The 72089-nt window shown below is 39.7% G+C and overlaps 1 protein-coding gene across 7 annotated transcripts; it reads left to right on the plus strand.

The window, feature by feature from the left end:
- The first annotated feature begins 8042 nt into the window (after window positions 1-8042).
- On the plus strand, window positions 8043-39040 carry CD200 (CD200 molecule). 7 transcript variants are annotated; one of them, XM_030940956.1, is made up of 6 exons: window positions 8043-8132; window positions 16531-16612; window positions 20593-20919; window positions 23201-23473; window positions 25339-25446; window positions 37762-39040. In XM_030940956.1, exons 2-6 carry the CDS (start codon window positions 16540-16542, stop codon window positions 37767-37769), a joined length of 789 nt encoding a protein of 262 aa, XP_030796816.1. In that variant the 5' UTR covers window positions 8043-8132; window positions 16531-16539; the 3' UTR covers window positions 37770-39040. The 7 variants fall into 7 exon arrangements, with proteins under 7 accessions (XP_030796816.1, XP_030796830.1, XP_030796841.1 ...); XM_030940970.1 differs by lacking the exon at window positions 8043-8132 and adding an exon at window positions 8368-8621 and having other exon boundaries at window positions 23206-23473; XM_010361050.2 differs by lacking the exon at window positions 8043-8132 and adding an exon at window positions 8552-8621.
- Window positions 39041-72089: the final 33049 nt, after the last annotated feature.

Consider the following 72089-nt stretch of genomic DNA (forward strand, 5'->3'; position numbering starts at 1 on the left):
GTAAGACCCTATCTCAAAACAAAACAAAACAAAACAAAACAAAACAGCCAACATGAGAGTGCAGAAGATATCCCTTCAACAAACAGATTTCCTTTCCTTTGGATAAATATGAGCATAAAACACAAGGATCCACTGACAAGCCAAACAACCTTCACCATTCTCTGGGGTTAAAGAATAATGCATCCTCCCCTTCCTACTTCAACAGGTGATCTAAGACAAGCTTTGGAGCAAATACTCTTAATTCCTTTATCCTGTAGCCTAGAGGTGTGGTGACTATCTTGCCATGAACTATACAACTTGAATATATTAATGAATTACTAGGAGCCCAAAGAAGGTATCCCAAATATCTGTATTAAAAAAAAGTTTTTCTGGCTTGTCATAGAGCTTTAAATCAATAGTAGTCTCATCTCTGCTCTTTCTACATATCATACACTTTTAATTTGAGCCTTATAGTCCAACACATTTTAAGTTCTATACTATGATCTTCTGCATTTTCAAATTAATAGGCTACATTTCAGGCTTCAGTAAGTTAAGGAAAACAGGTACCTGTTCCACTGAAATGTTTCCTCTTTTGTTATGGCCCTATCCTTTTTAAAACACATGTTGTAAGAAGACAAAACGAGTTACACAGTATCATACTCCTCTCCCTTTTCCTAATTACTCTGGTGATTTCCTCTGAAAAGTGTAGGCATAATGAGTCTAGGGTCTTTGTATCTGTCCCACTTTAGATGACAAGCTTCATAAACAAAGTTGTAACAAATTTCAGTATTAACTATGGACTAACAGACTGGTGAATACCAGTATCCCACTTGGGCAAATCAAACAAGATTTATTTATCTGCAGGACATGTAAGGAAGTTCATAATCAGAATATACAGGAAAATGATCAGAAATATTCTTCTTTTTTTTTTTTTTTTGAGATGGAGTTTCGCTCTTGTTGCCCAGGCTGGAGTACAGTAGGGCAATCTCAGCTCAATGTAACCTCTGCCTGCCAGGTTCAAGTGATTCTCCTGCCTCAGCCTCCCGAGTAGCTGGGATTACAGGTACGTGCCACCACACTTGGCTAATTTTTTGTATTTTTTGTAGAGACAGGTTTTCACCATGTTGGCCAAGCTGGTCTTGAACTTCTGACCTCAGGTGATCCATTCGCCTAGACCTTCCCCAACTCATGAGATTGGAATATGCCAATTGAATAGCCTATGTATCTTCCATCAATCTACTAGCTAGATATCGGTTAATTTTACTTCTTATTGAAATACAAATGTCAATAAAGAAGTTATCAAGTAAGAAAATGATTATTCCTTGCTTAGTTTTGTAACAAATATTAGGAATATAAATCCCTAATTCTGCTGAAATTCTCATATAAGCCTTCTTTTTTATGTTTTGTTGTTGTTGACTTTAAGGGTGTGTTCATATTTTACCGGCAAACTCTTCACAGTCATTCCCCTCCACCTATTTAGAATGACTATGTAGTGTCTTCTTGAGAAAGAGCATTGGTAAAATCTAGAAACCAAGACAAAATGATGTCTGAGCAGTCAAAGATAAATGGCACAACCAGATTACATGTACTCTCTAAATAACACTGTAGAGAAGAACTACTGAAAAAGATTTCTCTTTTCCTTCAATGGTAATGGCAAATTCAAAGCAGCAAATGTAAAAAGAGTAAGCAGGAAAATTACAGCAGTCTGGCAATTAGGAAGAAAAAGCCTACCGTGAGAAGACCTAAATATGCAAAATGCAAAATATCTCACGTTAATGTTAGCAAAAACTTAACGGCCAACATCAAGTGTATATGTTCATTTTTATATTGTATGTAAGAAGAATCATTGACAATTAAAATGATGGCTTTTTGTTAATTTTAAACTGCAATAAAAAATGTACATTTTATTCAGAGGGCTACATGAAGACATGTCAGTAACACAATTTAGTTACACTTTGGTCAAAGTAGCTATTTTTTAAAGTGTTGATGCCTAGGCACTCCAGTGAAAATGAAACTTGTTTCTCACTTTTTCCACTTAATCATGGTATATCTTTGAGTGATTCTCTTAACATCACTGAGACTCCGTTTTCTCATCTGTACCTAATAACTGCACTTACCCAGATAATGTGAATAAATGATCCCTATTAAGTGCTTATCATGTTACTTAATACATTCATCTTGAATATTTATTATTATTATTATACATTTATTTTCTGAGGTTATTCCAAACTCTTGAAATTCCATTTTAGTAATATAGTCAGCAAGTGACTACATTATATTTTATTATTAAACTTATTTATAGATATATGTAATTATAAATCATATATAATTCTTAATAAAATTATTTTATTATTTATTACATTATATTATATTTTGCTTAACCATTTTTCTGTGATAAATATTTAGGTGATTACCTATTTTTTCTTATTCTTGAGAATGTTAAGAGTATATTAGATGTTATATATCTTTGAAAAACATGTAGGAGTTTGAATATTCATTAGTTTTTTTAATAAAGTGGAATATGGCAAATCTCATGTAGTATTAATTTTAATGTCAAAGAGGCAGTGGCAAATCAAAAGAGCATTACAGATTAAGGGTATCAAGAGGGCAATACAGTGTGTAGAAAAGAAGTATAGTCACAAAGAACGTTTCTGATTTGTGTTTTTCAGGTAAATCTAGTTCTTCTATTTATCTACCTATAGGTGCACTCATAACATTTTAATTTATTTCATGTGTTGTCATCGTTATCCTCTGTATTGCTCTGAGAAAGAAGATGTTACCTGTTTGTGAAAAAAAGGATGAGTGAAACAGGGCTAGTTTCAATCATTAAAAAAAAGAAATTCCAAGGGCTCTGGCAAGATCCGTCATGAAAACAGTTGTTATGAAAAATCTTTTTTCCACATGCTTGGTAATTCCCTCACTGAAGGATGTATCTTTGTTAAAGTGATAGTTTACTCTGGAATATTACAAAGGTAGGCTGTTAGTTATCATTAATACTTATGGTAAATTGAGTTTAAGAGTCTTTACTGAGGACAGATTTTTGCACGAGAGAATATGGATCACAGACAACTGGTGGGGAGGAAGCTCATTGAGAGGTAAAAAAGGTAGAGATTGGAAGGAGATTTTTCAAAGAGACTATTGCAGTAGTCAAGATGAGAGTTGATGGTGGTCTGGACTAGAGTAGCAGCAAAGGGGACTGAGGGATTAAGGACAAGTTTGGGATGGCAAGATTTGCTGAAGGAACAGCTGTGGTAAAAGAGCAAAATGTAAGAATTGTCCTGATGATTGTTTGTTTTTTGGTGTTAGATGAGTAAAACTTTTACAAATATGGGAAAGATTAGAGGAAGAGCAAACTTTGGAAAGAGAATCCAGAGTTCAATTTTGAACAAGTTAATTTTGAAATGCCTATTTTACATCCAAGGGAATAGATTAATTATCTCTATATGTGAATCTGAAATATATGGAACACATAAGGACCAGTGGTTTAAGTTTTAGAGTATAATGAATAGACTCTCCAAGGGGACAAATCATAGGTTATGACTCTCACTATTATAGAGTGGAAACAATATGCAAGTTCTGTAATTCGAGTATTTTTATGCCCAACGAAGCATTTGAAAATATACTTTGGTCAATCTCAAGAGAATTTGAATCTGAATCTCCACATTTTTTACTCATAGCATACTCTTACAATGTACTGCCATGAGGGGGAGTGTTTGGGCTGTATTCCTCTTATGGATACATTAATGTCGCTATATCTCTAGGTCACAGAATATGTGTGAACCAATACCTCATTTGAGACAGTCTCACATGGAGAATGTAATGAGCCATTCTCTTCTCACATACAGGTAATTGGCAGGTTTGTGAATTTGTTACTGTTATTTTGTACACTTCAAATTTAAGATTTAACCTTCCCAATTAAAACATGCATTTGGTAGCAACAATTATTTTAGAAATAAATGAAAACAATGATTTGGTTAAATATATAATCCAATTTAATGAATTACTGGTTTCCAATGAGGTTATATTAATATTAATGTCTTTGAATATTTCTATCCATTCCCTGATTCAGATCCCCTCCCAACATCACCAATTGAATGACTGCTTTGATTTGCATTTTTTCAGATTATTGAGAAGTATGAGCATGTATTCATATATTTGTTAGCATTCAAGTTTCCCCTTCTGTGAGGTTCTTGTCTACATTTTCAAGTAATGTCTGGTTGGCTGTTTATATTTGCAAATTTTATTTATTTATTTATTTATTTATTTTTGAGACAGAGTGTCGCTCTGTCACCGAGAGCTGAAGTGCAATGGCACGATCTCTGCTCACTGCAACCTCCGCCGCTGGGGCTCAAGCGATTCTCCTGCCTCAGCCTCCTAAGTAGCTGGGATTACAGGTGCCCACCACCACGCCTGGCTGATTTTTTGCATTTTCTTTGTTTTTGAGATGGAGTTTCACTCGTTGCCCAGGCTGGAGTGCAAAGGTGTGATCTCGGCTCACTGCAACCTCTGCCTCCTGGGTTCAAGTGATTCTCCTGCCTCAGCTTCCCAAGTCACTAGTATTGCAGGCACCCACGACCACGCCTAGCTAATTTTTGTTATTTTTTAGTAGAGAAGGGATTATGTCATGTTTCCAGGCTGGTCTCAAACTCCTGACCTCAGGTGATCCACCTGCTTCGGCCTCCCAAAGTGCTGGGATTACAGGCGTGAGCCATTGCGCCCTGACAATTTTTTGTGTTTTTAGTAGAGATGGGGTTTCACCATGTTGGCTGAGCTGCTTTCAAACTCCTAACCTCAAATGATCCTTCTGCTTCGGCCTCCCAAAGTGCTGGAATTGCAGGGGTGAGCCTCTGCATCAGGCCAGAAATTTTTTATATCTTAAATTCTTTACATACTAGATATTGATTACTTGTCCCTGTTTGGCATCAGTCTGTTACATTTTTCAGTTATACCATTAGGGGAACAGAAGTCTTTAAGGGAAAACCAAAAGTCCACTTTTTATGGATAAAAAGTGGATGGATTTAACAATGGTAAGTCAAACTATAAATTGTTAATAAGTTTGAGTTTGGGGCACTGATGTCTTTATAGTGAAATTTCCTTCAGCCATAAATATATTATCCATTTATTCAAGTCTTTCTAAACGTCTTTTAGGAAGGTTTTACAATTTTCTCAATGTAAGTGCAATTTTTGCTAGGTTAATTCTTAGGTGCTTTTAATTTGTTCACTATAATTAATGATATTTAAAAACATTTCTAGCCGGTTATTAGTTGTTTAGGAACATTTTCAGATTTTTTAAGTTAACCAATATTTGGAAACTGTGCTAAACTCTGTATTTAAGTTTTTCTGTTGATTTTGATTGTTTTTCATGAAGTTGATTATCTTTCTTACAACTAATGACAGTTTTGCTTCTTTCTTTCCAATCGACACCTCTTTTTATATTTAATACCTGCAGTAACAGTTATCTTTTTCTTGTTTCCGATTTAAAAGACCATGTCTAAAATTTCCTTACAGTTAAATATGATATTTGCTGCAGTTTGATCGCTAAGCATATTGTCAAGGTTAGGAAATATTTTCTTATTCCTATCTTCTCTGATTTTATGATAAATATGTTGTTGAACTTAAGAAATAATTTATTGGTACTTGTTGAGATAATCATGAATTTTTCATAGCAATTTACTAATATGATAAATTATATTGACAGTTTTCTAATGTTAAGCCATTTTGGAAATTGTTCTGCTCTATATTTATAAGTAAAAGAAGCTGTAATTTTATTTGCTTCTATTATCCTTTCCTGGCTTTAAAATTAAAATAACACTAGCCTCAAAGAAAGATCTCAGTAATGCTATAGTTCTCCCTTTTGGACATGAATAAGATAGATCTATTCCTCAACAATCCTGTAGGTCTGTTATTTATTTATTTATTTATTTATTTAGCAAAGCAAGTCTTTGATTTGGATTTATTTGCTTACTAAGTTATTGGCCTATTTAATTTTTAAAGTTTTGTGGCCAATTTGCCACTTTCAGAACTTTATTCATTTTGTATAAGTTTTCATATGACTGTTCACAGTATTGTTTTGTTATTTTTGCTATTTGTTGCATCAGTATTAGTTTTCCCTTTTCATTCTATATTGTTACTCTGTATTACAGAAATAATTTTCTGAGTATTACAGAAATAATTTTCTGAGTGTTACATGTTTGATCAATTAATCTCTAGAAAAAAATTTATATGAATTCTATTTGTGTTCCTTTTTATTGATTTCTGCCTTTAGTTTTATTATATTCTCCTTCTCATTTTGTTGAGTTCCTTGTTTACTTCTTTTGCTCAATATTGACATCTGATATAGTTAAGGTGATATATTAATTCTAAGTGCTCCTTTAAATCTGTCCAATAATTTTAAATTATGTAAGCAAATTTCTTTAATACAATGTTTATGTTTCATTATGGCTGGGAGTTTTTCCCCTTTTGTTCACCTTTCTGTGTCCCAAGTCTCTTTTAACCTAAAAATGTTGTTTTTAAGCTTTTGGATTTTTTTTTTCTAGAGTGCAGTGTCTCGATCATGGCTCACTTCAGCCTCAACCTCCTGAGCTTAAGCAGTCCTCCCATCTCAGCCTCCTGATTAGCTGAGACTACAGGCATGTGCCACCATGTCCAGGTAATTTATTTTTATTTTTTGGTAGAGACGGGGTCTCACTATGTTGCCCAGTATGATCTTGAACTCCTGGCCTCAACCAGGAGTTCAAGAAATTGAACTCCTGAAATTGAGTGCTTAACTACATAATTTGAATCTGGATTTTAAAATAATAAATGTAAGATTTTATTTAAAAAAATTAGAAAATAAGATAACGAGAGGTGAGGAGAATTATGCTAAGGTATATGTGTTGGGAAATTTAAGAAATTGATTTAAAAAATACATATGTATTGTCCTTAGTAAGTTAGGAGAAAACAGCAGAATAATAAAATATAACTCTTAATGTAGCAAAAGAATATTTAGCCTAATAAAAGATAAGACAGAAGAAAATATACTAAAATGAAATATAAACAATTTAAAAGTCCTATTATATCAATAATTACAACACACAAATAGGTTAAGTCTGGGTGCAGTGACTCACATCTGTAATCCCAGTACTTTGGGAGACCAAGGTGGGAGAAGTTTTTTTCCAAGTGTGCAGTTAATATTTCTCTAATAGAGGAAGGTTAAAAATAAAGTGATAGGAAAATATATGGGAAAAATACATGTAATAGAATGATGTACATATGCTTATGAAAAGACATGTATAAGAATGTTTATAGCACCACTGTGAAAAATGCCTCCAATTTGAAAAACAAAGAAATGTTCATTAATAGAAGAATAGATAAATAAATTGTAATATACAGTATTTATAGAATAGGATACTATACATCAATGAGAATGAATAAGCCACACTACAGGCAATAACATAGATGGATTTTTAAAATCTACTGTTGAGTAAAAAACCCAGACACAAGTGAAGACATATGCTATGATGCCATTCATATAAAATTCAAAATCAGGTGAGCCTAGTCTATGGTGTTAGAAGTAGGAGAATAGGTCAGGTGCGGTGGTTCATGCCTGTAATCCCACTGCTTTGGGAGGTGGAGGCAGAAGGATCATCTGAGACTAGGAATTTCAGGCCAGCCTGGGCAACACAAGACCCCATGTCTGGGGAAAAAAAAAACAAAAACTGGGCATAGTGGCTGCACATCTATCATTCTAGCTCCTTAGAGGCTGAAGTGAGAGGATCCCTTGAGCCCAGGAGTGAGTTATGATCTCACACCACTGCATTCCAGCTTGGACAACAGAGCGAGACTTTGTCTGTAAAAAGAAGCAAAAACAAAATCCCAAAGCTTTGTCCCAGCTCCTTATGAGAGGGTGGCAGTAGTAAAACAAAAGGCTTCAGGAGGTGAACATTTGATGCTTTCTTTGTCCTTTTTTTTTTTTAAGAGCCAAGAACTCTGGAAGAAGAAGAAGGAGAAGAAGAAGAAGGAGAAGGAGGAGACGGAGACGGAGACGGAGACGGAGAAGGAGAAGGAGAAGGAGAAGGAGAAGGAGAAGGAGAAGGAGAAGATAAAAAAGAATCCTCATCATTAATGCAAGTAGAAGGAAACTCTTCACCAAGGAATTGATCACATCACGAAAGGTGAAATCATTACGGAATTGATTGCTTAAATATATAATTTGAATCTGGATTTAAAAATAATAAATGTAAGTTTTTTCTTTAAAAAAAAGAAAAGAAAGTCCATTGGTTAAATTCAGCTTGAATCCTTTGCCACTACATCAAGAGCTAACAGTTCAACAATTGATCTCACAACCTCCCACCTCATTTCCTTTCTCAGTCCAGGTAACAGTTATTTTTTTTTTTTCCAAACACTTTCTCGGTTTCCCCAGGGGTCACCTTTGAAAAGCGAAAAATGTGTGAAAATAGGCAAAGCTGAATATAAACCACTTAGTTCAGCCTCCGCTCCTGTGGGAGCCTGGGGGGAAGGGAGAGGAAGAGTGGAGGAGGAAGAGGCGGGAGGTGCGGCGGGGGCACAGGTGACGCTCCTCCCGCCTCTCAAGCAGAGCTCCAGGCGCACATCCGCAGTCAGCCACCTCGCGTGCGCCTCCAGGAGCCAGGATGGAGAGGCTGGTGAGCGGGACCGGGGCTTGGGAAGGAGGGCGCAGGGTGGGCGATGTCGAACCGGTGGCCCTGGGGCGGGCGGCGAGTGGTAGACGCGGAGCTTCGGCTCTCGCCACAATCCGGTCCGGGGACTTTATCAGTGGTGTTGATGGCAGCGCTTTTCTCTAAGCGCTTTACCTTGCTGAGTAGCGGATTTTGCCTCAAAGGGTGGTTTACAGCCCGCTGCTGGCGTCCGGATTCTCCACTCCAATTCCCTGAAAAAAAGATGCACCAGGCCGGGGCTCCGGGGGCGCTTGATCCGCGCTGGCGAGGCTGGCGCATCCTCTGGGCAGGCTCGGCTCGGCTCACTGGCTCCAGCTCCCAAAGCTGGGGAGGCACAGCCTATTTTAAAATGCCCCCAAAAGGGAATGAGAAATGCTGTATTGATTCCATGTTGGCACCAAAAGCCGTGGCGGAGATACAGATTTTCAGGCTCGCGGGAGAGCTCCAGCGTCTCTTTGTTAGCCCCTTTCTCCCTCCTAGCCCTTGCCTGGGGGAAGCCATGAAGGATCCGTTAAAGCTGAAGCTACACTTGAGAGAGCTGAAATGCTGCTCTGTGATCATGATGCTTTGAAGGGTTAACCCCGGGTATCTAGAGAAACAGACATTTTGTTTATTCGGAACCAACTTACAAGACAAAAAACGGAGAAGGTTTTCATATACCCTATTGGTATATGAAATCCAAATACAATGGTATTGGTATAAAAATCCAAATACAATGAATGCCTCAAGACAATTTTTTCATGTATGGTTTGTTGGCAAGACCACATAGCCAATGATTTCACTGTCTTTCTTAACAAAGGAGAATGGTGGTCTGTGAGCTACGCTCTACTGCAAGCTAGGTGCTGTTAATCTTCTTTATAACTATCCTTCTAGAAATGAATTATTACCTGGTTTTACACATAAACAGGCAGAAAGGCTAATATTTCCAAGTCCTTGTGACTACATGTGGGGTCATGTGGATTTGGACATAGAAACTTGCTGAGGAAGAGGCATGAATAGGGGTAATGTAGCTGCCAGATGGGCAGCTGTCTGCTAAGACCCAGGTTTTTGTGAACCCTGGACTGCATGGCAAGGGTTATAAGTGGGCTTCTTTGTTTTCAGGACTGTAGTTCCGCCTATATTATTTGATCGATTAATATTTTTTGGCTATCTAACACGTATTGGCATTTACTATAACCTAGGCTCTATACTAAGTGCTTTAATTGCCTAATTCTCATAATAACTCTGAGATAAGAACAACATTTATTTAGTGCTTATTTGTACTGGCAGTATTCTAGGAGCTTTATATACTGCTTCATTTAGTCTTTTTAACCATTAGATTGGTACTGTTACTCTTCCGGAGTCTCAGAGAGGTAAAATGATTTGTTTTGCTCACAAATCTAGTATTTGTTTTAGCCCAGGTCACCTCCCTGTAAATATATAAATACTGTTGTTTTCAGATTGGTCATCTTTTCAGTTATTCTGCATGGACTCGAGAAAAAAAAACTGTAAAATAAAAATACGTATCTATTTAAGAGTAAGGCTTTCCTTCTGATTTCCTTTGCCTCAATCACTGTGTTTTCGTTTCTTAACATTGCTGGCTCCCAGTCCACGATATGTGGTTTGGTATGTATCTGCTTTCTCTCTTGTCCTAAAACACAGATTTTCTCTATGAGAGCTTGTGCATTCTGCATTCTTCATCATGGCCTCTGCTGGAGCCTGGATTTCTACGTCAGAGAGAAGCCTAATGGTTGAAAAAAATATCATTGGAATGCCAGTATCTGTCTCCACCATTGCCGTAGCTGAAAATAAAACTAAATGTGTTGGGTGGGCACTGGCAATGGAGCCTGGGGAAACATTTGGCCTGATTTTTTCTGACTTCCCTAGATAATTACATAGGATGGAACAGTCTCAGTAATACTGAGAAAATTGTCGAGTTATCTCTGCTCACTTCAAACCAAAGCCTTTGTGAGTATAATGCCCAGAGCAGTGAATGGGCAGGGTGAGCAGATCTTTGTAGACTGTGAGTATGTGTTCAGGCAGCTGAATCATCTTGGATTTCCCAAAGAGCAGTAACTATGTTATTAGTCTTAGACCTGTGAAGATAGGAAGAGAAGTCACAAGGAAGGCATAGCATGCTTATGGTATGCTTGAGTATCGAATAATAAAATATATCTGTGAAGAATAATTTGTCCTAATGGCACCTTCAGATGATATAATCTTGAATTCTCTGTAGCCTTAGAGATGTAAAGAAAAAGCAATTTACGTCACAAAGATCAGTATCACTGTGTACTATGATGCCACTGCATGGGGTCTAGGATGAGAGTCTAAGTGACTGGTTCTCTCTAGCTGAAGACAAGAAGACACTCAGGTACGTGGTAGCACTTGGGATAGGCCATGGGGAGGTGAAACATCATTCCTTCCAAGACATCTATCCTGAAAGATCCATCACAGGAACACGATAGTGATGGAGACTCGCTGTCTCTGGCAATTAGAGTGAGTGCTGAAGAAGAACCTTTTTCTAGCATGCCAGTCCCTAACATGATGCTGGCTCTTCACCCAGACGATGACAGCTCTGGTGCTCAACACACACAAGCACCTCCAGGGTACAAGTTGTCCCCAAGAGAGCTGAGACAATATTGGCTCCAATTTTTATCGTCTGATTGATCTCCAACCACAGACCCTGACCAGGACAATTGAGGGCCCTCTCCCTATAGCTCCACTCCTAGGAAAGACCACCATTAATGATTACCAGGTAATTTTCTACCCCGACCCATGAAGGGACTTGGTTAGTAACTTCTCTTGCTAGAGGAAAAAATGAAGCTTATTATATAAGATTAATGTTTGTGAAACACCTGTTATTTGGAATTGGTTTGGTACTTCCTTTTGAAATTTCCCTCATTAAGTTTAGGTCATGGCTGTTTCATAAGGAAAGAAAAGGGCATGATTGACCAGAATTAAAATTAACAAATCCATTGAGTAGGATATTAGAATTGAGTGGTGCCTGTTGGACAGGAAAAGGAAGAGAAATCCTTGTGGTAGGTAAAGAAGGAGCTATTTAGATCCTTGAGAACTCTGTTCCCCCACCCGCTGCTCCTAAGCCCACAGGAAGAAGGCTATCACAAGGCAATAAAAATCCCAAAGAAATTGAAAGGCAAACAGAAAGACACAGCTTGGAGTGATAAGGAAAATGAATTCCAGCAGGGAAGTCATTGTATCTAAAAGGAATGCCAAAAACAGGGCTTAGTTAAGGCAAACACTGAGAATGAGGGGATGGGATTCCCACAGGTGGAATACCACCCTTTAGCAATCATCCTGACTCTAAAGCAAGATCATTTAAGTGATTATGGTCCAATAGTCTAGAAATAAGCCTCAAATTATAGTAGCAACAGATGGGGCTAAACAGGAGCCGATAAGAACACATAAGTTGAGAAAGGGATGCCCATGATGGGTTTATTAAGGAAAAAGTGGTCAGGACATCCCATTAAGGCAACAGGATTCAGTAGATATTGAGGTTCTTGGGGCCAATGAGACAGGTGCAGAGAGACTACTACTTTATGGAAGACTGTGATCATACTGCTAAATACCATGAGAGAATACACAGAGCCAAATAAGAGACTGTTTCTAGTGAAACAAGCAGCCGATGTCCCAACCTCAGGAATTTAACTCAGTCTGAGAAAGAATAGTAGTTTCAAAATTGTCAAGTCTGCTTTAGTATTATATATTTTTTTCACTGACAAGAGAGAATGAAAGATTGATAGCTGGGAGAGTGGCGGCAGGTGAGGGGTGTTGGCAGGTAGTAAGCATGCTGGAAATAGCGTCTCAGGGTGTGGGGTATATGGTGGGTATATTTGGGAAGTAGTTGTCTTCTCTCAAACTGGAAAGCAGATGGGTGTGTTCAGACAAGATCTGGAAGCTGTGGCGTGGGGGACAAAGGGAGATAGGACCCCTTTGGCCCTGGAGGAAGAGACATGAATTTTTTTGGAGCACTCAAAGTTCCAAAAGACCTAAACAGAAAGTGCTTCAGAAGAGGAGGATCTGTATAGCAAGATGACTGTAATCAGGCTCATAAAAGTAAGACCTTACATAAACACAAGTGAGGGGGAAGACATTTCATGTAGGAGGAATGGCTCAAGCAAAAATACCAAGGCGGGAAATTGCGTGGTGCATTTAGAAGTAGAAAAGGCTAGCTGGCAGGGAGGGGATGCATAGGAACGCAATGGAAATGAAATTGCAGGAATGAAAATAGGCTAAGAACTTTGAACAATTTTCTCTAGATAGCTAGGAGCTGTAGAAGAGGATGGCATCTTGTGGAAAGAGGAATTTAAGGAAAATCAATCTGTTGATAGTGTGTAAATACATTAGCTGGATAGTAAACTAAGTTAGGGACTATATCTGCCTTATCCACCATTGTCTCCAAAGCACCTACCATAGTGCCTGGCATGAAGTCAGACTCAATAGAGATGATTGATAATAGAATAAATGAAAGAAGTACAGTCGTCCCTTGGTATCCATGGGGCTTCGTTCCAAGACCCTCACAGATACCAATTGGTGGATGGTGCAAGTCCCTTATATGAAATGCTGTAATATTTGCATATAACTATGCATATCTTCCCATATTTATAAACTCATCTCTTAATTATTTATAATTCCTAATGCAATATAGATTCTATATAAATAGTTCTTATACTGTATTATTTAGGCAATAATGACAAGCATCTTTATATGTTCAGTGCAGATGCTTTTTTTAAAAATACATTTTTCATCTGTGGTTACCCTGAATCCATGGATATACAACCCACAGATACAGTGGGCCAACTACATTGGCAAAAGTTCAGTTCCAATAGAAGACAAGACTACTGCACAAAACACCCAGTGTTATGAGCTGAGACTAGGGTGGTAAGGAACAGACACTTCACATGCGAGAATGTAATGTGCATAGTGACTAATGACATATCTAAGTAGGGGGAAAATGAAGCATCCTGGATGACTTGAGTGCCTGGGAGATAAAAGTCCAAAAGAGTAGCTGTTTTTCGGTAAAATGATGATTAATTTGATGTTATTCATAAATTTAATTATTCATCATTCGTTCATTTTTTTATTCAACTGACAGCATCTTAGGCAGAAGAAAAGATAAAAGAACTAATGTAGGAAATAGCTTGGTAATTTCAAGTTACTGAAAGAATGGTGAAATGGAGCTTGGTGTGCAAGATGGAAAGTACAGTGACATGAGATTGGGTAGCATGTTTGTAGGTGCTGAGCTGCAGGTAATGACGGATGGGGTCATGCTTTATTACTAGCAGAGCTTCTAGACAATGACTCAAAGGCTTTCAGAGATTCCTTGGCTCTGTGGACACCTGTTTAAATGCTTTTTAAATACAGCTTCAAAATTGAATTTAACATACTGTTGCAGGGCAATGAAGCAGGGACTACTGTGTGAATATCTTTGGTCATTCATCACAACAATCATTTAGTCACAGCAATAACAATGTACTTTTGTGATGATGTGTCAATTTTTTTTTTTTTTTTGAGACGGAGTCTCACTCTGTCGCTCAGGCTGAAGTGAAGTGCAGTGGCGTGATCTCTGCTCACTGCAGCCTCCACCTCCTGGGTTCACGCCATTCTCCTGCCTCAGCCTCCCAAGTAGCTGGGACTACAGGCACCCGCCACCACACCCGGCTAATTTTTTGTATTTTTAGTAGAGATGGGGTTTCAGTGTGTTAGCCAGGATGGTCTCCATCTCCGGACCTCATGATCCACCTGCCTCGACCTCCGAAAGTGCTGGCATTACAGGCGTGAGCCACCGCGCCCAGCCATGTCAAAATTTTTAAACCAACAAAACTTTATGTATAGGGGAGGCAAGATGGTGTGGTAATTATGGTTATGAACTCTGAAACCAGACTGCCTGGGCTTAAACCCCTTCTCTGTCACTTCATAGCTGTGTGACCTTGGGCAAGTTACTTAACTTCTCTCTGCCTCATATTCTTTATTTTGAAAATGATGATAATAATAGTGCTTCCTATATAGATTTATATGAAATATTGGATGAAATACTTTGTCTCAAGTGCTAAGAACAGTGTCTAGTACATAATAAATGTTCAATAAATGTTAGTATTCGTGGTTTAGTAACCTTATGCAAAATATAAGTTGGAGTATTATTTTAATGTATCATCTGGTGTGGTTTTTTATTCCAGTACTTTATTTTTGTCCTCTGGTCTTTCAAATCAGACAGTTAAGCATTCATTGCCTTACAGGAGGAATACTAAGCAGAAAATAAATTTTAGTTTCAAAAGCCAAAATTTTGCAATACCAAGAGTCTTGGCATTCTAGTTTCAAATCACTAAATGCTAAAAGACCAAAGATATAATGTTCATGCTAGAAAGGGTTGATTGGATGAATGCAGCGTGATGGAGGAACCAGCTTTTCTGGTTCAGGGAGATAAATATTTTCTAGGCTGGGACAGCAAAATGGGACTGATTGATGTCTATGCTCAGATACCAGTTTGCATTCCCAAAATAAGGCCCTGGGCCCAGGCCCCAGACAAGGGAAGTTCAGGACACTGGAAAATAGAACCTGCAAGTAGTTGTTGAGATCCAAGAAAAAAGTAATGCCTGTGTCTCACAGTCCCCTAAAGAGACTGTAGGAAGCAGCTTGCTTGTCCATCATGGCAAGTGAACAGTAAGACATGTTCAATGGGCATTTAGGCAGAAAGCCTCGTAGAATTTCCTTTCATCCAGCACAAGGGGAACCCAGGGACAGCCTGGAAGAAGATGAGCAAGCACCAGCTCATCTTGTGAGCAATAATTGCACAAACTAATGACAGTGATGACTTGAGGGGAACACAGCCATTTTAGCAAATGCTAGCATAATAGACGGTTGTAATTAGTGATTAGTAGTCCTGTCTTATAGCTTGGCATTTTGTGAACCCCCAGGAATGTAGATGCAATGCTGGAGATTGGGACAATTATGAGGTGTTGTGGTGGTGAGAGACTGAATTGACAGAGATTATGCGACATTGATTGGAAGTAAATTCTTACCTCTAGTTTGGAATAGTAACATGAAATAAAAATGAAGTTCAGTTAAAAACAGATAAAAGTTATATTTTTTACTCATTTCTATTATGAAAAATAGAAATATAGAAAAAATATAGGAAAAAGTTACATTTCTTGCCTCTGCCCCTTAGTATGAGCATACATACAGACCAAATGAAAGGATCCATGGCACTATTGCAGAGAAAAGTTCAACTGCCTCTGTCCTGACTTACTGTTTTATAGAAGGGTGATGCCCAGAATAACATTCTCTTAAATACTCTCATGATTTGTAAGAAGGTCAAGGATTTCTGCCCAGACACATGAACGTAAGGCAATGATGGAAAAAATTAAAGCCAGTGCTGGTTTTTAAACCATGCAGTTTATGTATAAGACTTGCAGAATTAAAATCAACCTCAACAAAATTCAAGGCAGTCAAATAATGTTCCTGAAAAGTGGTTACCTGCTGAGTTACATTTTTAATATTAACAGCTGTGGATTTTTTGGGAAGTGGATGCTATCAAACATTTGTATTCTCAGCATTTTCTGTATTTATTTAAGGCAGTTTGTAAGTGATCCTATGTCTTTGAGACCTTGCTCTTGATAATGGTGGCTTTAGGAGCAAGGCCCCAAATCGCCAGGGATTGCTATTGTGTTGGAGCCACGCTGCTGCTTTTCCCTCCTCTTATCTTGAGCATGCTTTGTTATTTCCTCCATTTATAACCTCTAGTTCTGCTCCCACAGTACCAAAGTTCTCTGGGGGGTAAAAACGTAGCTACACCATTCCCTGAAATAGCGATTAGCTTGAAGCTTCTTTGGCTTTGTCCAAATCCAAACCCCCATTTCTGTACTTTGCTTTCTGTCTTCAGGTGATCAGGATGCCCTTCTGTCATCTGTCTACCTACAGCCTGGTTTGGGGCATGGCAGCAGTGGTGCTGTGCGCAGCACAAGGTAAAGAAGCTCAGTTCCCCTGCTTGGAGCCCAGCAGACACAATTTCTGGGGTGAAGACATTTAGCCACTATTGTTTGTGCTGTGCTGGTTCCATTTGTCTGCATGAATTATTTAAACATGTAATCTGCCTGGAGGAGTGGAAGTGGTTCTTTCTGCTTTCCACATTTTTGTCTTCAATGTCGAAGCACACTTTGATATTTAGAAGCCATTTCCATAGTAGATGAAACAGACTCATGAAAAATATCCTCTATTTTAAAATGTCATTTTCCACTTACTGAACTGAATTACAAAAAATGATTTCCTGTGTTTTTAGAGATATAGGAATGCTTGAATTCAATCTTTTTGGAAAGTAATCTGGCAGTAAACCTTAAAATTGGGTGTGTTACCTTTTTACAGAAAAATGTAGAAAACAATGAAATATAGAAGTTATATAGGCTCATATTACCTGTTGTATAACAAATTTGGCTGTGCCATCTATTTATCTACCAAAGTTCCTAGCTCTTCCTCCTCGGTTCCTCGGGAGGCCACACTCACTTTATGACTGGCCTTTTCATCACTTGCAGTGTGATGTTGCTCAGCATCAGCCTCCACAGATGTGGGTGATGCTGGTGATGCTGGTGAAGATCAGGTGGGCTTCATGCCCATCTCCAGCTCTGGTCCACAACGTTCATCACAGGACTTATCAACTGACCAGAGGAATCTAAATTAGATTCCATAGAAGTAGCAAAGAATTGTGAACTTCCTCTAAATGATTTCTTCCATAATCAAAAAGAAAAAGAACTCATCTAAGAGTTGAACTCTAGCTTTGAGTCCCCTTTCACTCTGCCTTCTAAAAGTAATAATTTCTTCAAATCTCTGGTCTGCAAAATCTCAACAAACTTTGAAGAAACCTCAATCCTAGCAACAGATAGTATCCCAGAACTTTTCACATCTTCCAAGAGTACATATCATTTAGTTTTGAATTATGCAATACTCAGGGGTCCAGCCTGTATTTGTTATACCCATCTTTCATTCCCTGATATTGTTGGGGAGTTGTTTGTTTGCTCAGTCTTCTTTTTTTTTCTACTCATACTTGGCAACATTTTATCCATATTATCAGTCTTCAAAAACAAGTTTGGATGCTTTTGATCAAGTTTACATTTTGTGTAACATTTTATTAGTTAGTGTCTTTATCTTTATTAATTCACTGCGATATTTGAAAGGGAGGGTAGGAGGTTTGGAAGTAAGTGTATTCATTTTTCAATATCTCTTCTTTTCTATTAAATGTTGCTAGAATTAAATATGTTTCTCTGAGAACTGTCTCCTTCCTTCCTTCCTTCCTTCCTTCCTTCCTTCCTTCCTTCCTTCCTTCCTTCCTTCCTTCCTTCCTTCCCTCCCTCCCTCCCTCCCTCCCTCCCTCTCTCTCTCTCTCTCTCTCTCTCTCTCTCTGTTTCTCTTTCTTTGTTTCTTTCTTTCTACGAAATTTCACTCTGTCACCCAGGCTGGAGTGCAGTGGCACAATCTCAGCTCACTACAACCTCTGCCTCTCAGGTTCAAGCATTCTCCTGCCTCAGCCTCCTGAATAGCTGGGATTACAGATGCCCACCACCACACCTGGTCAATTTATGTATTTTTAGTACAAACAGAGTTTCACTTTGTTAACCAGGTTGGTCTCAAACTTCTGACCTCAAGTGATCCACTCACCTCAGCCTCCCAAAGTGCTGGGATTACAGGCGTGAGCCACTGCACCCTGCCTATCTTACCCATTTCTATAGAATTTTAACATATTATGTTCTCATTGCCATTCAGTTATTATAATTTATGATTTTTTCTATGCTTTCTGGTGTACCTAAGACTTAAAAGAAGTATGTAAATTTCTAATTTTATTGTATTACGAAAAGTGTTCAAGGCCATACATAGGGTAGCAACTTTTTTGTAGCCTATTTTGAGTTCAATTTGGAGGCATGTTTTATGTTTTTTTGAAAAGATTATACATCCTTTTTTTGAGTAAAGTGTTTGTGTGTGTGTGTCTGTGTGTGTCTTATTTTTATTCATTTAGTATGAGTTACTGGGTTTGTAAAGTTTATTATTTCTCTTTCATTGTATTGACTTTCTCAAAAGTTTGCCTATTTGTTATTATGTTGAGATTTTCCATCAAATAGTCTATCAGTATGAGTTGCTAATATTGGAGAAGGGTAGAAATTTATATTTATACACACACACACACACACACCCAGAGATCTACTACATACATATAAAGTATATCGTGTATATAATATAAACATATAAAACATTGATAATATTAAATACCTAAAGTGTATATATAAATATATATTGTTTTTCAACTTTTATTTTCTTTGTGACATGGACTTACCTTGTCACCCAGGCTGGAGTACAGTGGTGTGATCATTGCTCACTACAACCTTGAACTCCTGGCCTTAAGCAATCTTCCTGTCCTATGCTCCTGAGTAGCTGGGACTACAAGTACATGCCACTACGGCTTGCTTATTTTTACATTTCTTATAGAGATAAGGGTCTCATCTCTTGCCCAGGCTGATCTTGAACTCCTGGCCTCAAGTGAGTCTTCTGCTTTGGCTTCCCAAAGCACTGGGATTACAGGCATCAGCCACTATACCTGGCAGTTTTTCAAATTTCCTATTTAACTTTTTTGCTTTAATAATTGTTTAAATATACTAAATTGAAGGTTCATCAGTATGATTGTGGATTTAAATTTTTTTTCTTTGTAATTATATTAGTTTTGCTTTATATATTTCAGAGTTATGTTGTTAGGTGCATAAAGATTTATGATTAATGTAATAGATCTGATTTTAGATTGTTCCTTTCAAAATTTTGAAAAATACTTTTTTTCCCTCTTACAGTGCTTTTGTCTTCCTTTTTTTTTCCTCTCCTTTTAGAAGTCTTATTGAACTGATTTTGGAACATTTAAGTCTACTCATTGAATTTTTCCTTAATCCCTTCCATATTGTTATCTCTTTGTGCTACATTCTAGAATAATTTCACAGCCTGTTCTTACTGTTTACTAATTTACTCTTCAGTAGCATCCATTTTGCTAAGTCAGCCAAGCTGTTGCAATTTTATATTTCTCATTTTCTATATCTCTAATTTCTACTATTCATAATGCTTTTATTACACTTTTATTACACTTACGATATCACATGTATTCATGTCAAAGTATTTATTTTCTTACGATATCTTCATTTATTTTGTATGAGTTATTGGGTTTGTAAAGTTTATTATTTCTCTTTCCTTATATTGTCTTTCTCAAAAGTTTGGCTATTTGTTTTTATGTTGAGATTTTCCATCAAATAATATATTATCGTATGAGTTGCTAATATTGAGGAAGGGAAGAAATGATCACCATAGCATTTAGTGAAAGCAGAGGGTGTGTAAATTATTATTTGTGTGCCAAAGCTTCAAGATCCTCCAGAACATTGTCCCATACGTCTCTTTACCTATGTTCCTATATACACTCTTGCTTCCTGGAGGCAGACACCTCTGTTCCACCCACTTCCTTTGTAGAATGTGTTATGTGTGTGTGTTTGTGTGGAATGCATAGGGCTGCTCCATCTTCTTTACTTAAAGTGGTCACTCTGCCTGTTATCCTTTGGCCTTTTCCTGCTCTTTGCTTCTACTTCTGCAAGCACGGACAAGATTGTTGAAGCTGCTATCCTACCTGGCAGTTTACATCTTCAATCTCATTGTACCTGCTTCGCAATTTACAGAGATTATTCACAATTTCTTGTAACTGAGAGTTGCTTTCTTGTTTTTCTACTCTGCTACTATTCTTTAAAGATTGAACAAGCATATTTGAACCTATATATTTCTCTGGCATCATGTAAAAATGTAAATAGATGTTTTCTTCTTTGCATTTTCTCTATCTTTTCTATATTTGACATTGAATATACTTTTTATTTATAATCAGGAAAAAGTGTATGCGTATTACAATCTTTAAATATAATGTTCTTTTATGATTCCATAGTGCAAGTGCTGACCCAGGATGAAAGAGAGCAGCTGTACACTCCTGCTTCCTTAAGATGCTCTCTGCAAAATGCCCAGGAAGTCCTGATTGTGACATGGCAGAAAAAGAAAGCTGTAAGCCCAGAAAACATGGTCACCTTCAGCGAGAACCATGGGGTGGTGATCCAGCCTGCCTATAAGGACAAGATAAACATTACCCAGCTGGGACTCCAAAACTCAACCATCACCTTCTGGAATATCACCCTGGAGGATGAAGGGTGTTACATGTGTCTCTTCAATACCTTTGGTTCTGGGAAGATCTCAGGAACAGCCTGCCTCACTGTCTATGGTGAGAGTCTCTAAGAATCATTGTCTGTGTCTGGAAATACTATTTCCAAGAATGTTTGGAACATAGCCATAGTGCCCAGTTTTTCAGGATTTTAACCACAGAAAGGGTCATGAGAAGATAGTCTTTCATGTCTAGTATAGCTGTGTTTATGATTATTTGGAGAGTTCATGGGGATACACTGAGTTCTTCGGCTGGAGCTATCTTTTCTCTGAGGGATCCTGCTATCAAAGGAGAAATTTGAGAACAATGGTGAGGGCAACAAGTTCTCGGTAAGCAGTGATATGATTCAGACTTGGCTTGCCACTAGCAATCATGTGACCCTAGAAGGGTCCTATCCACTCTCCTCTGGGGTTCCATTGTCCAGACAATAAGTGTGAAATAGATCATTTCTAGGATCACTTACAACTTCAACTTTCTGGATCTAAGGACAGAGACAGATTGGACTAGCCTTGAGGCAGTTATGATTGTCTTTCTCATTTTGCTTGGGAGGATAGCTCTTTCAGGATTGATAAGGGCACATGGAGGAGCAGAGTCTTTTCATACCAGAAGTGATGCCAACTAAAGATATAACTTGGCAATAGCATTCTTTTAAAATCCAAGAGGCTTAGTTTGATGAGATCCCTTTCTTCTTAACTGACAGACAGCTGAGATGAAAGATTAGGAAGTGGGAATAAGAGATTACTTTGGAGCATGGCACACATGGCAGTAGTTTTAGGGAGTAGAGGACAAACTTAACGGTTATTAGGAATATTAAAGTGAGAGTTTAATCATGCCAAGAATATTGTCCGCAGGGAAGAAAAAGATTAGTAGATGAGAATGCAAGGGAGATAGGAATGCTAAAAGAAATCTCTTTTACTTATTTTGCCTATAATGAGTCCTCTCTGTAGAATCTTATGTCATTGCTTTCTTGATTTCCACTTCTTTCATTCTCTCTTTTTCTGTTTCTCCTCCCTGTCTCCTTCCTTCCTTTCCTCTCTCTCTGCCTTCCTTTCTTCTTTCCTTCCTCCTAATTTTTCTTCTTCTTTTTCTTATGTCATATTTTTATCACTTTTGTTCCCTTTTCTTCTCTTCCTCTTTTCCTCTCATCTTTCTTTCTCTTAGTCTCCTTCCTTCACTCATAGACTTTTGTATTTTTTTTTCCTGAAAACCAGATGCCTCTGAGCTTTAAAGCTAGTAATTCTGTTCTCTTCCACACTGACCTTTTCCAGCCACACCTTATACCTTTCATGTAAGCCATTCTTTGATACACCATAGGACCTCAAAACTCAATCTGGCCCATCAGTCATATTCATATTTTTTCACTTTTATTTCCCTTCCTCCAGTGCTCACAGACATTAGTAATCTTAGCCAGAGCCACAGTTCCATAGCCCTACTTCCCCCAACCCACTGTCATCTACCTGCCTCTTGAACCTATAAGCACAGCCCAGGCTTTCAGTTAGCACTGCCATTTAATTATCTTCTGGGCTCCAAAGCCAACCACAGAAAGACAAGTTTACATTTGCTTAGAAAAGAAAAATTCTATAGTCTAACAAAAATGAACTCACTGGTCAGGGGATTTTCAAAAGGGTACAGGCTACAGCTGGCCTGAAAACAATTCTCTCATGAGCTAGTTATTTTTTCTTAACTTAATCAGGTGATTTCCAATGCTCTTCCAACAGTCATTTCTAAATTTTTATGGTTCTTAACTATGAATTCCAAATTCGCATTTTGCGTAGCTCTTCCAAAAAGGGATTTTCCAGCTCTCCTCCATGCGTCTAATTCACTGGTCCAGCTCCAAGAAGAAAATGACTATCTCTAAGCAGTAGCCTTTCTATGGGCTCTCTGTTCCGAAACTGCCCTAGTGCCTCTAATAGGTACAGGACACATGTATGGCGGTGCTGATTGGTAGCTATTGTCAAGACATTTAAGAGGAATACCTAAAAGAAGGCAGAGATGCTGCATTGCCCCTGGAAGAGAACAGAGTAATTAGGACTGTTTGGGAGAGAAAAGTATCATCTGACTTCTCAATACTCTATGTCCATCCGACTAATTCTGCTACAGAAAAATTAGAGAAAGGGTCTTTCTCATCACAGGTTTGTACTAGGCCAGTCTCCATCCTGCAGATCAGAAAATTAGACACAAGAGGAACTGGAAAGTCCCCAGTTTGGGTAGGATATGCCACGCTATCTTTCCAGCCTCCATTATCTTTCTATAAGCATATTTCCCTCATCTCTCTGAAGAGACTGCAGTGCTCAGACCAGGTGCTTAACTAATAACAGATTGTATTTATTTTTTGTCCCAGTACAGCCCATAGTATCCCTTCACTACAAATACTCTGAAGACCACCTAAACATCACTTGCTCTGCCACTGCCCGCCCAGCCCCCATGATCTTCTGGAAGGTCCCTCGGTCAGGGATTGAAAATAGTACAGTGACGCTGTCTCACCCAAATGGGACCACGTCTGTTACCAGCATCCTCCAGGTCAAAGACCCTAAGAATCAGGTGGGGAAGGAGGTGATCTGCCAGGTGCTGCACCTGGGGACTGTGACTGACTTTAGGCAAACTGTCAACAAAGGTAAGAGAAAGTGAGCAAGGTGGCTGTGGTTGTGTCTGTGTGCACACACCTGGAAGGCAGTGAATGTCCTGCAGAGGTTTCAGCCTCTTAGCACAAGAGCTCTTTGGAGAAAGAATGGGGCAAATAAGGAAAAAAGAAAAACAGTTGAGGAAACAAAGCAAGTTTTGCTTTCATAAATGTGGTTCATTGCCCACATACCAAATACTGTTGCTGAGATCCATTCATTTATATATTTCTTCCATTCTACTAACATGTAATTAGGTCTGTTCTGGGCCAGACTTTGTGTTGAACATGAAAAATGCAACAATGAACAAGACTCAGTCCCTAAGCTTCTAGTCTACTAGGGAATAGAGATAAATGGATGGGCAATTGTAAAACTGTGCATTACATTCTCCAGTGAGAAAGCTGTGATGCACCATGGGAGCACTAGAGGTTGGGAAGGAGGGGCTCAATCTGGGGGAGATTTGGAAGGTTTCCAGGAAGAAGTGACATCTGTGATGAAATCACTGTATAATCTACGTTGTGAAAAAGGGACCTCTCTGAAGTGCTTTCATCACCCATTTAGCAAACTACCTCCTATCCGAGTCCCCTTTTGCTTTCTTGTGTTTTTGTCTAAACTGCTGTCTCTGGGCCTCATAGATACAAGAGGTGAGAATGAGAGAGGAGAGAGTAAAGGGAGCAGAGATCATAAAGACAAAAAGTTTTAGCAATGGTAGCCATGTCTTTTCTCTGTGTAGTTTTGAAGCACTGACTCTGGATGAAGCAGTCAGTAATAAGCCTCCTAGAAAATATTACTCCTCTTTTTTGGAGAAATTATGAGCAATAAACTGGAAAAGCTTTCTACACCCACCTCTTTAGTGCAGTGGCCTTTGGAGTCCCTGAAAACCCAGACTAATCAGAAATTGGATATTTAGGTAAATTTGGTCAAAAAGACTTGCAGTGTTGGATTTGGATATTTGTGAAGAGATCCTCAGATTCAGCCATGGCCAAGGGTATATTTCCCAGAAAAACAAGAACCTAAAAAAGAATGTCTTTTTTTTTTTTCCCCAAGAATGCCAGATTTGACTTGTATCACTTGCAGTGTTTATATACCACCTCTATAATGTTTGTTTATTCTGTGAACATTGACGAAAAATCTTCCATGCTCAAACCATTATGTCAAGCACTGGAACTGTAGAAATCAGACAAATCCCTGTCTGAGGTCTGAGGTGTTCAGTTAAATAATGATGTGACGAATCCCATTATGGAGGTATGGAGAAGATGCTAGAGACTCCCAAATCAAGGAGTTCCTCATTTGCCTTTGCATTGCAACATGACACTGAGGAACTGATATTTAGGCTGAGTTGCATTAAAGACATAGATAAGAATAAATTTAATAAAAACTTAGAGATCAGTTATCTCTGGGGGTTGAAATCATGAGATTCATGTTTTTTTCTTTATACTTCTCTGTATTTTCCACAATGTCCTCAATAAACATATATTCTTTTAAGAGACAGTATGGCAAAGAATATGTGCTTTAGAGGCAAACAGCCTTGGCTATCCCATTTGTTATTCTGATTTTGATCTCAGTTAAAGTCTCAAAGCCTCAGTTTTCTTTAAATCTGTTAGAAAATAATAACTCTTGGGATGTTTTGGGGATTAAATAAGTTTAAAGCTCTTATTACATAGTAGCCAGATAAAACATGTTAGCTATTACTAATATCTAAATATTATTAAAATAATATGAAGTCATGCGTAAAAACCTACATATGTATGTATTTAAGGATAATTTTAACTAAAAGCTCAACTCTATTGCTTTATCACTTTTTGACTCATCAATTTCCTCCATGACATCATTTTCCTTTTTCTTTCTTCAATATCTGTAGGCTATTGGTTTTCAGTTCCACTATTGTTAAGCATTGTTTCCCTGGTAATTCTCCTGGTCCTAATCTCAATCTTACTGTACTGGAAACGTCACCGGAATCAGGACCGAGGTGAGTCGTCATAGGGAGTTCAAAAAATGACATAAATTAAATTTTATTTTTAATGACATTTAGTGAGTCATTTGAAGATATAAATAAGGGAATGGCAACAATGTATTTTGTTTGTTGTTTCCAAGATACAGAAATGTTGATACTGTTTTAAAATGCGTCAGGGCATTTTCTTGCAATTGGACATTAAATTGGACATTTCTGCTTTTTGTTTGCTAAGATAACTTAAAAGCTAATTAAATCAAACAATGGTGATAGAATCAAAGAATGAAGTCTGGCACCCACGCAAGGCCCTTTCCACTCATTAATGAGAAGGACAATCTCTTCTCTTTTTATAGCACTTCACAGGCCATCTGCGCATTTAAGAGACTGAAATTGTCCAATTATGGTCACTCATTAAGTAGCACTTTCTGTGTTTTACTCCCACGATGCCTCAAACACTATCAGCATCATGCAAGTGATCCATGCTTACAGTAACTGTGTCGTGTCGTTCTGCCCTTCTAGACTATAAATTTCTCTTTATCTTTCACAACTACCACAGCATCTCATATATACCAGGGGCTGAATAAATGTTAATTTACAGAATGAACTGACTGACGACAGAGAGGATTTTTAAGGTGATTTTTTTTCAATTCCTTTTCTTCTATTGTAAATTCAGTACCTCATAAATGTCAGTCTAAGATGTTGCAAGAAATTATAAAGCAAGAGACACTATAAAGCAGGAGGAGTGAGCTAGAGACAAGAATGAAATGTCTTTGGTTTCTGAAGACAGTGCATAATTTATTGAAGCGAATACAAAGCTGCAGTTTATGTTTTGTGTAGTGGGAATTTGCTAGCGTGAAAGGGTAATATGGGAGTTCCCTCCATTTCAGATGGCTGAAGGATAGGGGTCAGGAAAGAAAAAGAGTTGGCTTTGATTGCTATTTTAGACTTTGATTAAAACTCTCACTCATTTTTTCCTTTCATTTTATGTTTTATAGAAATGTTTCCTTTAGTTTTATGCTTATATTTTTATGTTTTTGTTCGTGTTTCAAGTTTTTGACCACTTTATTTTACATAATCCTCCAGATTAATTCTTGTAATTTATAAAACACACAAAAAGCCTTCAGTGTCAGTGGCCCCTTTGCAAAAGTAGGTAAAGGTATTTATTCTGTCCAGGAGAGAAGATAACAAATCAGTTAATCTTATTGCACATAATTATTAGCCCATGGAAATCGTAAATTCTCCACAGAAAAAAAATCAAAGACAGAAGTCTGTTTGATTCTACTTTATCCGGATATTTTTCTTTTCCAATTAGGAAACTGAAGCTCAGAGAGGAAAGCTGACTTCCTTCCATAAGTTCATTCAGGTTTTTAAGAGCAGACTGGGACTACACCCTGGTGCCCTGACCTCTGCCAAATGTTCTTCCTGTCATTACTGATGCCCCAGTGTCTTGACTTGAAAGGCGCTATTGTCATCAGCTGCATTCACTTAATCTGTGCTTACTGTCAATACCCTTTTCTTTTGGAAAGTGCAAACAGAAAAGTATAAAGTATTTAAATTCATTTTTAAAAGTCCCTCTTGGGCAAAAGTCTTATAATGCAGTCTTCTCAAGCCCGAGGTAAATTCTACTGGAAAGAGACATGCAAAATTATTACCCTTGTTCATTAAGCATGTCTTGGATTTTCTGGGAAATAGAGTCATTCAATGCCAATATCCGATTCTTGAAGCAAAAAGAGTCAGCTTATTTCTCTGCCCACGTTTTTCCTCACTTATGACATAAATACCTGAACCTATGTTGAGTCCTGTACGCATCAGGATTGCCATTGACTGATGATGTCTTCATGACATATGGCCAATTGAATTAATTCCTCTGAATGTTCAGTGGCATATTTTCAATGACTGGATTTTTGACTCATTTCTTTTCCATTTGTATTGCTTATAAAAGATACCTGAGGCTGGGTAATTCATAAAGAAAAGAGGTTTATTTGGCTTCTGAAGCCTATACAAGCACAGTGCCAACATCTGCTTCTGGTGAGGGCCTCAAGCTGCCTCCACTCATAGCAGAAGGCAAAGGGGAGCCAGTGTGTGCAGAGATCAGATGGCGAGACGGGGAAACAAAAGAGGGTGCTGCCAGGCTGCTTTACCAGCTCTCATGGGAACTAACAGAGAACTCACTCGCACCAAGGGCATTAATCAATTCCCAAGGGATCTTCCCCCTTAAACACCTCCCATTAAGCCCTACCTCTAACACTGGGGATCAGATTTCAGCATGAGGTTTGCAGGGTCAAGTATCCAAACTATAACAACTGATTTAGAAAAGTTTAACAGCCAGATAATTTGGCTTCATATACTTAAACAGCTAGTAAAACCAAGTGTCCATTATGCTGAAGCTTCAGTGCTCAGGGCTAAGCAAATACTGGTTCATTTAGACCGAACTTCAGGTTATACAAAAAACTGGGACAAAGAAAAGAGAAAGGAGAGAAAATCACAGAAGATGGCGACACTTTTTATTTCTACAATTAACAAATTCTGGTTGATATTTTGTGAGGAAGGGGAATAGTCCTACACATTTGCCTTCCATTTGTTTTCATTCTTACTTTTCTTTCTCTTTTTCTTTCCATCATCTTCTGAAATCATAACATTTCTGAATGGGCAGGAAAACACGATTGGTCCAAAATAATACAAAGGTTTTGAACTTGGTGACCTCAAAAATGGTGATGTGAACAGAAAAGGAAAGGGAAGAGGTAGAACTGAGAGAGAGAGAGAGTATGTGTGTGTGTTTAGAGTTTGTAGAAAAGCAAAGGAGACAAATGAATTAGTTCTTGAATTTATTGAGTGTGAGCAGACAAATAGTTATCTTTATGTAGCTGTCTAGTAGCCAATAATAAAAATCTGGTAAGTAAGGTAAGTCTGTTAAGTAAGGTCAATTCTGTGTTGGGTAAATGACCAAAAGAAAAGTTTATTTTAGGTGATAATCAGTACTCATTGCTCACAAATGTGTAAGCAAACTTATAGTTACTGATGTTATTTTTACATAGAAGTTAGACTACCATTACTTTTCTTGTGATCCTGTATAATGCCAGAGAGCATGATGTTGGTTTTTTCCAACTGTAAAGCAGCACAGGCCATTTCTCTGCACCATTCCTGATAGAATTATCACAGTTACTTCCCAGGAGACTACCACAGTAAGACTAATAAGATTTCAAAGAATATTGTTTTGTCTTTCATGAATCCAGTACTTTAAAACAGTGAGAAAAAATTAAAATTTCCTAGGGAAATTTTCCACCATCTCGAAATAGTTCTTTCTACTAAAACCCAGTGATTTCATAAAGTTGTCCCTTTCACATATATGACAATGTAGTTAAATTTGGGGTTGAGAATAATCTTTTATTTCTCATTAGTCAACCCACCAACAATTACGTGGTTCTCAGAAACAATAAAAGAAACTTCACTTTGGGGCAGATCATCGTAGACAATCACCCAGTTTTTAGGCAGCTTTATTTTGTTTGGTTTGGTTTTATTTGCTTTGGTTTGTTTGAGTCAAGGCTGCTTTGGAGAACAATAGAAAATTTAGACAATCCTGTAAAATGTATATGCCAAACTTCACTTTTTTTCAAGTACTAGCTAATCCATGTAGAAGTATATTTTTCATCTCCATGAGCTGTATATTTATCTTGATTTGCTTCTCTTCACAATAACCTAACCTATGAATGGGTTCCTGGCAATGTATAGTAACAATGGCAAAGTTAATATAACGTCATTTCCCAGGCAACAGAATGTTACTTTCTCCCATTTAAACCTTAATACTTAATATAAACAACAAAGATGTTCAATAAACAATTTGTGATGGTGTAACTGGTCATTAGTTGAAAGGGGAAAGCAAAGAATATCTATTCCCCCCCTCCTGAAATAGCAACCTTTGCTTTGCTCAGAAAGCACTTTTGCTTCATATACAAAGGCTGTATGAATGGGTAGCCCTCTGTCCAGGATGTATGAAATAAGAATCTTCGCTTTGCTCAAAAAGTACTGCACGAATGGCACTACCCACCCCCACCCCACTATCCTCATAGTTCCAGGAGGAAGGAATGTGATGCTTTACATGAGAAAAGCAATAGAGAATCTTCATTGAACCGCTTAGATTAGTATTGCTGGGAGAAATCTTGAATTCCAAGGCTATTTTTCTGCAAAAATTTTACAAATCTTGCATGATTTACCTATCATGCCAAGATGACATACCTAATCTTATCACAAAACCCTTAGCAAACAGATTGTTAATGCCTGGACATTCTTGCCTGGAGCTGTTCTTTGCTGTTCTCTCTTAACACCTAAACCCACATGGGCGTAGGTGACTCAAATTTTAAGTTTCAGTCTATATGTGGGGAATATCTCTAGGAATCAAGACATCTCAGTCACCTGCACAATAATTAAATGCGTGTTCAGTCCTCAAATGGCATACTCATTCCCTTGGATTTTTGGCCATGGGGCTGCTTTAAGGAGATTAGCTATCAGTACCTGTTAGATTAATTAATGAAAAACAGAAAGAATGAGAAAATCCCCCAGCTGAAAAATCTTCTAACATCTCTGCTCCTTTTGCATTTTAGCTTGCATATATCCTTTACCTAGTGTTTATTACCAGCTTGTTTTCTTTGGAATCATCTTGCATTTCAGTAGTATGGTCACACCCATATACTAAGCTTGCCTCTAAACAGATCCAAGACCCTAGCCTCTACTAACAAAAGAAACCAACTGTATGCTATTTAAACTGGAAAAGACTGGGCCACTTAATGAAAGTACTCAACATGGCTTACAGAGGGGAAAACATCATAAATGCTGTATTAATTTTCTATTGCTCCTTTACCAAATTATTACAAATGTAGTGGCTTAAAACAACACACATGTATTTTACTGCAGTTCTGAGGTCATGGGTCCATTGGGTTTAAAAGTCCAACATGGGTCTCATTGGGTTTAAAACAAGGTGTCTGCAGGGACACATTCCTTTCTGGAGGCTCTAGGGGAGAATCCTTTTTTTCCCTCTCTCTCTTTTCCTGCTTTTAGAGACTGCCCACGTTCCTTGCCTTGCATCTTCAAAGCCAACAAGGTCCAGTTGAGTCTTTTTCACATGGAATCACTCTAAATCTGATATGTTTGTCTCCTGTTTCTCTTATAAGGATCCTTGTGATTACATTGGGTCCTACTGCATAATCCATCTCAGGGTCCTTAATTTAATCACATCCGCAAAATTCCTTTTGCCATGTAAAGTAACATATTCACAGATTCCTGGAATTAGAATATGGATGTCTTTGGGGTACTATTATTATGCCTACCACAAATGCTAAGAGGGTGTGGGAGTGAGTTGCTTAGAGGGACAGCTGTTTGCTGACCTCCCAGTGGAAGCATTCTCTCTCTGTAATTCCGTAGCCTTGGCTCTGCTCTTGGCAACTCTCTGTCAAATAACTTCAAAACCTGGTCAGAACCTCTGATGAGGCAAGACTTTATTTTCCAAGATTATATTTTTTCTCTCAAATCTGTAACGCAAAAGCATCCCTTCTGCTTTCCCTTGTTTTCTATCACTAACTGTAATATTACAAAATCTATCACTAACTGTAATATCACAAAAACTTTTTTTCCTTAGAATCTCAGTTCTTGCATATTTCCTGCTTCTCCCTATTTCCACCTTTTCATAGAGGAAGCAATTCTGACTTCCTTTGTCTTAGCCATAAGCATCCCGTAAACACAAGTTCACAGGGAACTGTGAAAGTTCAAAGTGGGAAAATTCTATTCCTCACTCTGTGTAGTGATAGTAGGCATATAACCAAATTGGTCTTTCCCCATTTCTCATAACTTATTCAACTGGGAATTTCTCAGTCCCTAATACTTGCAGTCACATTATGAGGTCATTATAGATTTTAGGAGCCTCAATGCTTTTCATTTCATTTTCAGAATTCTTCAAAATTCCCATTTATAGGCCCTAATTGATTTCAGCAGCCCATATGCAGTAGAGCAGTTCTTCCACTAACAATTGTTTTAAAGACAGAGCTAAATATATATATATATATTTGATGAAGCATACTAAGTAGAAAAAAAGTTAGAAATATCAGGAAAAAAATTAAGAAATAAACGTGTGTTCAGTAAAATTTAATTTGAATAATTTTAATCTCTAAAAATAACCATATTGTAAAAAAAATACAATTTCTTCTAGTAAATAAAGAACAAATGAGATTTTGTACTACAAACACGCAAGACACATTTTGCAAAAATCACAACTTCAGTGTTAAATTCCGCATTTCATGAGGCACAATTATGGAAATTTATAAACGAGAGACTATTAAAAGAGAGCCTCTTGCCCTTATCAGTATTCAAACTAGATAGAATTTCATGATGACTGACCAATGCTGCTAGCTCTAATCTCTGTGGATACTAGTGTCACACGCGTCCGTGTGAAGAGACCACCAAACAGGCTTTGTGTGAGCAATAAAGCTTTTTTTTTTTTTTTTTTTTTGAGACGGAGTCTCGCTCTGTCGCCCGGGCTGGAGTGCAGTGGCGGGATCTCAGCTCACTGCAAGCTCCACCCCCCCGGGTTTACGCCATTCTCCGGCCTCAGCCTCCCAAGTAGCTGGGACTACAGGTGCCCGCCACCTTGCCCGGCTCGTTTTTTGTATTTTTTTAGTAGAGATGGGGTTTCACCGTGTTAGCCAGGATGGTCTACGATCTCCTGACCTCGTGATCCGCCCGTCTCGGCCTCCCAAAGTGCTGGGATTACAGGCTTGAGCCACCGCGCCCCACCACAATAAAGCTTTTTAATCACCTGGGTGCAGGCAGGCGGGGTCAGCGAAGGGAGATAAGGGTGGGGCTATTTTATAGGATTTGGGTAAGTAAAGGAAAATTACAGTCAAAGGGGGGTTGTTCTCTGGTGGGCAGGAGTGGGGGGTTGCACGGTGCTCAGTGGGGGAGTTTTTGAGTCAGGATGAGCCAGGAAAAGGACTTTCACAAGGTATTGTCATCACTTAAGGCAAGGGCCGGCCATTTTCACTTCTCTTGTGGTGGAATGTCATCAGTCAAGGCAGGGGCAGGGCATTTTCACTTCTTTTGTGATTCTTCATTTACTTCAGGCCATCTGGGTGTATATGTGCAAGTCACAGGGAATGTGATGACTTGGCTTGGGCTCAGAGGCCTGACAACTAGTTTATAAATTCTCCAAACTTCTCCCATTTTTATACAATAAAAAGAAATGCTAGCCTTGCATTTTGAAAGTCCTTTAAAGAGTTCTTGTTAAATACCTTTGGGATTGTGTACACAATTTTCTTTTAATCTTTATTAAACTATTATTATGAATTTTGGTTTTTATTTTTTAATTGAAAATAGAAATTGTATGTATTTATGGTGTACAACATGATATTTGTATATACGTATACATTGTAGAATGGCTAAATCAAGCTACTTAACATGTGCATTGCCTCACATACTTATTTTTTTGTGGTATGAACACATAAAATCTACTCTGTCAGTAATATTCAAGTCTACAATACATTGTTATTAACCATAGTCACCATGTTGTACAATAGATCTCTTGAAGTTATTACTCCTATCTAACTGGAATTCTTTTCATCTTAACCAAGGCCACATGAAATACTTGAGAAAATGAGTGTGATATTTATTTCTACAATATTTCTCCTTCAAGAGTTTAAAGTTTTCAACTGTTAATTCTGGCAAGGATGATAGCCAATGACATATAAAATTGGTTGTTTTCTAGTTAGTCATTTTTATTTGCAATAATGAACAATTACTTAGTGATTTTGATCAAATCCTGTCCCTTACAAATTAGCTGAGTACCTTTGGACAAGCCATTTAACTTCCCAGTGCCTCCCTTTCCTCATTGAGTAAGATGGGGATAATAATTGTAACTGTATCTCATAAGAATGTTGTGAAGATTTAAAGGGGAATACATACAAGTGCTTAGAAAAGCGCCTAAGACGAATGATACGCTAGAACACTGGCTTGGGAGGAGAGGGGTGGAGTGCTTATTTGTAGCTTTCGCCAGCTTCTGTGAAGTAAATGTTCCCACTGCAGCAAATTTCAAGCTACTAACAATTTAATCATCAGCATGAACCAATAAAGCTCTGGCACACCAATATGGCAGAGTAACTTTCTAACAAATGTTCATTTTTATCATTACTAAATCTAAGGTCCTTTTTCGTTTTATCGATGTTTATTTTCATGAATTGTACAAATGTTCAAGGAGGGACGAGTTTAGAGAGAGAAATGGAGGGAAAAACTTAGGAATTGTAGCAGTTAGGAAAGCTTTGAGGAAGATTTCAGAAGTTATCTGAACCTGTTTGGACACATGGGCATGAATATTTGGAAGGCAGAAGAACACATATAGTAAGTCTTAATGTCATCAATAGGTTCTTGGAAACTGCAGGTTTAAGCAAAATGGCATGTAACAAAACCAATTTTACCACAGGCTACGTGATAGAAACAAGACTTAAGTTCCTATGGCATATTTCTGGTCTCAAAAACATCACCAAACTTTTAATAAAGACCAAAACGTTTCTAATATTAAACACTGAAATAAATGTGAGCTATGCATATATTTAAGAAAGAGTAACAAAAACAAGTGAGATAATTATTTACTCAGTGATTTCAGTTCAAGGGCATGGGTGGCCAGAGCCTATCCTGGCAGCTCAGGATGCAAGGCAGAAACTGACACCAGACAGGATGTCATCCCACAGCAGGGGGCATTCAGACACACACACAGACACACACACACACAGAGTTACTCAGACTGGGACCATTTGGACATGCCAGTTTACATAACATGCAGTACATGTCTGGGATGTGGGGGGAACCGGAGTATCCAGAGAAAACCCTTGCAAACTTAGGGAGAATGTGCTAACTCCACACAGTGGCCCTGGACGGGAATCTATTGTTTTTCTCAGCAACATTATAACAAGATGTTGTGGAATGAAAGGATGTTGTTGGAGAACCTGCTATATAAGTCATTTCAGTAGTAGTCTTGGGAGAAATTTGTGGGGACCCAGTGGGGAGACAGAATCAGAAAATGTGTGCACTAAAAACATGCGGATACTGAAATGAACTTGTGATGCCTAAATGAGCTTGGGATGTCTAAATGAGCTTGTGATGCCTAGATGAACTTGTGATGCCAAAAACTGATTTCCTGCTAGTGCAATCGTATCTCTTTTTGAAGAAGAGAAACTGTTTTGGTTAGAAAATTTTTTTTGTAGGAGTGTGAGAAGAAAAAGTACTCACTGAAGCTAGTGCAAGTCAGGGGTAGAGGGAGGACAGTTCCTGTAAGGATGTGTATAAATGGATTTCCAGGAAACTAAACTGCCACATGTCAAGAATAGCAGCTGCCTGAAGGTACTTGTAGATCCAAAGCTGCCCTAGGTTCCCTATCAGCACTGATTCATGAGTTTTGCATCTAGTTTCTCCTATTCTTACCACAACTTGGCTGCTCTGTCTTCACTGCACTAAACAATTTCTTCACTCTCTATTCCATATCTTTTAAACTTGTCTTATTATTTTTGTTCCCTCATACATTGCTTCATAGATTACCCAATCCAAAAAGAAAGAAAACAGAGAAAGAAAGAAAGAGGAGAGAGAGAGAGAGAGAGAGAGAGAGAGAGAGAGAGAGAAAGAAAGAAAGAAAGAAAGAAAGAAAGAAAGAAAGAAAGAAAGAAAGAAAGAAAGAAAGAAAGAAAGAAAAAGAAAATGAAAGTATATTCCTGAACCACATGAAAACACAAAGAATCACATTCTCTACAAGTGTCCTGTGTATTTGCAAATTAACCAGTACTTCAGGTAGTCCTTAGGTATTCTGGAGTTTAGAAGAATCCTAAAAGGTTTTGCTCTGGTAAGGGCTGTGAGTAAAGCATGGCCTTTGAGGCGACGCAGGGAGATAAAGGTAGATATATAGAAACTTTATTTTAGAGAAAGGAAAAACTTCTTCAGACCAGATACAAAATCAAGTAATCAACCATTCAAAGTCAGGCTTAATTTAAGAGCTTTTCTTAAAAAAAACAAACAAACAACAACAACAACAAAAATGTATACTACTGATCTTTAAAGGAAACCATGCTATCATTTGGATTATTATTCTGGATTCCAGTCAGTAGTTAGGTCATATAAGAATTATAAATTCTGTTATTGGTAATGGTTACTTCAAAATGCATAGTCTTACCACTCAGGGAGAACAGTACTTAGATTTCAGAAGATAAAACTTTGTAATTGGGATGAAAGGAGGGTATGGAGGGTGTGCTTAAATATTTAAATGGATGTTCATGAAACAAAAGGACTAGACCTAGAAGTTATTTCATTTAATTCTCACAGCAAATTGATAAGGGAAGTATTTCCATCTGATAGATGACAAAACCAAATTCACAGAAGTTCAATTCATTCATTTTATAAGAATTTATTAATAATTTTTAATATGCTTGGCATTGTAATTAGCACTGGTTATTATACTATAATGAACAAAACAAGACCTTGCCATTTTAATGGAGATGACTGGTTAGGGGGACAGGCAGAGAAATGACAAGTGAATCAACAAATAAGGATACTATTCAAACATGAGATTTTGCACAAGGAAATAATATAGAATAATATAAAATATAGCATGCAATGAAAGAGGATAACTTGAAAAGGATAACAGTTACTTGGAATTTGTTAGGGAAGGCTTCGCTGAGGTGGTGACTTTTAATCAGAGACCTGCAAGGAGAGAATAAGCCAGCTATGGAGGAGACAAGCAAAGAGTGGCTTTTAGCAAATTAATTGCAAATGTGAAAGCTCTAAGGCAGAAAAGTCGTTAATATTTTACAGGGCGCAGTGGCGCACATCTGTAATCCCAGCATTTTGGGAGGCCGAGGTGGGCAGATCACCTGAGGTCAGGAGTTTGGTACCAGCCTGGCCAACATAGTGAAACCCCATCTCTACTGAAAGTATGAAAATTAGCCAGGCATAGTGGCATGTGCCTGTACTCCCAGCTACTCAGGAGGCTGAGGCAGGAGAATCACTTAAACCCAGGAGGTGGAGGTTGCAGTGAGGAGAGATTGCGCCACTGCACTCTAGCTTGGTTGACACAGCGAGACTTCATCTCAAAAAATATATATAGCTTTTATCTATATCTATGTCTATCTATAGATATATTTTAGAGCAGTGTTACTCCAAATATGGTCTGAGGATGGTTGCCCATCCAAGAAGTGTTCTTTACTAGTCTGAAGCAAAATAAGTACATAATTGAGAATAAATGCTTACACTTTATGATAAGAATTTGACAGTAATTTTACATCTGTTAAATCTAATAATTTAAAAATGAATTATATTATGTTTATTATTTTATGTCATTTTTCTAGTAATTCATTTTTACTATTTAAATTGAAAAGTATTGAGCCATGTTAGGGAAAGATGGTCTTTCCATGGTCCATTGATATCTGATGTTAGAAATATTGGCAGGATCTAAAATGTGCAGAGCTTTGCACGTTCTGGTAAATAATTACCTAAGATGACACAGAAAGTGAGAGGTGGTGACAAGATAAAATGCCAAGTCTTTCATGTCATCATCTACGTGCCTTGAGAGGCTCCCAGGCTCCCAGTATGTGCCAGAAAGCCATTAGCCCTCAGAAAGGCCTCTACTTCATGACCATTTCTACCCTGACATCCAGTGAGTTATTATCCATCAGAAGCAAAGCTTACAAATGGAATACATTTTGATCATTTGGAATTTTTGAACATGTTCCTTTACTTGTAGTCTTCGGTGATTGGCTAAACCATTATTTCCTAGGATTACGTATGTCCTTTTATTTTTGTTTTGGTTCTGTTTTGTTTTTTGTTTTTTAGAGATAGCATCTGGCTATATTGCCTGGGGCTGGAGTGCAGTGGTGAAATCATAACTCACCACAGCACCAATCTCCTGGGCTCAAGTTATCCTCATGCCTCAGCCTCCTGAGTAGCTAGGACTACAGGTGCATGCCACCATGTCCAGCTATTTATTTTTATTTTTATTTTTTGTAGATACAAGGTCTTACTATGTTGCCCAGACTGGTCTTGAACTGGGCTCAAATGATCCTCCCACGTCGGCCTCCCAAAACACTGGACTTACAGCCATGAGCCACCGCATCCAGTCTACTTTTGTTCTTGTAAATAGTCATAGTCCCCTCACCTCATACTGGGTCAGAAATGTCTACTTCTTTATCTTTGCCAATGAATATACACTAGAATAATTCTGTGTTTCTTAATCTTTCTATTATTTATCTTCTTAAAATATATTATGATAGAATTTATAAGTGTCCAAAGTTAACACCTTGTTTCTCTTTTATCCAGAGCCCTAAATGAGTCACACAGCACCCTGAAAGTGATTCCCTGGTCTACTTGAATTTGACATGAGAGAAAAGCAGGAGGAAAAGGGGCCATTCTCCAAAGGACCTGAAAGAGCAAAAGAGGTGGGAGCGAAAGCCTTAAGGATCCCACGACTTTTTACTGCCATCTGAGCTACTCAGTGTTTGAATCCCAAGAGGAAGTCATTTTACCTCTCAGGTCTGTTGTAGGACTTGATTTTGTAAAGCAATGCCATGTTATGTGGTTGAAAGAGCACTGGACTTAGTATCAGGAGCACTGAGCTCTCAGACTGACTTGGACTCCTACTGGTGGGGACCTCTGTTAGTCACTTTACCTCATCCAAAGTATAAAGGAATTGGACCAAATAATTTACCACACAGCTCTAAAACTTAATTTAAAATGTAATTCCAGAAAAAAAAAAAGGGGGAATAAGCAAAGGGGAAAGAAGTGAAAGAGAGAAGAAAGAATACAGAGAGATGACCTTTTGCCTTTCCGTTGATGTTATATCCCTTCTTCCCATGTTCTTAGGTCTATGAGTCTGTTTCCCCATCATTTGGTATCTAGTCCACTTCCTGCTTACTGCTTTGCTAATAGCTGGCCTTGCTAGAATCATTGGTTTCACTGCTGTTCTTCATGTGCTTCTATGAGATTTACTCCAACAAAAATAGGGCTGAATTTATTGTGAAGTAACATTGGCAATCTTAACTTATTCATTTAACTTACCTATTTTTATAGCTGGATAAATATTGTTAGTCTTAGAATAGCTCACATTTTTTGAGAAGCATGCTTTCCCTGTCCATTTGTCTTATAACATGACCCAGCCCCATTTTAAGTCATTCTAAATTCAGCCTCATATAATGAAAATACATTATGAAAACAGATGTTTAGGAGATTTTCTGTATAGCAGTCAGCCAATTCATATGCTTTGTCTCTGCTGACTTCTTTTGCCATGCATTAACTTTTCACAATAGCAGAGGAGGCAAATATGAGCATACAATCCCTTTGTTCTAAAGATATTGTTCCAGCTAGTGGAATGATGTTGAATCTTTAATAACCATAAGTCCAAATTAGTTGCTTTTTCAGTATCTTTTGCTTTGTCTGTGTCTATCCAGTGGCCTAGGAATTAAAGTGTAAGTTGTTTTCACTGTTAAATTGGATATTTATATATATAGAGAGAGAGCAAGATTTTCATGTGTTATTTAATTCTGTATTGTTTCTTATATTTGTAGTAAAATATTGAACAATTAAAAGTGTTGGATCCAAATATTTGGCTTATGATACTCTCTTGGGAAATGTGGAAATGAATGATAATCCTTGTCTTTTCCCATGATATGTAAAACCCTCCCCTCCTCTCTATCTTCCGCCTCCTGAAAGATGAGTTGATGCTTCTGACTAATCACAAAAACACAAATCAGATGTCTGGCCGGTGTGAGCTCCTTTGAGTTGGTGCCTATGTCCTTTTGACATGACCCTATCAGCTCTGCAGCACTTCCTTATATATGTTCTTTTGATTTTGCTTTTAAATACCAACCTTTGCAAACAGATTAGCTCACATAGGTTTGAATTTAGTGGGAATCATCCCCTTGTATTTTTCTGTATTTCTAGTATCTCTGCTAAATTGGTACTAGATCAGGCAGAATGACTTAACGCAACAGTTCTCAAACATTTTGGTCTTAGGACCCCTTTACACATTTAAAAACATCATTGAGGATCCCAAAGAGCTTTTTCTGTAATGTGAATTGTATCTGTTGATATTTATCATATTTGAAATTAAAACTGATAAAATTTAAATACAAAAGTACATACCCATATATCCTACTAGCTATCAGAGTGATGCCAACATCATACATCATACAACTTCTGGAAGACTTCGGGAGCACATTTATTAGAGAATAAGAGCGAAAAAGTCAAATAATTTATTGGTGTTATCTTGACAATAATTTTTTGATTATGTGGACCCCCTGAGATGGCCTCAGGGACAGTGCTAAAGACTGCTGATTTAAAGTATAAGCAAAGAAGAAAACCACCTTATGGCAATATTTCATGAGTCTTTTTCAAAGGAACTCCTTGCTAAACATCTATCTTCATGGTACCTAAGCATTTCACCTTTTAACCAGGACTTTAGGCCATTGCATTACTGAGAGCTCCTCCTCAAAACGCAGAGACAGCTCAAAGACTAACTTTTATCTATTGTTAATAATTCAATTTAAATTGGCCTATTAAATGGCTTTTCAGTTACTTTTCAGGATGTTGAGATACTTGGACTTAGGACAGGTATGTTTGATGGGGAAGACTTGGGAGGTTATAGAGAGATAAAGAGGAGAAGGAAAGGGTAATTGAGAGCATGCTGAGAAGGTGGCTCCATGTAGAACATCACAGCCTTGCTTTCTCCTCCATGTCTCCTGCCCTCTCACAGTGGGAGGCTGCTCACCAGCCCTCCCATACTTACCCTAAACTTTCAACTACGGGTGCTTTTTTGTATTTGTGAATTAGAAAGAGGTAACTTGGGCTTTGCGTAGTTAAGCAGTCTGGGAAAGTTATAAACTTTTGAGTCCCTTAGAATAATTCAATCATGTATTTCTCTTATCTGTAAAAATTTAGAAAAATTCCAGGGTAGTGCAAACCTGCTTAGAGAGAGGAGAAAACAGAAGTCTGTTGTGCTTAACTGAAACGGAAACTGCAAATGAAGCTTTTTTTGTCATTTTATATTTTCTTTTTGGTGGTTTGTATTCCTCTATCTATGACTTGTTAACAATTCATAAATCTAGGTTCAAAGAGTACAAAATCCATATTTCTACTAGGAATCATAAGGATTTGATTAAATAATTTTTTTTGAACTTTCTTCTATGGCTATTCTGAGCTTAGAGTATTTTATTTAATTTTTGTTGTAGAGACAGGGTCTCACTGTGTCACCCAGGCTGGAGTGCAGTGGTGCCATCATAGCTCACTGCAGCCTTGAAATCCTGGATTCAAGCAATTCTCCTGCCTCAGCCTCCTGAGTAGCTAGGACTACAGGCACGCACCATCATGCCTAGCTATTTTTTTATTTTTTATTGAGATAAGGTCTTACTATGATGCCCTGGCTGGTCTCAAACTCCTGGCCTCAAGCAATCCTCCTGCCTCAGCCTCCTGAGTAGCTAGGACTACAGGCACGCACCACCATGCCTAGCTATTTTTTTATTTTTTATTGAGATAAGGTCTTACTATGATGCCCAGGCTGGTCTCAAACTCCTGGCCTCAAGCAATCCTCCTGTCTTGGCCTTAGCTGGGATTAAAGAGGTGAGTGACTTTGCTCAGCCTTTGCATTTTAAAATAAAGCTTCTTGGCCGGGCATGGTGGCTCACACCTGTAATCCCAGCACTTTGAGAGGCCAAGGTGGGCGGATCACGAGATCAGGAGATAGAGACCATCCTGGCCAACATGGGGAAACCCCGTCTCTACTAAAAATACAAAAAATTAGCCGGGCGCAGTGGCAGATGCCTGTAGTCCCAGCTACTCGGGAGGTTGAGACAGGAGAATGGCGTGAATCCAGGAGGTGGAGCTTGCAATGAGCCGAGATCACGCCACTGCACTCTGGCCTGGGTGACAGAGTGAGTCTCCGTCTCAAAAAAAAATAATAAAAATAAAAATAAAATAAAATAAACTTCTTAAATTACTTCTTCGCAGCAGTAATATTTTTATTTTTGTTCATTCTTAACATATTCCAGATTTGATTTCATCCTCCCCTCCACAGTTGCCCAGCCTAATTCACTTGCACAAAATTACATAGAGCAATGATTCAATCCAAGCAAGCCAGCATTCACACAGACGTCATAATCATTTGTCTTGTGAGGTCCTGAAGGTAATTAACCCCATTTTTGTAGGTGTGAAAAATGAGCCTTCATACTTTTCAGTGACTTTCTTCTGGTAGCATTGTAAATGTGTTTTTGGCTGAAACTCCAACTCGGAAATCCCGGCTTCCTGTCTAGTGAACTCTCTTTTCTCCCCACCTGCAGTGATTTATCTCAGTCTTACTTGCCAGCATATCCTGTTTGTTCTGTCATTATGTTCAGAATCCAGCTCCTACCTCCAGTCTTCCACCGGGCCCAAACCATTATTACTTTTTTCCTAGATCATTGTTATTGCTTTCTAATTAATCTTCATGCTTCTGTGTTCTTCCCCTTTCAGTCTATTTGAAACATAACTGTTCTAAAATATGTCAAGTCAAATCACATAATTCTCCTGCCTAAAATTTCCAAGTGCTTCCCATCTCACCTAGAATAGAAGCCAAAGTCTTTTTCACATGGGCTATAAGGCTCTAGACAATGGGGCTCGCTGATACTCTCTGAAATCACCTTCTACTATTCTCTCTCCTGATCACTAGTCTCCCTGCTATTTCACCAACATTTCAGACATTCTCTGAGACAGAATTCAGAGTTTCTATCTCAGAGCCTTGGCATTTCCTCGTCTCTCTGCCTGGAATGTTTTTCCTGCTGGTACCTTCATGACTCATATGCCTTTTCCCCTGAAAAATACTCCGTAGATACCCTAAAGATACTTTAATACTTTTAACTGGACTCATATTAGTCTAGATAGTGGGACACTCATCTCAGAAAGTTGGAACTCATAAAGAGAGAGAGTTGGGTGTTTCTGGAAGTAGCTTTTATGTTCCAGTGCAATTAGAGAGGCACTGAAGCCCAGCCGCTCAGGTGAAGCATTTCAATTACCACATGATTCTGGATCTGGTTGTGTTTAGCTCAGTATCTAGTAATTTCCTTAACTTGTATACATGTTAGTTTATTTTCTAATAAATCAGAGACAATATTGTAAATACAGTCAGCCCTCCCTATCTGTGGGTTCCATATTCGTGGAGTCAACCAATCACGGATAAAAAATATCTGAAAAAAAAAAAATACAAGAATAAAAATAAAAACAATTTAAAAACAATACAGTATAACAACTATATGTATATTATTTACATTGTAATAGGTTTATAAGTAATCTAGAGATGATTTAAAGTATGTGGGAAAATGTGCATAGGTGATATGAATATACTAGGCCATTTTATATCAGGAACTTGAGCATCTGCAGATTTAGGCATCCATGGAGGTTCTGGAACCAATCTCCTGAGAATTCCACAGGACAACTGCATCACATTTTTTAAAAAGTCAGGTGATGGCTTTAATTAAATGATCTTAAATTGTATATTGATTAATAGGACAGATGACTCTTAGGCAAAAAAACATCAGGAAGCACTAAAATTTCAGCAATGAATTGGAAAAACAGTGAGCAGTCCGATGGAAACACATCGATTTTACTGTGTACCTTGAAGGGTGGGTAGAATTGGCCTGTGTTTGTGCAACATAGCCTAATGATATCTTGTAGATTATTTCCCCTTTTCACTTGTCTCAGTGGGCCAGGGCTGTAACTACCTAAATGTTGTTGCAGTTACTCTAGGAAAGGAGATGTTTTACCTACTTCATCTTGGAGCTAACTTTAATTTCCAGAGAACTTGGAAAGAGAGAATGTATTCCTTGAGAGAACTCCGGGCCTAACAAATTGATATCGTATTTATTTGACCATGTCCTATCTTTGAAGTGTCATCAGAAACCACCATTTGTATAAACAAAGGTTAAATAACAGTTTGAGACCTAGTGTCACAAGATTTGACTAGCACAAATGCCCCTAGGTAAACCGAAACTCTTGATAGAAACCAAATAACATCCTATGAATCTCTGAGGAAGAAACTGAATAAGAATCACGGAAGCAGGCCGGGTGCGGTGGCTCACATCTGTAATCCCAGCACTTTGGGAAGCCGAGGCGGGTGGATCTCCTGAGGTCACGAGTTAGAGACCAGCTTGACCAACATGGAGAAACCCCGTCTCTACTAAAAATACAAATTAAATTAGCCGGGCATGGTGGCACATGCCTGTAATCCCAGCTACTCAGGAGGCTGAGGCAGGAGAAGCGCTTGAACCCGGGAGGCGGAGCTGAGATCTTGCAGTGAGCAGTGAGCTGAGATCATGCCACCACACTCCAGCCTGGGTGACAGAGCGAGACTCTATCTCAAAAAAAAAAAAAAAAAAAACAAAAGAAAAAGACTCATAGAAGCACTAGAAGAGATTTCAGAAATGAAGAAACTGAGGCCTACAAAACCAAATAACTTACTCAGATCACAGAAGCCTCACATCTTCACCAGACAGATGAGAGAACCAGAAAGCAGTACCACTCATTGTTTTTACAAAGACAGATCTGGTTTGGTGCCCTGACTCAGCTGAGAAAACCATTTCCTAAGTTTATGTATCTATATTCAAGACCTGAGAGCTTACTGGAACCCAAAACTTTCCTGAATCACTTTACCTTATGTGAGGTTCAATGTTCCCATCACTGGTGTTTGATGTCCTTCCAACTACTTTAGCAGTGAGAAGGTACTCATCCTGTTTGAGAGATAATATGCGCAGTTTCGACATTACACTTTATTCTAGAGAATCCCTTTTCCGTTGCATAGATTTCCCTTGGCTGAAGTTGTTTTGTTTTCAACAGCTTGTTTTTCAGTTTTGGATCTTGAGGAGAGAGAGTGAGAGAGCCCATAAACAAGTAAGAGAGTATTTTTGCCTGGGGAGGAAAACGTTTCCAGATACATCAGGTTAAAAATAACAAATAAAAAACCATGAACCACTCATTACAAAGCCAGACTTGAATGAATTTCCATTCACTCTCACGAAGTTTCAAAAGCTAAACATATTGGAGAGACTATTTCAACAGCAGTGAAAAGATGAAGAGAAAGAAAACAAGTAATTTTATATAATTGGATCACAGTTTTTGTTTTATTTATTTAACCAAGAGATGGAATACAGGTGCTGATACTGAGAGGTGACAAAGTGCTAGCAGCCCTTGCTAGCTCTGGGTGCCTCCTCGGCCTCCGAGTCCACTCTGGCCATGCTTAAGGAGCCCTTCAGCTTGCCACTGCACTGTGGGAGCCCCTCTCTGGGCTGGGCCAGGCCAGAGCCAGCTCCCTCTGCTTGCAGAGAGGTGTCCAGGGAGAGGCCGGGGCGGGAACTGGGGCTGAGCGCGGGGGCTCACGGGCCAGCGCGAGTTCCGGGTGAGTGTGGGCTCCCTGGGCCGCACTCGGAGCAGCCCGCTGGTGCAGTGAGGGGCTTAGCATCCGGGCCAGCAGCTGCAAAGGGTGCGCTGGGTCTCCCAGCACTGCCTGCTGGCCTGCCAGGCACTCGAATTCTCGCGGGGCCTCAGGCGCCTCCCCATGGGGCAGGGCTCAGGACCTGCAGCCTGCCATGCCCAACTCCCCCCAACCACCACCCCACCCCGTGGGTTCCCGCACAGCCAAGCCTCCCTGACGGGCACTGCACAAGCGCTGAGGAGTGCGGGTGCACAGCATGGGACCGGCAGGCGGCTCCCCACCCAGGCTCCCTGCCTGAACCACAAGGTGAAGCCGCAGGGGGACTTGGAGAACTTTTATGTCTAGCCAAAGGATTGTAAACGCACCAATCAGCACTCTGTGTCTAGCTCCAAGTTTGTGAACGCACCAATCAGTGCTCTGTGCTGTGTCTAGCTAATCCAGCAGGGACTTGGAAAACGTTTGTGTCTAGCTGAAGGGATTGTAAATGCACCAATAAGCACTCTGTGTCTAGCTCAGGGATTGTAAACACACCAATCAGCACTGGGTCAAAGTGGACCAATCAACTCTCTGTAAAACAGACCAATCAGCTCTCTGTAAAATGGACCAATCAGCAGGATGTGGGTGGGGACAGATAAGGGAATAAAAGCAGGCTGCCTGAGCTAGTGGGGTTAACTCGCTTGGGTCGCCTTCCACTGTGTGGAAGGTTTGCGTTTCTGCTCTTCACAATAAATCCTACTGCTGGTCACTGTTTGGGTCCGCCCTGCCTTTATGAGCCCTAATGGTGACTGCAAAGGTCTGCAGCTTCATTTTTGAGGCCAGCGAGACCACAAACCCACCAGAAGGAAGAAACTCCAGACACATCTGAACATCTGAAAGAACAAACTCCAGACACACCATCTTTAAGAACTATTAACACTCACCGTGAGGGTCCGTGGCTTCATTCTTGAATAATACTGGATACAGTATTATTAGGTGGAGGTTGTGATAATTTTATACTAAATAGATATATAATTAACTTTATGTTTTAATGAATAGTTTTCGTTAGAAAGTGATACTGCATTCCTCCTCATTAGATTATGTGTTTCTGCCATTAGCGTTTATGTTGAGCAGAACAACAGCATGTGTCTCACAAATGGCATTTATCAAGCACCGTTTTAGACATCTCACTGTACTGGGTCCTGAGAAGTATTTGCAGAGGAAGACACTACTAAAAATCTTGGTTCTGGAGAAATTAAATATTTAATAAAGGATGAAATAAATCTTCCTGCACGTATTCATGAAATACTATGATGAATAGAAAATGACTTTCGGAAATATGTCATTTGTTCTTTTTCCTTTCTTTGTTTCTTGCTTTCTCTTTCTTTCTCTTTCTCTTCCTTCCCTTTCCCTTTCCCTCTTTCCTTCCTTCTCCCTTCCTTTTCACAGAGCCTCACTCTTGTTGCCCAGGCTGGAGTGCAGTGGCACGATCTGAGCTCACTGCAACCTCTCTCTTTCGGGCTCAAGCGATTCTCCTGCCTCAGCCTTCCAGGGCAGCTGGGATTACAGGTGTGTGCCACCGCACCCGGTTAATTTTTGTATTTTTAGTAGAGACGGGTTTTGCCGTGTTAGCCAGGCTGGTCTTGAACTCCTGACCTCAGGTGGTCTACCTGCCTCGGCCTCCCAAAGTGCTGGGATTACAGGTGTGAGCCGCTGTGCCCAACCAGAAATATGTTTATTATAATTCAGTTTATACTTTGATTCCACATAATTCCAGATGTAATGAATGCTGTGATATTTTGGATATGGATAATAGGGAATAAAATGGGCATATGTTGATCGTTGTTGAAATTGATGCCCTTATAGTCTCCTCTTTATTTTGGTGTGTGTTTGAAAATCTTATGATCCAAAGTTTAAAAAATTACTCATGTCTTACTTTGCTAAGCGAGAACACTAGTATCTCCTCTTTTTTCACAATATATTCAACTCTGCCAAATTTTCATGTGGTTTCCAAATAAAATATTTTCTCAACAACCTGGAATTCCATTACTATAGACTTCTATCAATGAAAATAGAATTCCAAACACTCTGCACTCAATCATTCATCAAAGCGTGGGTGTTAAAATGAGTATACAACCATTATCTTGAGAAGTATCATAGTAGGAAAGAGCTGACAGAAAGTCCAGGTACTGATGCAGTTTGGATAAGCAAACGGAATATAGTTTTGAATTTAGAAAAACAATAAATGTGGCCAGGATACATAGCACAGAGGTTTCCAATAGTTTCTCTTACCAATTGGTGTGACTCTCTTGACCACCAATGATTTATCAGAGGATACACTATTGCAGACAATCAAGTTGAAATGATACTTTCTTTATGCCTCTGGCAGCATCACTTCTTCCTCTATGACCAGACTATTCCTGCTCATAACTTGAACAGCATGCAAGTGGGAGGTCACCCATCTGGGCAGGTGCCTCATAATTTCTGGAGTTATACTATACACCACGTAATTGTAAATCTTTTAACACATGTTTTATTATCCTTAGAAACTCCAAGCTATTATAGCCTGTTCCTAACACATTTTCAAATTCTGTACTATTAAATCAGATGTAGTAGTCATGCCTTTACACTCACTCCTTGGCTCATTTGACAGGGATCCTAAGGGACAATTGATGAAAACACAAAATCCATTTAATGGGCATTTATTCTTGAACCACATAATCTTAGCCCATTACAGAATTGCTTATACTCCTTGCATTTCTGGAACAATGCTACAACAAGCATTTTCAGGCATTGTCAACGTATTTGCTGAAAAATTATTCTGAAGTTAAAGTACATTATACTTCTTAGTGTTCCAAGTGAAAACCAAAACTAGAAAAACGATTTTCCTGAAGGAATTGGCACACTCTCTCCTTTAAAAAATTTTTTTTAAGTTCTGGAGTACATGTGCAGCATATACAGGTTTGTTATATAGGTAAACATGTCCCACTGGGGTTTGCTGCACCTATCAACCTATCCCCTAGGTATTAAGCCCAGCATGCATTAGCTTTTTTTCCTAATGCTCTCTCCCCTCCACCCAACCCTCCGCTGACAGGCCCCAGTGTGTGTTGTTCCCCTCCCTGCGTCTCCTTTTTTATTCTAACTATACGCAATCATGAGTTGTGTAATGATGTTTCTGTCAATGACAGACTACACATTCAACAATGGTCCCATAAGATTATATAGTGAATCCTATTATATAGGCTGAAAAAATCCTATCACCTAGTGATGTCATAGCCATCTTAAGGTCGTAGTGCAATGCATTACTCATAACATTTGTGGTGATATTAGTGTATACAAACCTATTGTGCTACCACTTATATGAAAGTATAATACATACAATTATGTATAGAACATAATACTTGATAATAAATGATTAAGTTACAGGTTTGTGAATTTACTATAGTATACTTTTCATTGTTTTTAGAGTGCACTCATCCTACTTTTAAATATATAGTTAATTGTAAAACAACCTCAGGAAAATTCTTCAGGAAGTATTCCAGGAGAAAGCATTGTTATCACAGGAGATGACAATTCTTTAGATGTTATTGCCTCTGAAGATCTTTCAGTGGGACGAGATGTGGAGGTGGAAGAGAGTGATATTGATGATCCTGACCTTGTGTAGGTCTAGGCTAATATGTATGTTTGTGTCTTCATTTTTAATAAAAAAAATTGAAAGAGTAAAAAAAAATTTTTTAAATACAAAGTGTTTATGCAGTAAGAATATGAAGAAAGACAATATTTTAGTATAGCTATATAATGTGCTTGTGTTTTAAGGTAAGTGTTGCCACAAGAGTCACAAAGTTAAAACAAATTAAAAAGTTTATAAAGTAAAAAAGTTATAGTAAGTAAGGTTAATTTATCAGTGAAGAAAAAAATTATTTTTATAAATATAGTGTATCCTAGGTGTACAGTATTTTTTAGTCTACAGTAGTCTACAGTAAGATCCTAGGCCTTCCTATTCACTCACCACTCACTCACAGACACCCAGAGCAACTTCTAGTCCTGCAAGCTCCATTCATGGTAAGTGCCCTATACAGATGTACTATTTCTCAATCTTTTCTATCATATTCTTATTGTACACTTTCTGTTTAGATATTGTTTAGATACACAAATACTTACCATGATGTTACCGTTGCCTCCAGGATTCAGAACAATAATACGCTGCATGGGGTTGTAGCTTAGAAGCAATAGGCTATACCAGATAACCTGGGTGTGTAGTAGGTTATACTATTTGGTTTGTGTAAGTATACTCTATGATGTTTGCACAATGACAAAATCACCTAATGACACATTTCTCAGAGCACATCTCCAATGTTAAGTAATGTGTGACTATAAATGACTGATTTTTCCTTCTTGCCTTGACCATCAAGAAGCCAAGATCCGATTAAGATGCTTCTTGCTGATTATTTAAAATAATACACGCTCATTATAAAAATTGTTAAGCACAAAAGAATAAAATTAAGGGAAGTAGAGACATAAAAAATATTAGTCCATTACCCACCATCCAGAAAAGTCACTATTAATTTCTTTTAAGAGCCAAATATGGTACTCAATCGATGGAATTGTATTTACCATTATGGTTGACAGATGATTGCTCACCTTTTCTTGGTACTAATATTCCCAGTTTACAACTTTTTAAGTATACGTATTTTGAAACTGCTTCAAGTTACTATGCTGAAAATAAGGGGCAATCAAAATTAATCCTTAAATAAACAAATATGGTGGAAAATATGAGGCAAGCATTTCCAAGTCTGGGTTTCCTGGCATAATAATCTACCCAACTGGCCAGGTGCGGTGGCTCAAGCCTGTAATCCCAGCACTTTGGGAGGCCGAGACAGGTGGATCACGAGGTCAGGAGTTGGAGACCATCCTGGCTAACACCGTGAAACCCCGCCTCTACTAAAAAATACAAAAAACGGGGGCGGAGCAAGATGGCCGAATAGGAACAGCTCCAGTCTCCAACTCCCAGCGCGAGCGACACAGAAGACCGATGATTTCTGCATTTTCAACTGAGGTACTGGGGTCATCTCACTAGGGAGTGCCGGACAATCGGTGCTGGTCAGCTGCTGCAGCCTGACCAGCGAGAGCTGAAGCAGGGCGAGGCATCGCCTCACCTGGAAGCGCAAGGGGGAAGGGGATCCGTTTTCCTAGCCAGGGGAACTGAGACACACAACACCTGGAAAATCGGGTAACTCCCACCCCAATACTGCGCTGTAAGCATACAGGCACACCAGAATATATCCCACACCTGGCCGGGAGGGTCCCACGCCCACGAAGCCTCCCTCACTGCTAACACAGCAGTCTGCCGCGATCTATCCGCAAGGCAGCAGCGAGGCTGGGGGAGGGGCGCCCGCCATTGCTGAGGCTTAAGTAGGTAAACAAAGCCGCTGGGAAGCTTGAACTGGGTGGAGCTCACAGCAGCTCAAGGAAGCCTGCCTGTCTCTGTAGTCTCCACCTCTGGGGACAGCGCACAGCTGAAGACCAACAGGGGAAGTAGCAGGAGCCGGTGCAGACACGAACGACTCTGACAGCTTTGGGGAGAGCCGTGGATCTCCCAACGCGGAGGTTGAGATCTGAGAACGGACAGACTGCCCGCTCAGGTGTGTCCCTGACCCCTGAGTAGCCTAGCTGGGAGAAATCCCCCACTAGGGGCAGTCTGACACCCCACACCTCACAGGGTGGAGTACACCCCTGAGAGGAAACTTCCAAAGGAAGAATCAGACAGGTACACTCGCTGTTCAGCAATATTCTATCTTCGGCAACCTCTGCTGCTGATACCCAGGCAAACAGGGTCTGGAGTGGACCTCAAGCAATCTCCAACAGACCAACAGACAGTCCTTCTGACTGTCAGAAGGAAAACTATCAAACAGGAAGGACACCTATACCAAAACCGCATCAGTACGTCACCACCATCAAAGACCAGAGACAGATAAAACCACAAAGATGGGGAAGAAGCAGGGCAGAAAAGCTGGAAATTCAAAAAATAAGAGCGCATCTCCCCCTGCAAAGGAGCGCAGCCCATCGCCAGCAACGGATCAAAGCTGGTCAGAGAATGACTTGGACGAGAGGAGAGAAGAAGGCTTCAGTCCATCAAACTTATCAGAGCTAAAGGAGGAATTACGTACCCAGCGCAAAGAAACTAAAAATCTTGAAAAAAGAGTGGAAGAATTGACAGCTAGACTCATTAATGCAGAGAAGATCATAAACGAAATGACAGAGATGAAAACCATGACACGAGAAATACGTGACAAATGCACAAGCTTCAGTAACCGACTCGATCAACTGGAAGAAAGAGTATCAGCGATTGAAGATCAAATGAATGAAATGAAGCGAGAAGAGAAACCAAAAGAAAAAAGAAGAAAAAGAAATGAGCAAAGCCTGCAAGAAGTATGGGATTACGTAAAAAGACCAAATCTACGCCTGATTGGGGTGCCTGAAAGTGAGGGGGAAAATGGAACCAAGTTGGAAAACACTCTTCAGGAAATCATCCAGGAGAACTTCCCCAACCTAGTAGGGCAGGCCAACATTCAAATTCAGGAAATACAGAGAACGCCACAAAGATACTCCTCCAGAAGAGCAACTCCAAGACACATAATTGCCAGATTCACCAAAGTTGAAATGAAGGAAAAAATCTTAAGGGCAGCCAGAGAGAAAGGTCGGGTTACCCACAAAGGGAAGCCCATCAGACTAACAGCAGATCTCTCGGCAGAAACTCTACAAGCCAGAAGAGAGTGGGGGCCAATATTCAACATTCTTAAAGAAAAGAATTTTAAACCCAGAATTTCATATCCAGCCAAACTAAGTTTCATAAGTGAAGGAGAAATAAAATCCTTTACAGATAAGCAAATGCTTAGAGATTTTGTCACCACCAGGCCTGCCTTACAAGAGACCCTGAAGGAAGCCCTAAACATGGAAAGGAACAACCGGTACCAGCCATCGCAAAAACATGCCAAAATGTAAAGACCATCGAGGCTAGGAAGAAACTGCATCAACTAACGAGCAAAATAACCAGTTAATATCTAATGGCAGGATCAAGTTCACACATAACAATATTAACCTTAAATGTTAATGGACTAAATGCTCCAATTAAAAGACACAGACTGGCAAACTGGATAAAGAGTCAAGACCCATCAGTCTGCTGTATTCAGGAGACCCATCTCACATGCAGAGACATACATAGGCTCAAAATAAAGGGATGGAGGAAGATCTACCAAGCAAATGGAGAACACAAAAAAGCAGGGGTTGCAATCCTTGTCTCTGATAAAACAGACTTTAAACCATCAAAGATCAAAAGAGACAAAGAAGGCCATTACATAATGGTAAAGGGATCAATTCAACAGGAAGAGCTAACTCTCCTAAATATATATGCACCCAATACAGGAGCACCCAGATTCATAAAGCAAGTCCTTAGGGACTTACAAAGAGACTTAGACTCCCATACAATAATAATGGGAGACTTCAACACTCCACTGTCAACATTAGACAGATCAACGAGACAGAAAGTTAACAAGGATATCCAGGAATTGAACTCATCTCTGCAGCAAGCGGACCTAATAGACATCTATAGAACTCTCCACCCCAAATCAACAGAATATACATTCTTCTCAGCACCACATCGCACTTATTCCAAAATTGACCACATAATTGGAAGTAAAGCACTCCTCAGCAAATGTAAAAGAACAGAAATTATAACAAACTGTCTCTCAGACCACAGTGCAATCAAACTAGAACTCAGGACTAAGAAACTCAATCAAAACCGCTCAACTACATGGAAACTGAACAACCTGCTCCTGAATGACTACTGGGTACATAACGAAATGAAAGCGGAAATAAAGATGTTCTTTGAAACCAGTGAGAACAAAGATACAACATACCAGAATCTCTGGGACACATTTAAAGCAGTGTGTAGAGGGAAATTTATAGCACTAAATGCCCACAAGAGAAAGCAGGAAAGATCTAAAATTGACACTCTAACATCACAATTAAAAGAACTGGAGAGGCAAGAGCAAACACATTCAAAAGCTAGCAGAAGGCAAGAAATAACTAAGATCAGAGCCGAACTGAAGGAGATAGAGACACAAAAAACCCTCCAAAAAATCAATGAATCCAGGAGTTCGTTTTTTGAAAAGATCAACAAAATTGACAGACCGCTAGCAAGGCTAATAAAGAAGAAAAGAGAGAGGAATCAAATAGATGCAATAAAAAATGATAAAGGGGATATCACCACTGACCCCACAGAAATACAAACTACCATCAGAGAATACTATAAACGCCTCTACGCAAATCAACTAGAAAATCTAGAAGAAATGGATAATTTCCTGGACACTTACACTCTCCCAAGGCTAAACCAGGAAGAAGTTGAATCCCTGAATAGACCAATAGCAGGCTCTGAAATTGAGGCAACAATTAATAGCCTACCCACCAAAAAAAGTCCAGGACCAGATGGATTCACAGCTGAATTCTACCAGAGGTACAAGGAGGAGCTGGTACCATTCCTTCTGAAACTATTCCAATCAATAGAAAAAGAGGGAATCCTCCCTAACTCATTTTATGAGGCCAACATCATCCTGATACCAAAGCCTGGCAGAGACACAACAAAAAAAGAGAATTTTAGACCAATATCCCTGATGAACATTGATGCAAAAATTCTCAATAAAATACTGGCAAACCGGATTCAGCAGCACATCAAAAAGCTTATCCACCATGATCAAGTGGGCTTCATCCCTGGGATGCAAGGCTGGTTCAACATTCGCAAATCAGTAAACGTAATCCAGCATATAAACAGAACCAAAGACAAGAACCACATGATTGTCTCAATAGATGCAGAAAAGGCTTTTGACAAAATTCAACAGCCCTTCATGCTAAAAACGCTCAATAAACTCGGTATTGATGGAACGTATCTCAAAATAATAAGAGCCATTTATGACAAACCCACAGCTAATATCATACTGAATGGGCAAAAACTGGAAAAATTCCCTTTGAAAACTGGCACAAGACAGGGATGCCCTCTCTCACCACTCCTATTCAACATAGTGTTGGAAGTTCTGGCTAGGGCAATCAGGCAAGAGAAAGAAATCAAGGGTATCCAGTTAGGAAAAGAAGAAGTCAAATTGTCCCTGTTTGCAGATGACATGATTGTATATTTAGAAAACCCCATCGTCTCAGCCCAAAATCTCCTTAAGCTGATAAGCAACTTCAGCAAAGTCTCAGGATACAAAATTAATGTGCAAAAATCACAAGCATTCTTATACACCAGTAACAGACAAGCAGAGAGCCAAATCAGGAATGAACTTCCATTCACAATTGCTTCAAAGAGAATAAAATACCTAGGAATCCAGCTTACAAGGGATGTAAAGGACCTCTTCAAGGAGAACTACAAACCACTGCTCAGTGAAATCAAAGAGGACACAAACAAATGGAAGAACATACCATGCTCATGGATAGGAAGAATCAATATCGTGAAAATGGCCATACTGCCCAAGGTTATTTATAGATTCAATGCCATCCCCATCAAGCTACCAATGAGTTTCTTCACAGAATTGGAAAAAACTGCTTTAAAGTTCATATGGAACCAAAAAAGAGCCCGCATTGCCAAGACAATCCTAAGTCAAAAGGACAAAGCTGGAGGCGTCACGCTACCTGACTTCAAACTATACTACAAGGCTACAGTAACCAAAACAGCATGGTACTGGTACCAAAACAGAGCTATAGACCAATGGAACAGAACAGAGTCCTCAGAAATAATACCGCACATCTACAGCCATCTGATCTTTGACAAACCTGAGAGAAACAAGAAATGGGGAAAGGATTCCCTATTTAATAAATGGTGCTGGGAAAATTGGCTAGCCATAAGTAGAAAGCTGAAACTGGATCCTTTCCTTACCCCTTATACGAAGATTAATTCAAGATGGATTAGAGACTTAAATGTTAGACCTAATACCATAAAAACCCTAGAAGAAAATCTAGGTAGTACCATTCAGGACATAGGCATGGGCAAGGACTTCATGTCTAAAACACCAAAAGCAACGGCAGCAAAAGCCAAAATTGACAAATGGGATCTAATTAAACTAAAGAGCTTTTGCACAGCAAAAGAAACTACCATCAGAGTGAACAGGCAACCTACAGAATGGGAGAAAATTTTTGCAACCTACTCATCTGACAAAGGGCTAATATCCAGAATCTACAAAGAACTCAAACAAATATACGAGAAAAAAACAAACAACCCCATCAAAAAGTGGGGAAAGGATATGAACAGACATTTCTCAAAAGAAGATATTCATACAGCCAACAGACACGTGAAAAAATGCTCATCGTCACTCGCCATCAGAGAAATGCAAATCAAAACCACAATGAGATACCATCTCACACCAGTTAGAATGGCAATCATTAAGAAGTCAGGAAACAACAGGTGTTGGAGAGGATGTGGAGAAATAGGAACACTTTTACACTGTTGGTGGGATTGTAAACTAGTTCAACCATTATGGAAAACAGTATGGCAATTCCTCAAGGATCTAGAACTAGATGTACCATATGACCCAGCCATCCCACTACTGGGTATATACCCAAAGGATTATAAATTATTCTACTACAAAGACACATGCACACGTATGTTTATTGCGGCACTATTCACAATAGCAAAGACTTGGAATCAACCCAAATGTCCATCTGTGACAGACTGGATTAAGAAAATGTGGCACATATACACCATGGAATACTATGCAGCCATAAAAAAGGATGAGTTTGCGTCCTTTGTAGGGACATGGATGCAGCTGGAAACCATCATTCTTAGCAAACTATCACAAGAAGAGAAAACCAAACACCGCATGTTCTCACTCATAGGTGGGAACTGAACAATGAGATCACTTGGACTCGGGAAGGGGAACATCACGCACTGGGGCCTATCATGGGGAGGGGGGAGGGGGGAGGAGGGAGGGATTGCATTGGGGAGTTATACATGATATAAATGATGAATTGATGGGTGCTGACGAGTTGATGGGTGCAGCACACCAACATGGCATAAGTATACATATGTAAGAAACCTGCACGTTATGCACATGTACCCTAGAACTTAAAGTATAATTAAAAAAATAATAATAAATAAAAAAAAAAAAAAAAAAAAAATACAAAAAACTAGCCGGGCGAGGTGGCGGGCGCCTGTAGTCCCAGCTACTCCAGAGGCTGAGCCAGGAGAATGGCGTAAACCTGGGAGGCGGAGCTTGCTGTGAGCTGAGATCCGGCCACTGCACTCCAGCCTGGGCGATACAGCGAGACTCCGTCTCAAAAATAATAATAATATAATAATAATAATAATAATCTACCCAACTATGTGATTGTGAGGATTCATCAGATGAGTGCCTGGTTACACGTAGAAAACTGTAAAGTGCTATAAAATAATAATAAAGGAGCTAACATTAATTATCACTTTACTCTTTCACCAGACACAGTGTTGATTGCTGTTCATACCATGTCAATTAATATTCACAACATCTCTATAAAAAGGTACCCTTATTTCATTTACAAAGAAATGGCAATAGCAAACCCTAGAGGCTCGGGAAGGCTAAGTAATTTCTTCAGTTATAAAGCCAGATATTACTAGATGAAAAGAATTTTGATGTGTTAGAGATTTTTGAAGTGATTTTAGTTAAAACCTCTTTAAGAATGTCTCCAGGAAGTAAGACCTAAAGTCCAGCCTTTAGTCATTAAACAGTCCACTTCACTAGTTTGTAAGGTAATGAAAGAGTAGATTGAGGTCATGTTTGGGGTTAGTATAGCTATGTAGAAATATCATTCCTCTATTAGAAGAAACAAATAAAAGTGAGAAAGACACCTAACTGATCTATTCAAAAGTTCGATGGAAAGCAATGAAGCACAGAGAATAAATGAAGAATCCACTTCAGGGAACTGAAGAAGGAGGGAATGGAGTGAAAAGAGAGCTGCTTCTAACCTGAGATAGGGTCAGGAGGTAAGAACTCCTGGTTTCATCACATGGTCGAGCATTCGTTTCAACTAATATTTATTGAGCATCAATTATGAGAAAGGTATTCTGCTTGGCTCTATTGATATAAAATAAATGAGACAAGATTCTTTCTCTAGAGATGCTGTGGGAAGTTGTCATATAAACTGTGACAATGTTGGACTACAGGATGACAAATATTCCAGACAGACAGACCAGAATATGCAGAGGCAGGAGGTGTGGAACACCAAGTGAGGCTAAAGAAGGGAAGCATTAGGCTGGAGGTTAGGGTGGGCAGTGGAGAAAGGAGCATGCAATGAACTGGAAACATAGGCTGGGTTCACACCACAGAAGGCTCTTCCAGTATAGGAAGTGTGCCTTTGCATGTTGACCCTGACACTAAAAGGATGTGCGATCTAATGTTAGATGAATTCAGTTGAATTGGTGAATATTTCCCTCAGTCAGACACCTGACTCTGTAGACTCAGGGTTATTCTAAAGACAGAAATTTGATATATTTCATTCTGGTCAATGGCAGGCTATATCAAAGGAATAAACAAGGAAATTTCTTGGTTTTGCCATTGTTTCATAGCACAAAGGGGACAGAGGAATTAGGTGATATATTCAGTTTCTGTAATTTTTATTTGTTTTATTTTATTTTTTTGTTTATTTTATTTTTGTTATATATTTATTTACTTATTTTTTTATATTTTATACTCAGGGGTACATATGCATGTTTGATACACGAATATATTACGTACTGTTGGGGACTGGACTTCTAGTGTACCCATTATCCAAATAGTGGATTTCCTGTTATTTTTTTCCACATTGAATTGTATATGGGACCCCATCAGATAATAGTAAAATCATTGAGCTAAGAGGCCTCAGAACTATCATGTCTGACCCCTATATTTTACAGATGAAGAAATATATTTTACTCAAGATTACACACACAGATAATGATGCAACTTTGGTTTTGGCTGAAAGGTCTTCACAGGAAAGGAAGCAAAAATTCTGAAAGAGTGTGAGGTGGAATATTGAGTTTCATTGCTTCATAAATCAGTCCAGATTGTTGTGTTCCTTATTCAGCTGCTCATGGGAATTCCCACTGAGGCAGTTGAAGTAGTTGAGAGACAGGTGACTATGCAACAGGACTACATACACCGAAAGAATGGTCAGTTGCCCATACAACTTCATTTAATCCACAGGACCAGTATCTTCAGGCCTTTCTCAAGCCTAGGTTTATATATACCAATTCTGTTTGATGATATACTGTCGTTGGGAACGCCTGACTTTATGGGTGGGTGGATCAATCACACAGTTCATAATTACAGGCCAAAAGTAACTTGGTATCCCAATGATCAAGCACTTCCAGGGCTCAATTGCAAGCCAAGAGCTGTTTCTCCAGAGGAAATAGTTTCGTTTTTCTGAAAATGTGTACGTCTTTGCTCCAAAATCAAGGAGCTTTGAATTGTAATTCTTCTCTCTCTCTTTTTTATTTTATTTATTTATTTATTTTTTGAGACGGAATCTTGCTCTGTTTCCCAGGCTGGAGTGCAGTGGCACAATCTTGGCTCACCACAACCTCCACCTCCCGGGTTCAAGCAATTATCCTTCCTCAGCCTCCCAAGTAGCTGGGATTACAGGTGCCCACCAACACACCCAGGTAATTTTTTTTGTATTTTTAGTAGAGACAGGGTTTCACCACGTTGACCAGGCCGTTCTCAAACTCCTGACCCCAGGTGATCCACCCACCTCGGCCTCCCAAAGTGCTGGGATTACAAGTCTGAGCCACCACGCCAGCCAAATTGTAATTCTTCTGTTCAGACTTACCACAGGCTCCTGCAGCATCCTTATTTGACAGTTTGAGCACAATCACATCTACCCATGCACCCTTTGTTATGGGATCCATAGACCGTCTCCCTGTCTCTGATCTGTTCCTTCTCTCTCCCCACACATGTGATGATTCAGTTTACCCAAAAGCTTGAGATTTTAGCATTTTGTAAAATAAGAATAGGTTACTATTCTTTTTCCCTTGCCACATCCTTTTCCTGAGGCAGTGAGCAAAAACACCCCACCTGTTACAATGCACGAAAGGGAAATGGTAATGAATAGGAGGGAAAAATAGACGCTAACATTGTAATATTATTTTGGCACATGCCAGGAATATCTGTAACGTGAACCATTTTTCTCCTTAATAAAAACAAGAGGAAATCTAACAGCTATCTTCAATCATTGAAAAGGAAGTTCTATGAAACAGAAAATAGATGTGTTCGTTGGAAGTGGTAGTGGGTTGAATTGTGTCCCCCCAATATAGGTCTACATCTTAATCCCCAGAACCTATGAATATGATATTATTTCATAAGTGAGTCTATGCAGATATAATTTAAGAGTCTAGACATGAGATCATTCTGGATTATCCAGGCATGGCCTAAATCCAGTGAAAACTGTCCTTATACGAGACACACAGAGGACAGAAGGCAATGTGACCACAAAATTAGAGTGATGTGGCCACAAGCTGAGGAACATCTGGAGCCACCAAAAATTGGAGGAGGCAAGAACAGACTGTCCCTAGAGCCGTTGGATGGAATGTAGTCCTGCCAACACCTTGCTTTTAGAACTGTGAGAGAATAAATTCCTATTATTTTCAGCCACCATATTTGTGGTCGTTTGTTATGGAAGCCATAGGAAACTAACACAAAGATCCAGACAGCAGGACTAGAACCAAAACAGAAAAAGTGAAAGATAAACTTTCTTATTATTGGATCTGTTCAAGAGTGTGAGACTGAGTTATGAAATAGTTGGCTTCAGTAATTGGAGTTGGAGTTCAGGGGTTGAATGGTCAAAAGGGAGAGGCTGGTGACAGGGCTAGATCTTATCTCTTAAAAAAAGGGAGGAAGAGCATTTATTGGGTGGAACTGTAAATGTTTATAGACTCATGCTCTTCTTTTATCAGATTTACATATTCTCGACCATAGTTTTCTGGAATCACGTCTCAGGAATTCCCAGATTTTACTCACGCTGTTGTCCATAACCTATGGCGGGGCTAAGAATACAGTTAGGTCCAAACAGGAAGATTAGTTTCCAGGGAAGGAATAAGTCACTGTTGATTATGCCTGGAAAATAGGCTGGAAGCATCTGGCAGAGCTTCGCATCTGTGCAGCTATCTTCCTGCAGTTAATTTATTTAATGCTTTCTGTAGTTGCGGACAGACTTTCCAATGGACAAATAAACAAGCTGCCTTGTTTATATTAATATAACCTCTTTCTTTGAACCTCTAGCCTGCCTGGGACACAAAATCACATGGTTTCAAATGACATTAAAGTCAGCTAAACAATTTTTCTTGCCATTGAGAGAGTAGAGAATTAACACTTTGAATCCAGTTAGGTTACCTTTTTAGATGACTGTTTAGAATCCACGGGTAGGAGTTCTTAACCTGGGCTCGGGGGCATGTAAGGGGACAACTCCATAGTCCCCTTGAAATTCTAAGCAACTTTTTGCTTTCTGGAAGGACTCTAGTGACCTCCATATCACTAAGTTTAATGATTTTTTTTTTTTTTTTACCTCTTCTGTACATGTCTCACATTAGACTCTTGAAATTCATTGTCATCTGTAATATGATGTGCTCTTGATTTTCCTCTCATCTTTCCAGCCCATCCTCCTGTACTTAATTTTTAAATTTTGCAGTTCTTGAAAACTTAGAGACTCTCTTGTTTCCTCATAGCGTACTCTTTCCCTGTGTGATCTCATCCATGCCATGTCTTCAGTTATGGTCTATATACTCACAACTCCAAAATTACTACTTCTAACTCCTTTGAGCTCCAGATATTTGTATCCAACTGTCTACCAAATGTCTCCACTTGTTACCTTACAGGCAATTCAAACTGAACAGGTCCAAAGCTGAACTCCTGGTCTTTCCCAGTCCCATGACTGGTCCTCCTCCAGTTTTCTCTATTACAGTGGAACAGCTCCCTGATCCCCCTCGAAGGACATGTGATGGGTGTGACTCGCCTGTTCAGTCACCACCACTCCTGAAACCCTTTGTGGTAGGGGCAGCACACAGACAGGCAGGTGAAGGAGCCTAAGTTGAGTGTGTTACAGTGTGCCCTTTTAGCCTTGCCATCCACGAACGGCTTGAGTGTTAACCAGCTCAATGGACCCTCTGCCTTTCTGCAAGGGCAGAGAGGCAGTGTGACAGCTTTCTGTATCCTGAGCTCTTGTCCAGCATCTCGGAAGAATCAGGTCACACACGGGCTTGAATGAGGGGTTTTATTGAGTGGTAGAAGTGGCTCTCAGTGGGATGGATGGGGAACCAGAAGCAGGGAATGAAGTGGGAAGAAGATCTTCCCCAGAGTTTGGCCATCTAGTGGCTGAACTCTTCTCTGACCACCTCAGCTGGAAACCTCTCGGTGTTTGGACATTCCTCTTCTTTTCTCTTTCTCTGTTGCACCATTTTGTGATTCATCTGCTTGTCTCCTCATCTTCTCATCTGCTCATCTGCTTCTGGAGCCTGGGGTTTATATGAATACAGGATAAAGGGCATGGTGGGCCAAAAGGCAACTTTTTTGGCATGAAAACAGAAATGCCTATCCCTATTTAGGGTCACAGGACTCCAGGCTTGAGGTAGGGGCCTTTGCCAGGGAACAACCCTCTTCTACCCAATGTTTCCCTGTTTCCTGTCTGTATCAACAGGGGATGGTGTCATCATCCATTTGGGCACAGGGTTGGCTAGAGGGACAGGACTAATAGGATAGGTGTATACATGAAGAGGAGCTTATTAACAAGTATTGACTCACACGATCACAAGTTGAAGTCCCACAATAGGCAGTCTGCCAGCTGAGGAGCAGGGAAGTCAGTCCAAGTCCGAAAACCTCAAAAGTAGGGAAGCCGACAGTGCAGCCTTCAGTCTGTGGCCAAAGACCCAAGAGACCCTGACAAACCACCAGTGTAAGTCTAAGAGTTTAAGCTTTATAACTTGGTGTCCGATGTTCAAGGGCAGGAAAAATCTAGCACGGGAGAAAGATGAAGACTGGAAGATTCAGCAAGTCGGCTTCTCCCACCTTCTTCTGTCTGCTTTATTCTAGTCTTGCTGGCAGCTGATTAGATTGTGCCCACTCAGATTGAGGGTGGTCTGCCTCTCTTAGCCCACTGATTCAAATTTTAATCTCCTTTGGCAGCACCCTCACAAGCATATCCAGGAACAGTACTTTGCACTCTTCAACCCAATCCAGTTGACACTCAATATTAACCATCATGCACACAAGCCAGAAATCTGGCAGAAATGCATAATACTTCTCCATTTGTTTCCATTTGATGAAATAGGACTTCGATCAAAGCCTTATTATTGTAACATCCTAAATATAAAGTATACATCTCTGCATCTCTACTGCTACTGCCTTTATTCTAGACATTATCATCGCTTGTCTGAAATATTGCCAATCCATTCTTTACAACACACCCAAGTAATCTTTCTAAATTCTGATAATGATGTTATGTAACTCTGACTCATATTCTCCAATGGCTTCCACTGTTCTTAAGATAGCTAAGATCGGCCGGGCGCGGTGGCTCAAGCCTGTAATCCCAGCACTTTGGGAGGCCGAGACGGGCGGATCACGAGGTCAGGAGATCAAGACCATCCTGGCTAATACGGTGAAACCCTGTCTCTACTTAAAAATACATAAAACTAGCCGGGCGACGAGGCGGGCGCCTGTAGTCCCAGCTACTCCGGAGGCTGAGGCAGGAGAATGGCGTAAACCCGGGAGGCGGAGCTTGCAGTGAGCTGAGATCCGGCCACTGCACTCCAGCCTGGGTGGCAGAGCAAGACTCCGTCTCAAAAAAAAAAAAAAAAAAAAAAAAAAAAAAAAAAAAAAAAGATAGCTAAGATCTGTAAGAGGGTCAACAGTCTGGCCTCTAGCCACTTTGTCAGTTTCATTTGATACTACTTCCTCTGACTCTGTGTAATTCACCCATGATGACTGTGTCAGTTATCTAATGCCATGATGTGTTGTAAGCCACCACCACCAAATCTCTGGGGCATATCACCACCAGGTATCACTCATGTATCTAGGATTCTACTGGGGATTTGGGGATGAGAGTTTGATCACTGAAAGAAAATTATCTCTATTTCATGTTTCTGCCTTCCTCCTGCTTTTTAAGCAACTTTGCAAAATTACGTTGACATCAGTTTCTTTTGTAATTGTCAACACAAAAAAGATTTTACAGAATCAAATTTTAGAAAATAACTGCAAAATAAAACAGAAAATTTTTTAAGGAGAGAGGAAGGAGATGATGCATTTGCTATCTCTTTATGAGCCAGATACTGTGCTATAAACTCAACTTATATGGCTTTATATTTGCAATGAATCTACAATATTGTATCACTATTCACATTTTACAGGGGAGAAAACTAAAGGTCAATAGGATTAAATAAATGCAGTTCTTGAATTTCACTGTATGATATATATAACCCACATTTTCAGTTTTCCTTTACTTGTTCTTTGTCACACTTTTCAATCTCATGTTGAAATTTGATCCTTAATGTTGGAGGTGGGGCCTAATGGGAGGTGTTTGGGTCATGGGGGCAGATTTCTCATGAATAGGTTAATGCCCTCCCTTGCAGGTGAGTGAATTCTCACTACATTAGTTTCTGAGAAAGCTGGTTGTTAAAATTAGCCTGGAATCTTCCCCCTTCTCTTGCTTCCTCTGTTGCTATGTGATCTCTGCACATATCATCACCCCTTCACCTTCTGTCATGAGTGGAAGCAGCCTAAGGCCCTCACCAGATGTGGGTGCCCAATAATGAACTTTCCAGCAATCAGAATTGTGAGCCAAATAAACCTTTTTTCCTTTATAAATTACCCAACCTCAGGCATTCCTTTATAGCAACACAAAATGAACTAAGATATTCTTTACCATGTTTTTAAATGTGGTAGTAAAATTAGACATGATTAAGAGACCACAGTCTTAGCAGGATATTCCAAGAATGGACACCTTTGCTTGAACTCCACTGAGGCCCAAGGCCACTCTACTGGAACATATGCATTTACTTCTTGTCTTCGCCTGTATGGCACACGTATTTTCTACCTTCTCTTCTCCTTTTCTTTCTTTTTTTAATGTCCAGACTCCACTTTATATCATAGGTCTCCCAGACATTGTTGAGGAGGCTATAGTCCATTAAGTATCTATCTCCCAAACTGTCAGAAATGCTGAGAATTCTCTACTGGGCTTAATGAAAGATAAACAGCACAGATTTCTAAGTCTGAGGAATGCAAGATAGAATCTCAACTCTGCCATTTTCGTTTGTTTGTTTGTTTTGAGATGGAGTTTCACTCTTGTTGCCCAGGCTGGAGTGCAATGGTGTAATCTCCAATCACTACAACCTCCGCCTCCCGGGTTCAAGTGATTCTCCTGTCTCAGCCTCCCAAGTAGCTGGGATTATAGGTGCCTGCCACCACACCAGGCTAATTTTTGTATTTTTAGTAGAGACAGAGTTTCACCATGTTGGCCAGGCTGGTCTTGAACTCCTGACCTCAGGTGACCCACGCACCTCAGCTCAGCCTCCCAAAGTGCTGGGATTATAGGCGTGAGCTGCCGCACCTGGCAACTTTGCCAATTATTAATCTGGTAACTTTGAAAACATTTTCTAACTTTCTTCAGCCTTAAATTTCTTATTTGAGGAGAAAAAAAAGATGTAATATCTTCCTGCTTGAGCCTACTGGCCTTCAAATTAGCTGCAATTAAATTCAGAGCGAGGCGTAGAGGTGGGGAAGCAAAAAAGTAAGGCAGGCTTGAAAACTATACGTAAGAAGTATATCTAAGAATATTGTGTATGTCCTGGAAACAGAACTCACTGGGAGGAAAATAGTTTAGAAGCCTTGTAAGTTTCTGAGGAAACTGGATTGCAAAAGAAACCACAGGCATGACTAAAAATGTTTGACTGTTTAAGACACTGAAACAACAGCTAGGCCACCTCTTGAATAAGCAGCTAATGAACATACCCTGTAATGCCTGTTTCTGTTCCCAATCTTGTGCTTGGCATAGGCCCTAAATATATGTCTGTTCCCTCCTATATTGTAGTCCCACCCTTAAGGACAATTCTATTTTCTGCTTCTAAAGATTACGTCCCTACGTCTAGGAATAAACTGCCACTATCCATGCTTTAGGCCTGTCATTCTGGCAGAGGCTGCAAGAATCTGGCAGCTAGCAGAGCCCAACAGTGTTTGGAGAAAGAAATCCCTTAATCACCATGGTATAACTAGTGAAGTTACTTCTCTTCCATGAAGACATTCTGCCTCTCCTCTCTGATTGACTCATCTGATTCTCCTAGTAACACTAGTCCACCCTAGAAATGATAGCATTTATTTACACATTATTTACACCATATACTCCTTTTTTAGTCTTTTGAACACTCATTGTGCCACCAGGAAAACTCTTCGGGCCTTTGATCACAACTAAAAGTCAGAGTATATGGTCTGACTATTACTTATGGGGACTGTAGGTGGAATGTTTTTAAAGGGTCTGTCAGCATAGACAGGTAGCACATCTGTCCATAGCATGCTTTTTTTGGTCCTCTGTGTATTTTTTTTTTTTTTTTTTTTTTTTTTTTGAGACAGAGTCTCTCTCTGTCGCCCAAACTGGAGTGCATTGGGGCAATCTCGGCTCACTGCAAGCTCTGCCTCCCGGGTTCATGCCATTCTCCTGCCTCAACCTCCCGGGTAGCTGGGACTACAGGCTCCCGCCACCATGCCTGGCTAATTTTTTTTTATTTTTTATTTTTAGTAGAGATGGGGTTTCACCGTGTTAGCCAGGATGGTCTCGATCTCCTGACCTTGTGATCCACCCACCTCAGCCTCCCAAAGTGCTGGGATTATACGCATGAGCCACCTCACCCGGTTGGTTCTCTGTGAATTTTTGACAAGGTTTGCTTGGTGCTTTGGTTCTGATGGAAAGTACACATTTCTGCTGGCATGTCAGAGCCCAGGGTAGACTGGTTCACAGTCCAACCCCTTCACATCCCAGGGCATCGAGGTATATGTCTCCTTTAAGGAGTGGAGAGCAAATGGAAAAGGTAAGGAGGGAAAAAAAGCATGTAGGAAGGGAAGAGAAAGAGAGAAAGAAGATCTGTAGTTCCCTTCCTGTGAGTCTCCACTGGGCACATACCTGCTTCTTCATGGGGAAAGCCTGCTAATGTGCTCCACGATGCTTTCCTTATTCTCATCCCTTCACCCAACCTACTTTCCCATTACAGCCTTTCTTCTATAATCCACCAAACAGTAGCTAGGTCGGGTTCAGAGGAAGATAAAAAGCCTGGAGACATATGACTGTGATCTATGTTACTGACATAACAGTACTGTAGTTCCTAAATGAACAAAAGAAAAAGAAAACTAATTTATTACTGTCCCAGAATAGTAGCCAGGACTGACCCTTGCTAAAAAATCTCCCTTTCCCCAACTCTGCAAAGGAATTGAATGCACAAAAAAAGGAGAGCACCTCTCCCAGAGTCCTCTTACTTGCTCCTTCCCTTCCAGTGTTTCTTTCCATCTTTACCTGAGGGCTTCACAGACTTTATCCCTTTCATCCTGAAAGCATTGCTTCTTTCTAGGATGCTAAGAGTTACTTTCCTGGTAACCTAGCCCATAAGAGAGACTTAAAAAGCACTAATTACATTTACTTCAATTAAAAAGAAAGTAATCAAATGCACCATTCACACTAAGGTATTACAATTATTTCCAATCAAGAAATTTTCATTTTAAATACAGAATTCTAGAAAAGCCTTAATTAACAGAGCAGAAATAAAAAATTGGTCATGAATGACCTCCTCCACTAGCAAATGTGGTTTTTTTGGCCTACCAAGTATTTTAACAAAATAGAGAAGTTTTTTAAAAACCTTTTATATAGAAGTATTAATTCCCTGGCTTGCTTTATTAAAACTTCAGCCTGTGTTTGGTGATATGATTTGGCTCTGTGTCCCTACCCAAATCTCATCTTGAATTGTACTCCCATAATTCCCATGTGTTGTGGGAGGGATCCAGTGAGAGATAATGTGAATCATGGGGGTGATTTCCCCCATGCTGTTCTCGTGGTAGTGAATAAGTCTCATGAGATCTGATGGTTTTATCAGGAGTTTCTGCTTTTGCGTCTTCCTCATTTTCTCATGTTGCCACCGTGTAAGAAGTGCCTTTCACCTCCTGCCATGATTCTGAGGCCTCCCCAGTCATGTGGAACTGTAATACCAATTAAACCTCTTTTTTGGCCAGGCGCGATGGCTCATGCCTGTAATCCCACCAATTTGGGAGACTGAAGTGGGTGGATCACTTGAGGTAGGGAGTTTGAGACCTGCCTGACCACCATGGAGAAACCCCATCTCTACTAAAAAAATACAAAATTAGCCAGGCCTGGTGGTGCATGCCTGTAATCCTAGCAACTTGGGAGGCTGAAGCAGGAAAATCGCTTGAACACAGGAGGTGGAGATTGCAGTGAGCCAAGATCATGCCATTGCACTCTGGCCTGGGGAACAAAAGCAAAATTCTGTCAAAAAACAAAAACAATACAAAACAACTCTTTTTCTTCTCAGTCTCAAATATGTTTTTATCAATGGTAGGAATACAGTTTAATACAGTAAATTGGTACCACTAGTGTGGGATGTTGCTGAAAATATACCTGAAAATGTGAAGGCGACTTTGGAAATGGGTAACAGTCAGAGGCTGGAACAGTCTGAAGAGCTCAGAACAAGACAGGAAAATGTGGGAATGTTTGGAACTTCCTAGAGACTTGTTGAATGGCTTTGGCCAAAAGCCTGATAGCGATATGGACAATAAGGTACAGGCTGAGGTGGTCTCAGATGGAGATGAGGAACTTGTTGGGAGCTGAAGCAAATGGGACTCTTGTTATGTCTGAGCAAAGAGACTGGCAGCATTTTGCCCTGCCTTAGAGATTTGTGGGATGTTGAACTTGAGAGAGATGATTTAGGGTATCTGGGAGAAGAAATTTCTAAGCAGCAAAGCATTCAAGTGGTGACTTCAGTGCTGTTAAAGGCATTCAGTTTTATAAGGGAAGCAGAGCATGAAAGTTCAGAAAAATTGCAGCCTGACAATGTGATAGAAAAGAAAAACCCATTTTCTGAGGACAAATTCAAGACTGCTGCAGAAATTTGCATAAGTCACAAGGAGCCGAATGTCAATTCCCAAGATGATGGGGAAAATGACTCCAGGACATGTCAGAGGTCTTCATGGCAGCCCTTCCCATCACAGGCCTGGAGGCCTAGGAGAAAATGGTTTCTTAGGCCAGACCCAGGGTCCCCATGCTGTGTGCAGCCTAGGGACTTGGTGCTCTGCATCCCAGCTGCTCCAGCTGTGGCTGAATTGTGCCAACATAGAGCTCGCACCATGGCTTCAGAGGGTGCAAGCCACAAGGCTTGGCAGCTTCCATGTGGTGTTGAGCCTGTGAATGTGCAGAAGTCCAGAACTGGGGTTTGAGAACCTCCGCCTAGATTTCAGAAGATGTATGGAAATTCCTGGATGCCCAGGCAGAAGTTTGCTGCAGGGGCAGGGTGCTCATGGAGAACCTCTGCTAGGGCAGTGCAGTAGGGAAATGTGGGGCCAGAGCCCCACATGGAGGCCCTCCTGGGGCACCACCTCATGGAGCTGTGAGAAGACAGCCCTTGTCCTCCAGACCCCAGAATGATAGATCCACCAACAGCTTGCACCGTTTGACTAGAAAAGCCACAGATACATAATGCCAGCCTGTGAAAGCAGCTGGCAGGGAGGTTGTACCCTGCAAAGCCACAGGGGTGGAGCTGCCCAAGACCATGGAAACCCACCTCTTGCGTCAGCATGGCCTGGATGTGAGACCTGGAATCAAAGGAGATCATTTTAGAGATTTAAAATCTGACTGCCCCAATGGATTTTGGACTTGCATGGGCCCTGTAACCCCTTTATTTTGTACAATTTATCTCATTTGGAACAGCTGTATTTACCCAATACCTTCCGTTGTATCTAGGAAGTAACTAGCTTGCTTTGGATTTTGCAGGCTCACAGATGGAAGGAGCTTGCCTTGTCTCAGATAAGACTTTGGACTGTGGACTTTTGGGTTAATGTTGAAATGCGTTAAGACTTTGGGGCCAGGCACAGTGGCTCAAGCCTGTAATCCCAGCACTTTGGGAGGCCGAGACGGGTGGATCACGAGGTCAGGAGATCGAGACCATCCTGGCTAACACCGTGAAACCCCGTCTCTACTAAAAAATACAAAAAACTAGCCGGGTGAGGTGGCAGGCGCCTGTAGTCCCAGCTACTCGGGAGGCTGAGGCAGGAGAATGGCGTAAACCCGGGAGGCGGAGCTTGCAGTGAGCTGAGATCCAGCCACTGCACTCCAGCCTGGGTGATAGAGCGAGACTCCATCTCAAAAAAAAAAAAAAAAAAAAAAAAAAAGACTTTGGGGAACTGTTGGAAGGCATGATTTGTTTTGAAATGTGAGGACATAAGATTTGGAGGGGCCAAGGGCAGAATGACATGGTTTGGCTCTGTGTCCTGACCCAAATCTCATCTTGAATTATACTCCCATAATTTCCCTGTGTTGTGGGAGGGACACAGTGAGAGATAATTTGAGTCATGGGGGTGGTTTCTCATGGTAGTGAATAAGTCTCACGAGATCTGGTGGTTTTATCAGGGGTTTCTACTTTTGCATCTTCCTCATTTTCTCTTGCCACTGGTATGTAAGAAGTACCTTAAGCCTCCGCCATGATTCTGAGGCCTCCCCAGCCATTTGAAACTGTTAAATCTGGTTAAACCTCTTTTTCTTCCCAGTCTCAGGTATGTCTTTATCAGCAGCGTGAAAACAGACTCCTACACTCGGCCAGAGGACTGCCCACTGCTTCCTGTAGACTGGCTATGATGCTTGGTTTGCCAAGACCCCACCATACCTTATCTTGTCCACAGGGTGTTACACTCATTTCAGTTACCTCCCTGACCCCTCATAGAGCTTGAATCTGCAACTGCTGAACTAAGTAAATTAACACATATCTAGATTTCAGGTGCCCCTTCTTCCTCTCCAGAGTGCTTTCTCTGAGACCAACTCTACCGTTTCACAGAGTCAGAAGACCCCCTCTCGTGACTCTACACACTACTTACTGCCTGTCTTCCTCTTTAATTTGTCTGTTTCCCTTCCCAGCACATGCCAGCATCTTGAGTGTGGAAACAGTTTTGGTGTTTTCTGTAACCACAGCACAATCCACATGAATATTCCTGGCAGGCAGATTAAATCTTACCCAGATTAGTATGTGCTTTACTTGATATTTTCTATGAAATTATTTCCAGAAAGTTCTTTAGTTTGTCACTTCTTTGGCTATAGTTAGGCAGCCAACAGCAGGACAATTCTACAGAAATGAAATATTTTTTCTAAAATCCAAGAAAGATGATAGATGAGATTGATTAAATTTCAGAAGAAAAGTGGTAAAGCACTATTTGTATAAACCAAATTCTGTATGTGGCTTAGCCTAAGAAATAACCACCTGGAACACAATTTGTATCTTCACAGCACATTTTCTCTACCTACACACGTCCTACTCCTTCCTGAAGCAAAGCTTAATTGTCCTCTCCTTTTGAAGGATGTTCTCAGATTTTCTAGGCTAAGATCCAACAGCACTTTGACAGATTTATACTTTAATGTTTTATTTGGTAAGTATTTATGTATTTGTCTTCCCCAGTGGCCTGTGGGACAGAATTTACATTATTCTTTAAATTTGCCATTAGAACTAGGCAGAGAGAAGGTGCTCAATATATGTTTATAGAATAAAGTTGCTTCAAAATTGGTATCATGAGATGAACTTAACTGTTTCTATTTGAAACAATATAAAAAACAGAAATTATCTGGCAGTGTTACTGGTAGAAGGTGTCCAGGTTCTTGGCATCTAGAGCAAAGGATTGGACAAAACACACAAAGCGAGGAAAGCAAAGGCAGGGATTTATTGAGAATGAAAGTATACTCCACAGTGTGGGAGTGGGCTGAGCATAGGGGCTCAAGAGCCCCACTTACAGAATATTCTGGGATTTCAATACTCAAGGGGTTCCCACTGGTTACTTGGCATATATTCTATGTAAATGAAGAGAATGAAGCGAAGTCACAGAGTCGTTTAGTCAGAATGTGCCATATTGTAAATAGAGAGGATATTACCTGGTGTGTGTGATCTAGGTAAATGGAGAGGATGAATGTGAAGTTACAAAGTGTAAAGAGTGTGAACGGAGAGGATGAAGTGACTACGTGTCTGCAGTCTGAGCTACTTGGGAGACTGAAGTGAAAGGATCTCTTGAGCCCAGGAGGTCCGGGATGCAGAGAGCCATGATTGCACCAGTGCATTCCAGCCTGGGTGACGGAGCAAGACCCTGTCTCACACAAAATAGTAATATGATAAACAAGTTATCAGTGTGCATAACACGCAATAAGGGCAAGTATTTATTAATAAAATGCTCACAAATATGTACTTTGGATTATGCCATAAAAGGTATTTGTATTTCTTCCCACGGTTATGTGAAAGTGCGAAAAACATTGATTTAAAATGTGACTGAGTTATTAATGTCTGTACAACTCAGCAGACCATTCAGTATGTATTTCAGTAACTTTTTTGATAAAAAAATACTTCAAGACCAGTCTTGCCAAATGACAAAACCCCGTCTCTACTAAAAAAATACAAAAATTAGCTGGGCTTGGTGATGCACGCTTGTAATCCCAGCTACTCTGGTGACTGAGGCATGAGAATTGCTTGAACCCATGAGGCGGAGGTTGTAGTGAGCTGAGATGGAGCCACTGCACGGCAGCCTGGGTAGCAAAGCGAGACTCCATCTCAAAAAAAAAAAAAAAAAAAAAAAAGGACAGACATTTCCCTTCTTCTTTGTAGCAGAGCTGAGAGCTGGCACACAAACTCAAGAGGGTTCAGGTTCCAACACTCAAGCTGTTTTTCTTTCTTTTTTAAATATCTTGCTGGCAAAAACCTGCTTTCCTCTAAGCAGTCATTCAGGGCCCAGCAAAAAATGAACCTGAAAAATCCACCATCAAAGATTAAGAGAGAGCCCCTAAACTGTGCGTGCTCCTGGCAAGATCCCTCCTCCCTCCTCTCTCAAAAACGCCAGCTTTGTCATCATTACCTAATATGTCTTTATCCCTATTTATGTCAGTCATTGCCAGAAACCAAGAACTGATGCTTAGAAAATTGCTCATTCCTCCTTACACTCATTTT

This window comes from Rhinopithecus roxellana, chromosome 1 (assembly GCF_007565055.1).
Source record: "Rhinopithecus roxellana isolate Shanxi Qingling chromosome 1, ASM756505v1, whole genome shotgun sequence".
In the NCBI taxonomy this organism is placed as follows: Eukaryota; Metazoa; Chordata; class Mammalia; order Primates; family Cercopithecidae; genus Rhinopithecus; species Rhinopithecus roxellana.

Bases quoted from the DNA above. Each gene is read 5' to 3' on its own strand.
- CD200 (XM_010361049.1), top strand. The intron at 16,613-20,592 runs GTAAAGAAGCTC...ATGATTCCATAG, and splicing joins GGTGCTGTGCGCAGCACAAG to TGCAAGTGCTGACCCAGGAT. The intron at 20,920-23,200 runs GTGAGAGTCTCT...TTTTTGTCCCAG, and splicing joins AGCCTGCCTCACTGTCTATG to TACAGCCCATAGTATCCCTT.